This window comes from Camelina sativa, chromosome 9, assembly GCF_000633955.1.
Source record: "Camelina sativa cultivar DH55 chromosome 9, Cs, whole genome shotgun sequence".
In the NCBI taxonomy this organism is placed as follows: Eukaryota; Viridiplantae; Streptophyta; class Magnoliopsida; order Brassicales; family Brassicaceae; genus Camelina; species Camelina sativa.
This window is the reverse complement of record NC_025693.1, coordinates 9015911-9085414: the sequence shown is the minus strand read 5'-3', so window position 1 is coordinate 9085414 and position 69504 is coordinate 9015911. Positions and strand designations below refer to the sequence as shown.

General features: G+C 37.9%; 11 protein-coding genes and 1 non-coding gene across 13 annotated transcripts; 6 read left to right on the top strand and 6 right to left on the bottom strand.

The window, feature by feature from the left end:
• On the bottom strand, positions 13185 to 14448 carry LOC104710787 (uncharacterized protein At4g04775-like). Its single transcript, XM_010427440.2, has 2 exons — positions 14283 to 14448; positions 13185 to 14189 (listed from the first exon to the last, which is right to left on the bottom strand). Exons 1-2 carry the CDS (start codon positions 14421 to 14423, stop codon positions 13899 to 13901), a joined length of 432 nt encoding a protein of 143 aa, XP_010425742.1. The 5' UTR covers positions 14424 to 14448; the 3' UTR covers positions 13185 to 13898.
• Positions 17134 to 18493, top strand: LOC104715132 (uncharacterized protein At3g43530-like). Its single transcript, XM_019229895.1, has 3 exons — positions 17134 to 17236; positions 17467 to 18213; positions 18302 to 18493. Exons 1-3 carry the CDS (start codon positions 17207 to 17209, stop codon positions 18491 to 18493), a joined length of 969 nt encoding a protein of 322 aa, XP_019085440.1. The 5' UTR covers positions 17134 to 17206.
• On the top strand, positions 18568 to 19099 carry LOC109126613. Its single transcript, XM_019230317.1, has 2 exons — positions 18568 to 18919; positions 18992 to 19099. The coding sequence occupies exons 1-2, from the start codon at positions 18602 to 18604 to the stop codon at positions 19067 to 19069; spliced, it is 396 nt and encodes a 131-aa protein (XP_019085862.1). The 5' UTR covers positions 18568 to 18601; the 3' UTR covers positions 19070 to 19099.
• Positions 19358 to 20049, bottom strand: LOC104710786. Its single transcript, XM_010427439.2, has 2 exons — positions 19772 to 20049; positions 19358 to 19701 (listed from the first exon to the last, which is right to left on the bottom strand). The coding sequence occupies exons 1-2, from the start codon at positions 19961 to 19963 to the stop codon at positions 19462 to 19464; spliced, it is 432 nt and encodes a 143-aa protein (XP_010425741.1). The 5' UTR covers positions 19964 to 20049; the 3' UTR covers positions 19358 to 19461.
• Positions 31490 to 31562, bottom strand: TRNAF-GAA. Its single transcript has one exon. It is a non-coding gene; the product is annotated as a tRNA-Phe (tRNA).
• Positions 41597 to 43962, top strand: LOC104710785 (UDP-glucose 6-dehydrogenase 2). Of its 2 annotated transcripts, none has more exons than XM_010427437.1 (2): positions 41597 to 41710; positions 42241 to 43962. In XM_010427437.1, exon 2 carries the CDS (start codon positions 42248 to 42250, stop codon positions 43688 to 43690), a length of 1443 nt encoding a protein of 480 aa, XP_010425739.1. In that variant the 5' UTR covers positions 41597 to 41710; positions 42241 to 42247; the 3' UTR covers positions 43691 to 43962. The 2 variants fall into 2 exon arrangements, with proteins under 2 accessions (XP_010425739.1, XP_010425740.1); XM_010427438.2 differs by having other exon boundaries at positions 41614 to 41710; positions 42244 to 43962.
• On the top strand, positions 44861 to 46304 carry LOC104710784 (histidine-containing phosphotransfer protein 2-like). Its single transcript, XM_010427436.2, has 6 exons — positions 44861 to 45032; positions 45326 to 45456; positions 45549 to 45623; positions 45717 to 45788; positions 45878 to 45950; positions 46049 to 46304. The coding sequence occupies exons 1-6, from the start codon at positions 44967 to 44969 to the stop codon at positions 46103 to 46105; spliced, it is 474 nt and encodes a 157-aa protein (XP_010425738.1). The 5' UTR covers positions 44861 to 44966; the 3' UTR covers positions 46106 to 46304.
• LOC104715131 (putative uncharacterized zinc finger protein 814) lies at positions 46766 to 50223 on the top strand. The gene is given in 6 exon segments (XM_019229894.1): positions 46766 to 46789; positions 46921 to 47096; positions 47229 to 47718; positions 47721 to 47934; positions 48893 to 49748; positions 49803 to 50223. Coding segments are annotated over 6 exon segments (1980 nt in total). The 3' UTR covers positions 50023 to 50223.
• Positions 50599 to 52202, top strand: LOC104710782 (zinc finger RNA-binding protein-like). Its single transcript, XM_010427433.2, has 2 exons — positions 50599 to 50988; positions 51637 to 52202. Exons 1-2 carry the CDS (start codon positions 50668 to 50670, stop codon positions 52156 to 52158), a joined length of 843 nt encoding a protein of 280 aa, XP_010425735.1. The 5' UTR covers positions 50599 to 50667; the 3' UTR covers positions 52159 to 52202.
• Positions 52064 to 57224, bottom strand: LOC104710783 (alpha-glucan phosphorylase 1). The gene is made up of 15 exons (XM_010427435.2): positions 56885 to 57224; positions 56512 to 56741; positions 56315 to 56416; positions 55978 to 56154; positions 55612 to 55887; positions 55005 to 55276; positions 54768 to 54885; positions 54315 to 54692; positions 54067 to 54219; positions 53848 to 53976; positions 53428 to 53664; positions 53199 to 53275; positions 52794 to 52980; positions 52504 to 52704; positions 52064 to 52401 (listed from the first exon to the last, which is right to left on the bottom strand). Exons 1-15 carry the CDS (start codon positions 57123 to 57125, stop codon positions 52285 to 52287), a joined length of 2895 nt encoding a protein of 964 aa, XP_010425737.1. The 5' UTR covers positions 57126 to 57224; the 3' UTR covers positions 52064 to 52284.
• LOC104710781 (BAG family molecular chaperone regulator 8, chloroplastic-like) lies at positions 57628 to 59928 on the bottom strand. Its single transcript, XM_010427432.2, has 2 exons — positions 59190 to 59928; positions 57628 to 59101 (listed from the first exon to the last, which is right to left on the bottom strand). Exons 1-2 carry the CDS (start codon positions 59778 to 59780, stop codon positions 57926 to 57928), a joined length of 1767 nt encoding a protein of 588 aa, XP_010425734.1. The 5' UTR covers positions 59781 to 59928; the 3' UTR covers positions 57628 to 57925.
• On the bottom strand, positions 67818 to 69082 carry LOC104710780. The gene has a single exon (XM_010427431.2). It carries the CDS (start codon positions 68712 to 68714, stop codon positions 68028 to 68030), a length of 687 nt encoding a protein of 228 aa, XP_010425733.1. The 5' UTR covers positions 68715 to 69082; the 3' UTR covers positions 67818 to 68027.

Sequence of the window (69504 nt, the reverse complement as noted above, 5' to 3'; positions counted from 1 at the left end):
TCTCATACATTACTAGATTTTCGTTCAATGGTTTTTGGTTCAAGTTGTAATTAACAAGTTTGATTTGGTTTTGGTCAACTCTTTTTTTTTTTGTTATTTAATCAATTCAACAAAATGATACAACTATTATTAGCGAACATTTTATTTATATGAAAGTTTAAAGTTATGCAATTATTGGTATTGGACAGTAAATTAATATAGGGTTTTTTAGAAAAACAAATAATTAAAAATCCCACAAATATAAGTTTATATATATATATATATATATTTATATATACACATACATCAAATAACATTCTTATTGTTTCCATGAATAATAATATTATGTTTTATATATATTGGTGTATATTAACCTTTTACAATAATAATATAGAGCATAATAACTCAATCTTACTCACATATATATATATATATATATATACAAAATTAGAACAGTGAAAATGACACATATATATAAAAAATTGTGGTGTACCACGGGTTAAATCATGGAATTAACAATGAGATATAATTATATGATTTCAAACACTAAATAAAACAAATAAAATTAACAAATAAATAAAACTTAAAAAAAACTTGTTTTAGAAAAAGGTATCCCGCGGTGTACCGCAGGTTAAAATCTAGTATAGTAACAAAATTAACTACATACAAGCATCTATCTATACATACATTTTTGAAGTACATTTTGTATTCTACCCTTTGTTTTGTAAGATATTGCATAATTAATCCTTTGACAATTTGAATAAATAAGAAAACGTTTGAGGTAAGTTTTATAAATAAATAATACCAAAATCAGAAATAATATATGTTTTCCTAAAATATCTTAACAAAATCAATTTATGTTTTCATTTTTAATAAAAGTTTTAAATGTTTTAGTGAAAAAATTACTATGTTCCTTCTGTTGTTAAACGATTTTAATGTTCTAGCAAAGATAAACAAATAATATTACACTCTGCAAACAACCCAAAACTGACTAAACCAAATTTATCTTTTATAGAAAATTATGTTGAGATTGCACTTCATTTTAAACTTGGAAAACATTAAATCGATGATTCTAATTTAATTATGCATATCTAATATAAATCAATTTTTTCCTAACCTCAAAAATACTAATCAAAATATCCGACAATTCTCCTACTTGCTCACCAAGCATATCTATTAGCATTGATCATCTATAAATACAGCCTAAACCACATCTCATAACACCATCAACACCTAAAGCGAACAACACATACCACTCATGGCATGTGATGACTTACTCCTCCGCTCATGGCACTAATACACAATCAATCATCTAGGCTCTTGAATTGGTATTGGCAACGAGTTTTTTTTTTGTTTTTTTTTTGTTTTTTTTTGTTTTTATGACACCATATCCAGTTTTTGTTTTAGTTTAGTTTATTTTATCATGAACATGCTCATTAACGGGTTTTCTACTGTCTGCTCTTATTAGCATTTGTTTTTTTAGTTTTCAAAATTTATATTTTAATTATATGGAAACCAAATAACTTCTTAAAATACTTTTAATTTTTTTATGTACAATATCATCATTTCCAAAAGCAAGTTAAAATTAGTTGGTGGCAAACTAAAAGATGAAAAACATTTTTCATTCGTTGTAATTATTTTGACGTAGTAGTTATTTTTATTATTTTATTTGTTATTTTCTATATAATCTTTAATTTAATATGTTATTTGTATGTACATGTTTTTGGTTTTTCGGCTTTGGTCTAATAAACTGTTAATTATTATATAAAAACAACATAAACAAATTTTAGCGGGTTTCTCTTTTTTGGATGAATTCCAGCGTATTAAATCTTACAATTTATTACCAATATCTTAAAAGTATATTTATTAGTAATTAAATATTTTACTTCACCTCTCATCTAACAAATAAGATTTGGATTTTAAGAAAAAATAATAACTTCTAAATTTTATATTTTACCTTCATAAACATAATACATAAATATTATATGTTTACAGATTAAAAAGATATATTTTATTATGATGTAATTAGAAATTTATAATTTTTTTTTGACAGCAAATTTATAATTTATTAAAGTATAATATATATATGTAAATATGACATAATAATCTATCTTAATAAAAAAATATAATAGCTAGCGGAGTGAGAGGGTTAGTATTAATATTCATTCGGTGTAAGATAAGTGAAATGAAATTGTTAATCTCCTTTAAATGTATAATTCTAATACTAAATAATGAATTTTGTTAAACATGTTAAATATATAATGTAACACCCGTACCGTCGCAAAAGACGGAACAACATGTAATCCATCCGGTCTGGCCAAAAACGTTTCTTTCTTTAAAATTCACCAACAAAGAAACTTCAAACTATAACTCTTGAACTTACTAACCTGGGAAAAAGAGAAAGAAGAGGGTGAGTAAACAAGTTTACTCAGTGAGGAGATCAAACTCTGCCCACTGGACATACAATAAACACGTTCCGAATATAATCATCAACCATTATTTAGTATAGATTCAGAATGTTTATCAAACAAACAAGAAACAAACATCTTATTTCTCCTTAATAACTTTCATATTATTTTATGCACTTTTGTGGCAACTACCACATTCAAACATTTCTGTTTTTTTACATTACTTAATATGTTTTACTTTCCTTATAGGTTTGGCCATTATCACTTTTTCTGGCTCACAAACCCCATTCCTGGAAGACCACGGCCCATAGCTCGATTCTTCCCATACTGCTCATCAGCGGTTTATGACCTGCAATAAACTGGTCAGTCCATTACAGTCCAACATCCTCAAGTATCTTTTCGTTTCTCATTCTCATGTATGTTCATAATTGTATTTATAATATAATATAAGTTAATTCATAACACCATATCATGTAGTTAATGAGCTTCACATATATCATGTTACTAACAACCTACTTTATCATGCACACACATCCACACAAACACATTCAATTAACAAACAAGTCTTGAGTCTATACTCAGCAACTATCGAAGAGTATATAAGGAAAGAGATTACTGCATATCCGCAAATACCACCCTCACCTTATCCTTAACTCGTTGGAGATTTCCACCTTGGTTCTCCATCAACCAAAATATATAAACATGCCTCAAGAATACTCCAGTAGAGCTTCAGCTCAATCCAACCTCGTTTTCCAAATCAAACAACGCAACTTGTTACAATTAACTCTATGCAAATCAGTCTCTAAAACAAGCAATTAAATCAAGAACTAACCGTTAGAGACGCAATCCCACCACTCATTTACTAGCTAGTAGTATCATGCAGCTCTGTACCAAATTGCATGACGATCCGACAAGTTTCTGAACCCCAATCGATGCCTCGAAGAAGCCAACACGAAACTGTTTCTAGGGTTCTAGATATGACAAGATCAACAGTTACTTGATCCGAAAGAAACCTCCATAACTTCTTGAATATATCCTCGATTCAAGCTCTCTCAGCGGCTATAGATTCTTGACAGCGAGACATTTCGAAAGACATCTTAGTTGTGAGATAATTACATCGGGTCCGCCAGGAGTCAGCCTCGAAAAACTGGAACTTGGATCTGCCTCTTTTGCTTGTTCGTATTCCTCATTCTTTCTTGTTCTTCTTTTCTCCACTCATGGTCACTCCAGCGACCACAGTGATCGAACACAGCCACTGCATGAATCACCTGACCCACCAATGGTATACACCCCTTCCGCCCAACTCGTTCTCTCTCTTCCTCTCACACCACCATCGAAGCTCCGCTTCGCTTTTCTTTCCACGCAACCAGTCCCACCACCGAGGCTCAACCTCGTCTCTTCCCTCATGAGTATGCATCGGCTAAAAGCCAAGAAGTTTCCCCTGCTCCGGTCATCTCGCTCTCCTCATCACAGATCCGAAGTCACCAACTCACACAACAAACAACGACACCGCAACTCTACAAGTAACCACAACACGACGACAACATCTCCATCTCTGTTTTCATACCAACGAAATCTGGCAACGTCCTGCTTCCTTTGATAGCTTCAATGTCTACTAGGTTTGGTGTGTGCTCTCGATCCCTTTAGCGGCGTCCCCCGTGAGAAGGAGATACATATGCTTATATGTATATGCCCACAACAAAACACAACATACCTTGTCGTTTTATTACTCACCCCATTTGGGCTTTTAATTGGTTGAAGCTAATAATATAAAATGATGACCCAATAAACTATAATGGAATGGGGTGTTACAATTCTCCCCCACCTAAAATAAATTCGTTCTCGAATTTGCGAAATAGTTTCTCCCCCACTTAGTTTTCGTCTCAACTTAGGAGTATCTTTCTCTTTGATCTTTAGCGTTTTAGATTATGCAATCCAACTTAGAGTGTCCTTCTCCTATATGCTTGTTTTGTTTTCTTTCCAAACATTTCCGATCAACAATGAACCGCAAGTTTCCACTTGGTTATACTATAATCACTCTAGTTTCCATTTACTAGAAATAATCCCTTCATGCTTCTCATTTTTTTTTTTTAGCTTTTTAACCAACACAAAACTAATTCTTCCATTACTACGATTAGTTCTGACGTTTAGCAATTTACAACATGGAACGTCAAGTGTCACAGTTCCTTTAACTTTCCATCGTTTAGACATAATACACATCCTTCAAATAAGGTCTAAAACTTGAATAGAATACTCCAATTTCCAACAAAAGGTCTTCCCATTACCTTGACTTGTGAAAATAACCAGTTCACCAACATACGACCTACGACCTAGTCTGACATTGTTCTGAAGTGTACACATCCACCATGACCATTACGGTTTTGTGCAACAGAGAGCTAAATGATCCACCAAGCTTCCGCTGCGCTCACCTTGTAAAGTTGACATCCCTTTGAAAGTTTCCCAATGTTAAATTTAACATAGTGTTTTCCTAACACTCTCTTACGGTTATGGTTCCTTTTGGGTTTCACACCTCCATGCATTTTTTTTTCCCTTGTCAAAGTAGTACTTTACATATAATCCTCATTCACCACATAATGACCATTCTGCATCACCCAGACACCAAATCAAAATAATGTTGCCTCCTCATAGTTTTTAGTGATCTCCATTTCGCTATATTTAGTGGATTCCTATACCACCTATCAAACTTCATACGTTGTAGGCTTAGCGTTTTTCTCTTCTTCAATCATTTTTTCCCCTTTAGAATAACAACCATTTTCTAAATCTTTCTCCCAAAACACCAATATTGAATCAACCACTTTTTTTCTTTTTCAACCATTTTCGTCTTGACTCATCCTGCTCTACAACTATCCAAGTTGCCTCCTTACTCCTCCTTACTGCTAGTCGTCTGCAGCAATCCACCAACAATCTCCATTTTCACCATCCCATTCCCATTCGGGTTAAGACAACTTCAAATTATAAACAGCCTACATCCACTGTCACGACAAACTTTTTTTTTTTTTTTAAATCATCTGTAACGCTTATATACAATACTATGCAGAAGTTCATAATCCACATTAATGTGTGGTGTCGTCCCACACTGCTCTTTTCTACTTCTTCTGCTACAATTCTTTTTTGTGCTCTCCCAGCACTAGAATAACCTCGACTAGTGATCTTTATACAAAACCTCATCTTTAAACTTTGTGGCCCTCTATAATTAGGCCCGTGAGTCCATCTATATCCAGCGGCCGGTTTGCTATGTCTGGGAGGCTTTAAAGACTTGTTACCGTCCCTACAAATCACCACATGATCTTTCCCTGTGTTTTGTCCTCACTTGCACAGTTCCAACAGTCACTTTTCGGTAGGTCACCCATCCTGAGACTACTCCAGCTCAAGCACGCTTAACTCTGGAGTTCTCTCAAGACCCTTAACCAAAAAGATAAGTGCACTTTGGTGACATAGGTGGCCAAATCAATTCTTTTAAACGGGGAGGTCACAGAAAACGTCATCTTATTAGCATCCACATACAATTTTACTCTATGTTTTATCACTAATAATGTGTTCTTACACCCTAAAATATTTTATTATTAAAATACTCTATTTATCACCACCTATTAAATGTATCTGTGAAAAAATTAAACAAATTTTGTCTCATTACTTTCACTTTGACGTAGTTTCTTTTCACCACTAAAATTTGTAGTGAAAGTTTGTTTAACCACTAAAACTGTTTAGTCATGATGTTCATATATTTTACCCTGTTTTCCCTTAGTATATTCACATCTTTTGCATCTTTTGCTATCCATTTTGACCATTATTGCATAGCTTTAGGACTGTTCATGCATTAGAGTATAGTTGCATTGCATTTGCATCTTTTCTTGCATAAACAGGTGATTTTGGAGCCTAAGGAGCATGGAAGCAATGCTGAAGAGGAGTGAAGCTATCAAGAGGAGAAAGCAAGGAAGTTAGGGCTGAAGAACCAAGGTCCGGAGTTCCACTCGACCGCCCACTTGACCAGACACTCGACCGTGTGAGGAGAAGGACTCGACCGAGTGGAAGGAGCAGAAGAAAAGAGAATTCAACCGAGCACCAGGTCGAGCTGACCGAGCCGCCTAGCTATTTTGTCTTTTAGCATTTTTATGGCTTCCACTCTTTTTACTATATAAGGCCTTGTACCCTGCAGCCACCAAAGAGTCCAGCTATTTAGATATTTCTCAAACCTAGTATTTACCCTTTTGGGAATTATTGCTTTTGCACTTTTATTTTCTTAGATCTTGTACCTCCTTGAAGGAGAAAAACAAGAGATTCTTCATATTTGTTGGTTTCATAACTTTCAAAATATTGAGAATTCGAGTTTGATTCCTTCTTCAATATTGTATATCTTTGCTTTATCTTTCTAATGATGCAAGTTTCGTTATTTTCTGGGTTTATGACTTTGTTGTTCATCATGTGTGATTGTGAGTAGTTTCCTTAGCTCTTAGGGATGGTTTAGGCTGGATGGATGTTGTGGTTGTTTGATTTGGTCAAGCTTGATTGTTTTAGATCTCTTCTAGGCTAGATATTCTTAATGCTGATCCTATAACCGAGAGGGTAGGGTTTGATCTCAAGCCTCTTAGCATCACACCAATGTCTAAAGTGCAAAGATAAGGCTAGATCTATAAATTTTCATTAGGCATGCTAAGAGATTAGATGTCTTGTTTGATTATTTACTATAGATGATCTGTTGCTTAATGCTTGCTTGTATAAGTTCTTTGCTTTGTGAGAACAAGCCTAGAAATATATGAGTTTGATTGTTTTTGCCATGAGAGTGGATTACATGTTCTTGGAGATCATTGTCTAGAGATTAGCTCATATTGATTGAGGTTTGGTGATTAAGTTAGATAACCACAATCTAAAGTCCTGCCCATGAATCCATCCCTAAGACCTTCCTTGTTTATTGATTTCCTAGCTTAAATCCTGTTGTTTGATTGTTGTTTGATTCGCTTTTGTATTGCTCTGTTTTGCTTGCATTGCTCTGTTTCTCACGTTTGACCAGCTCGACCCTGTACTCGATCTACACTCGATTGAGTTCTTGCTCGAGCTCATCCCCAGAATTCTTGTTTATGCTTTGTGTTTGTCCTGTCTCAATTCCTGTTTCATTTTAGTTGCATTTCTGTTGCATTCACTTAGTATTCTGTTCATTACTTGTCTTGCATTAGTTCATTACTTGCATTACTATAGTTTCTATTTCTGTTCTTGTTTCATCTTAGCTTTGATTAGTCTGTTCTCTTTACATTTAGCATCTATCTTAGTATCTTTTACTTTCTGCATTTTACATTTCATCAATAGTTTGTTAGTGATAGATATCCTTCACACTTGGCTTAACTTAGGCATATATGCACATCCTGGTTGCTTGCAAACACTCAGATTAGATTGACACCTCTTATGCTGCAACATCATAAGGGGAATTGAAACACTCTGCACTCCATTCATTCATCATCATTCATATCTCATCCATCATATCTATATACACAACTAAAATATGTGTTTCAAGTCCAATTATATTTTGGATGAAAAGCTGAGGAAAAAATATCTACATGATTGCAATGAGTTTCTGACCAACCCAATAAAATTTGAGAAATTAAAAGACACTTAATAAAATAAAAAATTGTAACCACGGTGATATAGGAGTCTTAGATAATTTATAGATATAAAATATAAACAAAAATAAAAATTCTAAAAATACTTCAAAATAAATAAATAAATAAAGATCTTAAATATCTTTAACTGAAAAAAAAAACATGCTCAAAATAATATAGACATTTTTATTTTAAAATATCACGAATTTCTAATAAGAAAATCAAATTTCACTAAATAATATACTAAAATCTAAAAATACTACAACATAATTAAATTAAAATATTAAAAAGAAAGTATAAAAAATATTGATAGTACGTAGATTCGTCATCCAAAATTGTATAAGACAAATAAAAGAATAATCTTTACCATCGTCTAAGTTGCGAAGTTGTAACGTGGGAACCCTGTATTTTGGAAAACTATGTTAGACAATGAACATCAATGAAAATTTTAAAATAATATGATGTCTATTATTCATAGATGTGAAAATAGTGAGATATGTGGAAGTATTAGAAGATATATGTGTAGCAGTATATAAATATTTTACTTACACATTGATTTAGTTTGTCTACCCATATATGAAGAGTAGTTAAATCCAGCCTTATATGAGATTCATCTGCAATTGTTTTTTCAATCATACTCATGATACCCCGTTTTCTTTTGTTAGCAAGGTTTTCTGATCTCGCATAGTTTGTATTTGCTTTTTTTGTTGTTCATAATTTTCTAGCGTACTTAAGGTTTTGATTTGATATAAAATACCACTTAATATACATCTTTATATAATAAGACATATGCTCTATTTCCTGACGGTGATAGGTAAATATTTACTTCTTTTTGGATTAGTTTTTTTTGTTTGGTAAATATTTTTTAAACTTTTTTTAGCTTTAACTTTTTTTTTAGCAATTAACTTAGACATGTGTCAAAATCTAAGATCGTTAACTTGACACATGTCTCGATCATGTTAAGCAGTAATCTGGACACGTGTTGACATCTTATCGTTACAATTGACATGTATGCTCTATTTCTTGACGGCGATAGGTAAATATTTCTTTTTTTTGGATTAGTTTTTTTGTTTGGTAAATATTTTTTTAACTTTTTTAGCAATTAACTTAGACATGTGTTAAAATCTAAGATCGTTAACTTGACACATGTCTCAAACATGGTAAGCAGTAATCTGGACACGTGTCGATATCTTATCGATACAATTGACATGTCTTATGATCTCGTTAATGATTAACTTTGACATCAAGCTTCTATATATACATTTTTAGAGATATTTATGAAATAAATCCTGAAGTTCAAACCTATTTACAATCACGCCATTGACATTAAATATTTTTAATTTTAATATACTATTTATCAAATTATGATAAGGTTTCCAATTTTTTAAAACAATTATTTCTCCATAATCGCAACTTTCCAAAAACATAAATATAACATTTCTTAAACTTGAAAAAATTGAGAATTAATCATCAATTCCAAAAACAAGTTTTAATTCAGTTATTCCTATGAGATTGAATAAAATACATGGAAGCCTAAGGATAAGAATTTTCTTTTTTTCCGTGTATAGTTCTCTAATTGCTGTAGCCATTTTTTGTTTAGTTTATTTGATTTCCTGTTTTATCTTTAATTTACTATTTTTGATGAAACTAATATAATTAGTAGATATGAAGTTTCGACTTTTTGTAATTTGATAACTTAGAAAATGACTACTTTTAATAATATTTTTATTCAAAGAGCGTAGATTAAAAAAAAAATCTTTTAATTTATCTTTCCAAGCAAATATTGATAAAATTATCTTATTTTATTTTAGGAAAAAAGATTGTGAGCTACCTGAAGTATGGCGGAATGCATGGCCACACATGCCAACTATGATAAAGGACACTCAACTACATCACCTATATGTATTGCATGGTCACATGTATGAAGTATATGATGTTATGTGCTCAACATCATACACATAGAATCTCAGTTTACCGGATCATTTACGCCGACGTTGACCTACCATTGACTCGTCGGAACCGAAAAAAGACCCGATCAGATTTATTGACCCGAACCCGAGACCTGACCCGGTTCAGATAATTGTTGGGTTTAGTTTTTGGGCCGAAATTTAATTAAAATTTAGGCCCATTAAAAAACCCTAAAATTGATTCCATCAAAACAACATCGATTCCATCGTTCTCACTTCTCACTTTTGTCCATTTGAGGCGAAGAACAAGATCTCCTTTTGATCTAGGTTTTACTCGACAAAAGAATCGAATCTGCAACAGAATCTGTTGTATTGGTTGAAATCGAGAAAAGGTCAGAGTGAGGGTTTGAATTCTCATTCAGATGAGGTAACTTTCTCAATTTTCTTTTTATTTGGTAACATATGCCACGGGTCTGAACTAGTGGGGATGTTGGGATGTTGTCGTGTAGTTGTTGGGGTTTGTTTCGGGTTTTCTTATTACTCGAAAGAAGAAACTTTTTGTTTGATTCCTTTTCTCGTGGTATTGTCAATTAAAAATTAGACACGTCGTGTTTGTGTCGGGATTTTGCAGTTTTGCCGTCTTGTTTGAGTTGTATTGTCTCATAGAGTTGTAAATAGTCATCGGGAACTTTGACTTTGACCCGTTTTTTTTTTTTTTTTTTTTAGTGCGAGAATATCTGTAAAGGTGAAATGTCACCATTCTGGGGAATTCAAGATGGTGGATGGTGTGTTAAACTACGTTGATGGAGTTGTTTGTACTTTGGAGGTGGATTCTGTCACAATCTTTGAAGATGTATTGATGAGTATGCTTGAGAAGCGAATTAAGCACATTGGGAAGATGTGGTACAAGCTACCATTTGAGGATTTATCTGATAGGAAGCCTCTGTGGGAGAATGTGGATGCCAATAAGAAGAAATTGGTTGCAAAAGGACGATGGATGGGAGAAGTAGATATCTATTTTGAGAAGGAAGTAGGAGAATGTGTTGAAGGTGTAGACACAAGAGCGGTTGGAAATAAAGACACGGCTATTGGAGGAGAAAAGATCACAGAAGAAACACAACAACTTGTCAAGGATGTCGCGTGTGATGATAATGATGAAGGTCAGAATTCGGAGGCATGTTTATCTGAATCATCAGAGTCAGATGTTGAGGCTGACATTGTTGACGAGGAGGCTGAGGTTGTTGAGGAGGACATACAAATTTTCAACAACCAAAACTACGAGGAGCAGATACCGGATGAAGATGATGTGTATCCAGCAACTGATGATGAATCTGGGGATGAGGAAGCACAAACAGAGAGGATGCAGAGAGGTGGTTTACTTGATGGTGTGTTTAGTTTGAAGCAAGTGTTTAACAGTGGGAGTGAGTTTAAGAAGAATGTGATCAAGTATGTATTGAAGACTAGGCGGAATGTTGTGTATGATAGGTGGGAGAAGGAAAAGCTTGGTGCAAAGTGTAAAGCAAAAGGCTGTGGGTGGAAAATTTATTGTGCTGTGGAGAACCCTATCGGAAAATGGATGGTGAAGACCTATGACTACGACCATCAATGCCATCCAACAGGACGATGTGAAATTGTAAAGACTCCTGTCATTGCTGATTTATTCCTTGAAGATATTAGGAGGGATCCAGAGATGAGTGGTCTAGAGATTAAAGATGAGATGAAGAGGAGGTACAACATCATTATCTCACCAAACCAGGCAAAAGTTGCAAGAAGACGTGTATTTGATAAGCTGCAAGCCGAATGTGATGAGCAGTTCGCAAGATTAAGAGACTATGAACTTCATCTAATAACGTAAGTTAATGTGATTTTGGCCTTAGTCTTATTATTTTTTATTTCTTATTTGGTTTATTATCGTGGTTGTCTTAATAAGTTTTTGATTTCTTTTAGGTCTAATCCTCAAACTACAGTGGAGATCAACACAGTAGTAAGAGCTGATGGTCGTGAGGCATTCCACCAAATTTACATTTGCTTTGAGCCGTTGAGGACTGCTTGGAAGCAGAATTGCAGACCAGTCATAGGTTTGGATGGAACATTCTTGAAGAACTCTTCAAATGGGATGATGCTTACTGCTGTTGGAAGGGATCCTAATAACCAGATTTTTCCAATAGCATGGGCCGTGGTAGACTGTGAGAACAATCCCAATTGGGAATGGTTTGTGAAGAAGATTAAAGCAGACTTGGAGTTGGGGCTGGGTGAGAACATCACTCTCATATCGGATATGCACAAAGGGTTAATTCACGGAGTTGCTACTGAATTACCAATGGCAGAGCATCGAGCTTATGCTAGACACATCTACTCTGCCTTGAAGAAATCAAACAAGGCAGATATGTTGAAGCCACTGTTCTGGAGAGTTGCAAGCAGCTTCAATGAAGCTGATTACAAGGAGAATTTGGCGATTTTCAAAGAGTTTGATCCTCAATCTTGCCAAACTCTACTTAGGAAGGATCCAAGTACATGGTGCAGAGCATTCTTTCGGGTTGGTTGTTGTTGTGCGGATACTCACAACAATCATACCGAGTCATATAATAGGACACTGAAAATTGCAAGGAGGAAGCCATTTGTCCAGATGCTAGAGCTGATAAGGTGGGATGCTATGCAAAGGGTTGCCACCAGGTCCACTATTGCTGCAAAAGAAACTGCAAAGTACACAAAAAAGCAAGAAAAGAGCTGGAGAAATCATGTGATGAAGCTCAATATTGTGCCATGATTACAAGCACAGGAGGCGAGTTTGAGATTGTTGAGTTTGGCACCGGATACTTTGTGAATCTGAGTGCGCGTACTTGTGCATGCAGGAAGTGGGATTTGACTGGTATCCCATGTCGTCATGCTGTATGTGCGATCAGAGAGATGAATTACGAGGTAGAAGACTATATGTCAGACTATTACTTGACTGAGAAATGGCAAGGGACATATAGGAGAGGATTGAGGCCTGTCAATGGTCCTAAGTTCTGGAAGGACTCTGGAAGACCACGGATTGCTGCACCGCCTTACAAGCGTCCTGCAGGGAGACCTAAGGGCAAGGCAAGGATCAAAGGTCTTAATGAATCACCACGCAAAAAGAAATCTGACAAGAAAGTTGGTCGGGAAGGAAGAGTTATGCACTGTGGTCTCTGTGGTGAAGCGGGTCATAATTCAAGACGGTGTCCACATGAAGTATGTCTCTACCATATCTTTCTATTCCTTTTGGTTATGTTTTAATAGTAGTTTTCTTATATATCTTTCTATAGTCTTCTGAGAGCAGGGCAAAGAGAATAAGATTAAATGGAGAACCGGGTCAATTGGAAGCTCAAGATCAATCTGAAATGGAAGCAGCATTTGCCGCAATGGAAGCACCTGGACCTGAAGAACCTGAAGCTGGACATCGAGCTGAAGAACCTGAAGTGCAAGATGTTTCTTCATCCGCACCACAGAGAAGCTGGGTCGAGAGGATGCTATTTGGATGAGGGACTGATTTGTAGAAGGTTTTTTGGATGGTTAAATACTTTAATCGGCTGTTTTGGTGACATACTTTAATCGGATGACATATTGACATGTCAGGTTGCTTTTTTGGATACATTATTGACATGTTAGGTTGGTCATTGGCACATGTGAGGTTGGTTTTTTGGATACATTATTGACATGTTAGGTTGGTAATTGGCACATGTAAGGTTGGTTTTTTGGATACATTGTTGACATGTTAGGTTGGTCAGATTGGTTTTTTGGATACATTATTGGTCAATTTGAGCATGTATTTGGTTACTTTAAACACTTAATTTGGTAATTGTTCAAGTGTTCTACTTCTTTTTCTAAACAAATTCTTTACCAAAAGCCAAATTCACTAACCAAATTCATACAAACAACAACAAATTCATTACAAGGCCACTAACCGAAGGCATTACAAAGCCACTAACCGAAGACATTACAACCAAAGCTCATTCAAACAACAACAATGCTCAGCCAAAAACAATGGCTCCAACAGCACATACAAGCAATCCTGTCAATCCAGTGATGACAATGCGTTGACGATACACAATTCTTTCCATCTCAGCATTCTTTGATGATATCTCCAATTGTTTCTTCTCCAAATCACCACGAAGCTCCTTAATTGTCGATTTTAGTTGACTGATCATCTTAATCTTCTCGTTAATTTCAGCTTCAGCTTCTACCAACGCTTGTCTCGGCCAGCCTTTCACCTCTTCTTCATCAACCCACCTAAAGTATTTGCAATGAGCGTTCCCACCTTCCTACAGACACATCAATTGGAGACTTCAATTGGAGACTTCTTAATCAACAAATCTCACCACCTAAACATTCTTAATAACACTTAAAGAACATACCTTGTACAACTCACACCCATAAAACTTTCGATGTGGATTTCTTGCCGTTTTAGACTTGAAAATCTTTGCCGGCAATCCACAATCACAGACTTTGCGCCCCCCAAATCTGCTGTTACTGGAGGATCCCGAGCTTAATTCCATCTTTGAAATGATGAACACTAAGAACCCTAATAGTCGACTCGACCTTTCACAGCGACTGACTCGAATATCTTTGTTTTCGAGAAACCGTGTTTCACTTGTGAGAGAGAACGATGGAATCAATTTCAGGGTTTTTTTAATGGGTCTAAATTTTAATTAAATTTCGGCCCAAAAACTAAACCCAACAATTATCTGAACCGGGTCAGGTCTCGGGTTCGGGTCAATAAATCTGATCGGGTCTTTTTTCGGTTCCGACGAGTCAATGGTAGGTCAACGTCGGCGTAAATGATCCGGTAAACTGAGATTCTATGTGTATGATGTTGAGCACATAACATCATATACTTCATACATGTGACCATGCAATACATATAGGTGATGTAGTTGAGTGTCCTTTATCATAGTTGGCATGTGTGGCCATGCATTCCGCCATACTTCAGGTAGCTCACAATCTTTTTTCCTTTATTTTAACTAATAACAATAATAGACGTGCATATGATTTGTTTAAAATTATATCATTCCACATATATAAAAGAAAATTGGTGATTATGGATTATAACTAATTATAAAACTGAATATATATAAAACTTATAAATGGAATTTAATTTTTAAATATTTTAATTTAATAAATATAGTCCCGCGGTATACCGCAAGTGAATATCTAATTATATAATAAGATCGATGATAAACTACTTATCTATATATATATATATTAATATTTTAATGTCTAATGTGTTTAAGATATCTATGTAATTGGTTTCGGAGGGACCAATAAACCAGCAATCTGATTAACTGTAATTCTGTAAACATCCATAGAATCTGGAAATCAATTAAAAAGTATTAAAACAACCTATGTATAAGTCTTTTTTTAATTAAAACGAAAATACCAATTGAAAAGAGAGACATTAATTTTATTTTTTTCTAATTAATAAATGTAAAATAAGAATTTGCTATAAATGGATTTATTGCATTATTGATATTATCAAGCTACGAGATTATCAACTTAATGATTCCATATATTAGTTATGATTTTATAGTAGTTAAGATATTTAGGGATACCAGATTGTTTACTTTCCTAAAATATTGATATTAATTTTTTTTTAATATGTAGGAAATTAGGTCTGTTTAGCATGGATATTTGATACCAATTAATAGTATAGCGCACAAAAAAAAAAAAAATTACCATTACACATTCATCAAATCAAATACGTGACTTTAGTTAAAGGAAAAAATGTGCCTGCTTCACTTTGTTAGTAATGCTAAATTGTCTACCCAACTGTTCCTAATCCTTGTGTGCTCTAATCCTCCGTTGTGGAGTCTCATGGTCACCTATTCTTCTCCTGTCATTTTTCTTCTGCAATTTGGACGAGCTTTGTCTCGCAACGCAATCCACCTCAGCGTCAAGCCATTGTTGTTTTTAAATTGCTCCTCAGCCTCCTCTCTAAACTGCGACCTACCACATTTGGAAGGAACGAAACTCTACGATTTCCACTGGCCACATTTTATATGGCCTTTGAGCGAAAGCCTTACCACGGGCCACGGCTATGAAATGAATTAAAGTCATACTAGTCAATCAATCGTTTAAAAATAAAATCTATGGCTTTTGAGCAAAAAGGCCCTTTCTTTACAACAACTTTTAAAAGTCTCTACCAATCATCTTCTATGTTTTGTTTACTAATCAAATGAGGCTATTTGAACGAGTTTTCGTCTCAGAACTCCCTAAAACATTTCTGACAATCTCAAAAATCCCTCTCTTTTTTGGCATTTATTTTTGATTTTTTTTTTAAATCGAGAATGTGTTGTTTTACACTCTTGTCCATTGAAAAATTAGATATTTACAAAAAATACCTGAGTAGTATCCACCAAAAAACTGAATCGGATCTAAAACCCAAAAAAAACTGAATCAGTTTTTTTTAAAAAACAAAACTGCTCTCTCTCTCGTCACTCTTCTCTTTCTTCCGGAAATTCGAATCGATTTGGGTAAAACTGTAGAACTAGGGTTTTCTCGTTTTCATTCAATCAACCAAAAATAGAGTAAGAAGATGGTGAAAACAAGGGGGGGTCTTGTGAGGAGGAGGAGTGAGCGTTTGAAAGAGAAGAAGATCTCAGAAGGAGATGGTGGTTCGAAAGCAAAATCCGATTCGCCGGAAGTAGGTGTGTCGGGTTTGAGTCCGGCGACAGTAGGAGGAGAGAGAGCTTTGAGTACGGTGGCGGAAGAAAGTGAAAGTCGAGTTTTGGAGGAACCCAATCCGGTGGTCGGAAGAGAAAATGCGAACGAAGTAGAGAAAGCAAAATCCGCTACTCCGGAATCAAGTAATGGAGAAGAAGATGATGAAGAAGGAGGAGATAACGAGAGATCTACTTCTGTGGAATCAAGCGATGGAGAAGAAGAAGGAAACGATGAAGGGGAAGAAGGAAACGATGAAGGGGAAGAAGAAAAAGATGAAGTGGAAGAAGAAAACGATGAAGGAGAAGAATGTGAAGAAGGGGTAGAAAAAGACGATGAAGGGGAAGAAGAAAACGACGAAGGAGAAGAAGGTGAAGAAGGGGAAGAAAAAGACGATGAAGGGGAAGAAGAAAACGATGAAGGAGAAGAATCGGAAGAAAAAGACGATGAAGGAGAAGATTGTGAAGAAGGGGAAGAAAAAGACGATGAAGGGGAAGAAGAAAACGATGAAGGAGAAGAATCGGAAGAAAAAGACGATGAAGGAGAAGAAGAAGAAGAAGAAGATAAGGAGGGAAGTTCGAACTCGGCAGGTAACTCGAGAAGGAGTACAAGCGAAAGTGAGATGGAGCACGAGGAGGACAACGATGCAAGTGTAAGTACAACAAGTCTGTGTCATTCGTTCGGAATTTGAAAACTCATTGGAATTTGAAATTGATCAAGTAGAACTGGTGCAACTATTGGTGTAGAACTAGTAGAACTTGTGCAACTATTGGGTGTAGAACTAGTAGAACTGGTACAACTAGGTGGTGTAGAACTAGTAGAACTGGTAGAACTAGTTGTTGTATAATTGGTATAACTCATATAAAACTGATATTGTTGCAGGAATCGGAGGAAACAGAAGCGATGAAACCTTTAGGAATGCACTTCGAGCCTAGCCAGTACAACAAGAAAATCAAGCTATCGACTAGGTGTCATATTTTTGAAACTTTGAAAACGCTGGATAAATTAGAGCATCCACTAACTAGTTCTGAGAGGGATTGGTTTGAGAATCATCCACAATTCAAGCACATTTTTCACATGCCAAGGGAACCAAACCACAAGCTTATGGGAATGTGGATGCTCTTACTTCGAACGGCTAAAATCGAAAAAAAGAAGGAAGCATGGTTTGTTGTGAATGGTGTTCCAATCCGGTATGGTCTGAGAGAACATGCTTTGATGTCTGGATTAGATTGTCGGTGCTATCCACTTGATTACAAGGAAGCCGGCGGTACCGTGTTTCGAAGGAAATATTTTTTACGAAAAAAAAAGATTACACTTGAAGATGTGAGGAGACACCTATTGGTAATGCAACCAGATCGTACTCGTGATAGGTTGAAGATGGCGGTTCTCTACTTTTTAGGAAGCATCATTGCAGGCTATACAAAAGACTCGGGGAGAGATGCAATGGGTATCGATGATTTTGTTGTAAGCGCAGTGAATGATCTAGGTTTTTGTGTGTCTTTTCCTTGGGGGAGATTATCATTCGAGAACATGCTAGAAGAGATTTCCCATACAATGAGTCATTTTAATGGGGTCGTGGTTAAAGAGAATGCGTTATGGCCTGTTCCAGGTTTCTGTATTCCATTGGAGGTTAGTTAGTTTAAAATTTGAAGTTTTCTCATTGTTGATATTTCTTATAAGTGAAGCTGATTTTAGTTTTTTTTCTTTTGTTGTGTAGTTTTTACTATTTGAGGCAGTTCCAATTTTGGCGAACACTTACGTTGACCAAATTCCTGAGGCGGATGCAAGTTGTCCTAGGATGTGCAGGAGGAAATTTAAGAGGACCGGTCAGAAAGGTTTTCCTCTAAAGAATATTGGTGATACACTTGGTACAACAACGGTTAGTTATCCTAGCAATTGCCATTATTAATCATTTGAATAAATTGGTTTGTAATGTATCTAAAGTAGGTCGTTTACACAGGCAATTGCTAGTGTGATCCCTCATAATGATGAAGAAATTCCTCTTCTCGATTTAATCATGGAAGAAGCTGAGGAAGAGGATACCCATGATGTCGTTGTTGCCAATTGGATGTGGCGCCTTCGTAGAGGACTACCTGTACTTTTGGAGGAGATGTACACAGCCGATGTGGCTACTCGTTCAGGACAAAACGATGCGAATGAGGAAATAGTCGCCAATGAACAACCGAGAGAAGATACTATTGAGTTGGTGGATCTTCTAAGGACCATGAAGCAGGATATGAAAACCCAGTTCGATAACATTTCGGCGAAGATTGATGGGCTTGAAAAAAGGATCGAACCGTTGGAAGTATATGTGAAAGAGCAAGAGAAACCAAAGGTAATACTTCGTAATACTATAGTAATACTTGATAATACTAGAAGGTGTTAACAAAATTTGGTTTCATGTCAGGCGCCTGTAGCTGATGAGCAACCGAGTACTTCGCAAGAAGGAGGGAGAGGGACGAAGAGGAAAAGGTCTAAGAAGTAGTAAAACTATGTTATTTTCTTTGATTTGTCATCGTAGTACTAGTAAAACTATGTAAAACTTCGTTATTTTGTTGGATTTGCGATTGGTACTGGTATAACTAGTTAAACTATGTAAAACTACGTTATTTTCTTGGATTTTCCATTCGTATTTTTGGTAAAACTACGTAAAACTAAACAAAAACTAGAGAATTCATATAAGAAAAATATAGAACATGATTCAATTCAAGAAGGAGGCATAATCCTAGAAGTCACATAGAACATCATGATTAAACAAGAGAAGTCACATGAAAGATAAGAAACTGATTCAACAAGAGAATTCAAGGAAAAGATAAGAAACAGAATCTGATTCAACAAGTTTTAAACCAACGTAGAATGAGATCGACTCAGATAATATCAATCGAAACACAACCTATCCAGGAGATCGACTCGAGTGGTAAGCAACGCCAACTCCTCCTTTAGTTTGGCAATCTCGTCACTCTTCTCCTTAAGCTCCATCTGCAAATTATAGATCTTAGTATGATGGGGTTCAAATTCCTTCAATCTCTCCCAATGGTTATCAACATCTTTCCTTAAGGTTTGGGTTTCTTCTTCAATTGCATCAGCCCAATTTTTCCGCCTGTGCAATCCATCATCCTGCAAATTATATCAACGAACAGTTAACAAAATCAGGTATCTCAATTGTATTTGATTCAATTTAATTTACCTTATACTTAACGCAAGTAAACCATCTCTTTTTCTCTGTTTCTGTTGGAGAGATCTCATTGACGATTCGTTTGCCACATGGGCAAATTCGAGGCATGCCAAAATCACCATCGGCTATGGCTTCTCGCCATGCTTGTAACTTCCTCGCCTTCTTCTGATCAGCATAGTATGGGTCGGCCTCAAATTGTTCCATAGTTTGAGAAGGAGAGAAATAGATCTAGGATCTTCGACTTTGAAGATGAGAGAAGGAGGACTCGGTGTACTTTAGGTTTCGAAGAAGAAAATGAATGAATGGCTGAGAATGGAGAATGAGCTGGAGTGAAGATAAAATAAGAAAGAAAGAAAGAAAAACGCAATGCTATCGTCAAAAAAGAAAGAAAAAACGCAATTCTGGCCACGTGTAAAAGATGTGTGCGTTCACACTGTGTGTTCACACACAGTTTTACCGAGTAATGCGGTTGCACTAAACTTGCAAATAGTTGTACTTTAGAGGTTTCTCAGTTTAATTAGTTTTACTAAACCTTAGCATTACTTTTTTTAGTTTTACAGTTGATTAAACTTAACTAACATACAATTACAAGCTTTTTGCAACTTCATAAGTTAAAACTTATAATTCTATAACTTTTTTCATGCTTACTTGGTAATTATTTACAAAGTGACATTAAAAGTGTAAGGAAACACTTGTTGAGATTCTTCAATAAATAAATTAAAATTGGTATATTTTCGAAAATTATTCATTTATAGTAGAAACCTATGTAGAACATTTATACTATACAATATGTATTATACAATATGTATTGATTTTAGGTAGTACCAATTTTATTATTTTTACCAGTTTTATCTTAGTTCTGCCAGTTCTGCCAGTTCTACTCTCTCATATACACATATTTTGAAAGAAGAAAATATTAATAGACTTCAAATTAAGTTTCAAACCAAGTTTTACATTAAGTATCAAACCAAACACAATTGATACATGAAGAGGTGAATCAAACATGAACATTATCTCCAAATAACAACCATTGGAGTCCTTGTCTCCGGCGCCTTTTATTCTGCGTCCTAGGTCGAGTTTTTGGTCGTTTTTCCCCAGCAGATGCATACCTTTTTGTTTTCTTTCTTCCCCCTCTTATTTTCCGATTCGGAGGTATGATCTCCATATCTTGGACGTCATCTAGGACATCCCATCGAGACTTATCAGGTACTAAATAAATTGTCCTGCAATATGCAATTGCCCACAGCTCCGTCCAATAATACTTAGAACACAACTCATGTAACTCGAAATCCTTACCTCCATATTTTTGGTATGTAATGAAAGACGCCAATGCATGCACACAAGGATACTTTTGTATATCGAAAAACCTACAACTGCAACTTCTCAATCGCAACTTCACCAAATAAGGCTTTCCGTCACTGTCAATGACATTGTATTCAAGCTCGAAACCATTTAGCTCTATCACCTTTAGTTTCTCAGCAGTTGCCCATAAATCATGTAAGTAGTTCTCCACTAAAGGCACCAATTTATTTGCGACTGATCCAGACACAGCATCTTTTCGATGTTCATTAAACCATTCAGAGAATTTTTTAAGTATTGCATCAAGCATGGGTATCAAGGAGTACCTCCTTGCATCTTTGAATACACTGTTCAACGATTCAACACAGTTGCTTGTGTCTAGGTTGTATCTATCTCCTGGAAAAACACATCGTGCCCATCTTTCTTTCTGGGTAGATTCTTCAAGATACTTGGCAGCAGAAGGATATCTTGTCGTAAAAGATGCGTAAGCAATGTTGAACTCAGCCACTGTGTAAAACCTACTACACTCCATGAATCTCCATGCAACAACGTCTTTGTTCACGTTACGAGCATAACCTTTCATATTTTGGGATAAATGCCATATACAAAAACCATGATGAGCCAGAGGATACACATTAGCTATAGCTTTTATGAGACTTGTATTTCTGTCAGTCATAAATACTATTTCAGAAGAATCCCCAACAACGGTTTTCAACATCTCCAAAAACCAATTCCAACTTGCATCATTCTCACCATCAAGAACACCAAACGCCAAGGGATAATGGTGACGGTTAGGATCTTGAGCCGACGCAAAAACAAGAACACCCTTATATCCGTTCTTTAGAAAAGTTGCATCCATAGTTATAACTTTCCTCATGACTTTAAATCCTTCAATGCTAGCTCCCAAAGCTATGAACAAGTACATGAATTTATTATTCTCATTGCAATGCACATATGATCTTGTACCATGATTAACCTTCTCTAACATGTGCAGATAACATCGCAGCATCTTGTAGCTTTCTTCTGGGCTACCTTTCAAATCAGTAACAGCTTGATTTTTCCCTCTCAACGCCGTGGAATATGATATATCAACACCTAATTTTGTCTTGACAAGATCCATGATAATTTTCGGAGGTGGAGTTTCCATTTGCCCTGGATAATCACCATGTAAAAGAGAAGCAACTAATTGTGGAGTGCCTTGCCTCTTACTATTGCTTGAACTTTGACTAGCCCGAGAGCATGTATGCATCTTGTTGTGCCTTCTAATCGAGAAAATATCTGTACCTCGAATCCTACCACCTCGTAAACCCCAGTTACATCCTTCTTTAGGACATTTGACCACATAACGCACCTTGTCCGACTTTACTATTTCAAAACTAAAACAGTTAGCGAATGAAGCTCTATCCACCACATCTTGCAATGCCTTCTTGTTTGGAAATTCTTGAAGTTTAGTCAGATCCAAACCGTCATCCCATGGTTCAATATACTTACACGGTTCTACAACAGGGCGTGGCTCAGTATATTCATCACCTTCATCACGTGATTCAGCTTCACCCTCTTTATTAGAATCACCCTCTACAGCCTTTTCTTTGCCTACGTAGACAACAATGGCGTTAGGTCCGATTTCACCATCCTTCGCATGTTGGTTTTCAAAGTTCATACCAACAGAACTTTGGTCCCCTATGGGCACTGTGGGCACTGTGGGCACTATGGGCACTATGGGAACTTGCTCAGGCTGAGGCTCAGAAGGGATGACATTCACAAACAACATACATCTTCGCTTCTCATAATTAACGGAGTCTAGATAAACATTAACATCCTCATCATCATTAAGCTCACAATGCTCCAATGTTTCTACCAGTAGTGGCTTGTAGCTCAGCTGCAACTGAACGTTACTTTCAACAAACCCAAGCTTCCTCTGTATCCTTGCTTTTAACATCAACAATGTTATATTCCTCTTAAACATTATACTATACATGCGTCCTTCATATTTAAAATGTAGGCTGACGTTCTCGCATATTGTATCCTGCCAAACCAACCAATATAAAAAAATCATAATTAGTACTACTACTAGTTTTACTAGTTTTACTAAAAATATCAGTATTACCAGTTTCACCACCTTCTCTCTCCTATCAAAATCGAATCGAATGGTACACGAGTTCTAATCGAGTTAATTCACTGAAATCGAAAGCCAAATCCCTTTCTTATCTAATAGATAGCTCAATCGACCCATAAACCTTTGTAAAACACCCAATGTGCTAAGCTTTCTTCGATCTAAATCCAATTGAATTTCTATATTTACAAATCAAAAACAAATTCAACCAAAAGCAACTCTAAAGTGAAGTAACGCACCTGCATTTTGAAGAACAACTTGATGCAACTTGATTTGGTGAAGAACGACAGCAGTAGGAGCTCCGACGACGGAAGAATCGCCGGCGGCTGGGTTGAGAGAGGTCGGGTGAGTTTCTCGGGTCGAAAGAAGCTGGGTTTGAGAGTTTTTGTTTTTTTTTATTTAAAAATATTAATCTAATTCAGTAAAACAAAAAGGGTAAAATCGTCTCATCGAGTATTATTGAATAAGGTGGGGGTATGAAGAATAGAGAGGGAGATAGGAGATTTGTCAAAAAAATTTAAGGACTTCTGAGACGTTTACTCCTATTTGAACAAACTTATGGGTTTGTGTCTTTGTGATAACGACCTTTCATCGTCATCGTCTCTATAAATGATACCTCATCATTTGTTTCAATCCTAAAATAAATGATACCTCATCATTTGTTGTGACATCTGATAGCAATTAGTTTTGGTTCTTACTCAACTATTTTCAATTACCATGAAAAACACTCAACAGAAAACAATAATTAAAGAAAGATTCCCTAATTCGTAAGCAATCTCATATGTCATATCCTTGCTTTTCAAGTTTTTGCTAAAAGACGAACTCATGCTTTGTGTGCTTCATTTTTCTGCTTGAAATCCTGAAAACATTTTTCTTTTCCTACCTTTACACACACAAAAAAAAAAAAAAAAAACAAAAAAAACAAAAACATTTAGGATCAGGACATATTCAACTAGAGATCCGGACATACTCAAATATCTTAGAATTTTGCGGTATCTGGATACCGATCAATAACTTACGAATTTATAGATTTTAGTTCTCACACTAAAAATTTGGATATCTTGATCTTTTTAAAAAAGAAAAATAATTGAACGTCAATACAATATTTTATTTTAAAACAGATTTGGATAATATTTTTAAAAATAAATTTGAATCTATATCTATAAAGTTAGTTTTTCTTCCTTCTCATTCTGTCACCTAAGCATCCATCCACCTAAGCATCATTATATTCTTTTACTTTAAAATAAACTTAAAATATTCATGTAATGCATATTTATGTTATTTATAATTAATAGAAAGTTTAAATAAATAAAAAAATTGATTATTTAAAATAAATGAAATGTTAAAATAAGAAAACAATACTATAAATTTGTTATTAGTGGTAATAATATAATTCAAATTTTATTTTAACTGATCATAGTTTGAAATTTTAAATGTGTTAATGAGTTTTAGAATGAAAGTAAATTTAAAATTCATGGTAGAATAAAACAAAATTTATATAATTGTATTTATAAAATTTAAACAGGACCTTAGTGCAGTGGCCAGTGGTAAGTCCAATTGTATAAGACACCATCACACCAGGAATTGAATCATGCTTCCTACGAATGTAGGGATTTGGCTAATGGGCCGGCCAGTTGTGGCCTAATGGTTGACAAAAAAAATAAACAAAAAAAATAAAATAGAAAGTGAAATATTAGTTTATAACATGATCAAAAAGAAAAAAAATTGATATTTCATAAATTGAATCAAATGCTTTTATCCAAATTTGTGTATTGAAAGATAGTAATAAAAAAAAATAGTTATAATATGTCTTGAAAATCAATTTACAATCCAATATATGTTTTGAGAAAAAGTAGATGTCAAAATTCAACGAGTACATCATAGATAATGACGAAATAATTATAGTTAATAGTGTTTATATAAATTTCTGCTCAAAAAATTATATTGATAGAAAATATTTTAAATTAAAATTCCGCTCAAAACGCGGGTACAAAATCTAGTTCTTTATAATTTCAAGTTCTTATATTAAAGTTTAGGTTTTCTGTTTCAGATTTGAAGTTGTATTCACAGCTAAGAAGAGAATGATCCACTCATTTTAAACAACTCATATATATGAGTAGATCAAGGTTGTGCATCCATTGTGGCGTTGTATGGCTTATTATGCGTATGCATTGTCTTCGAGGTTAATACATACTAGAATATGAGCACGGGTTGAACTTTATTTTGTTTATTTTGTAATTTTTATTCAAAACATCATATATGTGATTATTTTATTTGTTTTATTTTTTTTTGGATGGAATACTATGCCATGAAATCATATGCTGAATATGACTTATGAAAATAACATCTATTTTGTAAGATCTATTCTAGTAGATCTAGATTTTTACCCGCGGCATACCGCGAGTTAAGTTGTGTGATAAAAAAATTAATTTTTATTTGTTAATTTTATTTGATTTGTCTAGTGTTTAAAATTATATATTGTATTTTCTTTTGTTAATTCTATGACTTAACCCATAGTATACCACATATTAATTTTAGAACTAAATATGTAACGTATGTTTGTCAAAATCATCTTAACCGAGAAAGTCTACCAAACAACAACATTCCAAACTTTAATTTAATCCGAGATAACATAATTCTTGAAATTTCAACCTGTGCTCTAGCAAAAAGTCATATTTCTTGGAAATCTTTCATATTATAGTGACATATTATTAACTCGTGCTATAACAAATCAAATTAGAGTGTTTATAATTTTTAAATTTTTGATCTATCATATATTTATGATATTCTTAAAAATATCAGATGAAACTATCTTAAAATATATCAAATTAAATTATTTTAAAAGTTTATATGAAATTAAATTTAAATATTCAAATTTTCGCCCGTTACTCAATCAAAATTTTAGTTGAATAGTTATTTTTTAAAAGAATAACTATTACTAAAACTTGAATATTTTATACATTAAACAACTTTTTTTTTTGGTATGAATATGGTGTATTTCGGTGAATGGAGATGCCAATGATTTATACTAAAAGTTTAGAAGGGTGTTAGGTAATATCTTATTTTGTTTGCTTAATCGGTAATCATGCTTAAGCGTGATTAATTTCTGAGATTTTATTATATTTGTTTTCTTTAATTGTCTAACAGTATATATGGTATATCATTATATGATTGTTAAAAATTTATATCTTTAAGTTGTATTATTCTTTAGGATATTCTCTTTAAGTGTATCTCGGTATAACTAAGGAAACAACCCATATAACCTATGTTGTAATCAACTAATAAATTAAATAATAACTATAATTTTATAACCTATAATTATTATATAGTCTACCAAAAAGAAGTTGTGTACTTCCGAAATATTATATAGGAGATACCAATATATAAAGATCTTTAATTCATCATCGGTTATGTTTGGGAACCAGCGGTGAACAGTCAGCATCCAATCATTGAAAGACCAGGAACCTCTTTGAAGGACTAGATTCAGAGTTGAACATAACCTTCCCATTTCCCAAGACTCGCCCACGACACGCATTAGGGAAACCCCAAATTTTTGGCAGGTGACTAACAATGGCTCTGAGATTCTGCTTTTTGGGATTAACAGCAGTGACAATTAGGGAGAAGCGGTTTGAAAAAGCGGCCTGAGAACATAATTCTGGTGGTATAGGAATTGGAGCATCGTTGCTTCCTAAATCCAAATTTTGGAGACTTTTTTGAATGTTAACATTCATGATGGACTGTGGTACGGATTGTAACAATGAAACAGAGAGGATTGTGTGAGTAAGAACAGAGGAAGAAGAAGATTTATATAGGATCGGCCATGGCGGTTTTTTCTGACGGTTATGTCTCGGTAAAATCGGAGACACATAACTGTCAACATATAACTGTAACAGATTGAAACCGCCAAACCAACTATAATAATCAGGACAGTTTGTCGGAAAAACACTCTAAATCGGAGAAGGAGGTGGTCGCCGATAATTCCGGCCATCGCTTTGAGAATCGCCTTTTGAGAGAATATCCCTTTCTGGAATTGTCAGGACATCTATGCGCCGCTGACTCAATCTCGTTTAAAGCGTTTATGTCGTATATTTAAAACACATTTTCTTTTCTTGTGTGAAATGATGAACGATTTTTATATTGTATGCAACTTTGCTTCTGTTTTAGGATTTCAAAATGATGTGGACGAACGATGTTGCTTTGTCCAAGATTTCTTAGGACGAACGTATCATCGACGTTCATATCACAATATATAATAAATCTTTCTATTTTTCTGGTGTTTATGGCCACCCAAAACCTACCCAAAGATATCATTTATAGGATTATTTAACATCAGTAGGAAGTACAAGGAATGGTCCTTGGATGCTTGCAGGAGACTTTAATGAGATCATCTCAAATACTGAAAAGATTGGAGGACCAACTAGAGAGGAATGGACCTTTAGAAGATTCAGGCAAATGTTATTTAGTTGCGATTTGGCTGATTTAAAATCGAGGGCGGATAGATTTTCTTGGGTGGGAGAAAGAAGGAATCACAGTATCAAAGCTTGCTTAGATAGAGTAGTAGTAAACTCTGAATGGAGCGGACTTTTCCCAAATGCAGAAGTGGAATTTCTAGAATTTAATGGTTCGGATCACAAACCTCTTTACACTCGTTTATGTCATGTTCAATCAAATACAACAAAGCCTTTTCATTTTGACAAACGGTTGATAGAGATAGATCAGTTTGAAAAAGTAGTTGAAGATGGATGAAATGCTTGTAAAACTAAGGGCTACTACACAATCTGTGATCAAATAAATTCATGTCGCAGAGCGATGGCAAGGAAAAAACATTCTGCAAATGTGAACTCTGCAAAACAAATAGACTATCTCTCAAAAGCTTTGGATCAAGCAATGAGTAGTCTTAATAGAATCCAGAGGCAATCCATTCCACGACTTCAACTGCAGCTCAGCAAGGCCTATCGTGATGAAGAATACTACTGGAAAAATAAAAGTCACAATAAATGGATGCATTTAGGAGATCGGAATACAACATTCTTTAACAAGATATGCAAAAAACCATCTTACTAGTATAAAGGATGATATGAATGTTATCCACTCGGGAGATAACGACATAGGAGTTTTAGCTCAAGATTATTTCACAAAGGCTTACACATCAAGCATGATCCCCATTTCCTCGTTTGATTTTGGAGACTTCCCAGCCAAAGTGACTCAATCTATGAACGATGACCCCACTCAGTCCTTTTCCAAATTTATGAGGTATTATCCTTCATTGGCGATGATAGAGCACATGGTCCTGATGGACTAACTGTCCTTTTTTACAAGCAATATTGGGATGTATTAAGCACATACATCATTCGTGAAGTTCAAGATTTTTTTGAAACATCTTATATGAAAACAGGGTTAAATCATACCAACATATGTATGCTCCCAAAGATTGATAAACCAGAGATACTATCAGATTTTTGTCCTATTGCATTATGCAGCGTGATATATAAGATAATCTCAAAATGTTTGGTTAACAGACTCAAAAAGCACTTGAATGCTTTAATCTCTTATTCTTAAGCGGCTTTTATTCTTGGACGTCTGGTTACTGATAATATCATGATTGCTCACGAGGTTATGCATTCCTTGAAATCTAGAAAAAGAGTATCACAGAGTTATATGGCAATAAAAACTGATGTAACAAACGCCTACGACAGAGTTGAATGGGATTTTCTGGAAGTTACAATGCGGCTTTTTGGTTTCTCAGACAAATGGATCAACTGGATCATGGCAACAGTTCGTTCTGTAAGCTACTCGGTTCTGGTAAACGGTACACCATAATTCCTGAAAGGGGTATCCGACAAGGAGACCCCTTATCGCCATATTTGTTCATTTTATGCGCAGATATAATGAGTCACCTCATTCAAACAAGGGTACAATCTGGTGATATACATGGAGTTAAGATCGGTAATGGTGTACTAGCCATCACACACCTGCAATTTTCTGATGACTCACTTTTCTTCTGTCAAGCGAATTCCCGGAATTGTAATGTGATCAAAGGCTTTCGACGTTTATGAATACTACTCCGACTAGAAAATTAATACAAGCAAGTTAATGATAACTTTTGGTTCAAGAGTACCAGGTCAATTACAAAACAGACTGAAAAGGATATTACATATTCCTAATCATGGTGGTGGCGGCAAATACCTTGGCTTGCCAGAACAATTTGGTAAGAAAAAGTGGAAATTTTCCAATACATAGTGGATAAGGTTAAACAAAGAACAGCGGCTTGGAGAGGTCGTTACCTGTCACCAGTCGGGAAGGAGATTCTACTCAAATCTGTAGCGATGGCCATGCATGTATACTCTATGTCATGTTTCAAAATCCCCTCCACCATACTTTCCGATATTGATACATTAATGCAACAATTTTGGTGGGAGAAGAGTAATCAGGACAGAGGTATCTCCTAGATCGCTTGGAAGCATCTAATGAAAGAAGGAGGCTTAGGTTTTAAAGATCTTTCCAAGTTTAATGATGCTTTGCTTGCAAAACAAGCATGGAGAATTTTACGATACGCGGATACATTATTGGCAAGACTTTACAAGGGTCGTTATTTTAAGGATGAATCATTCCTAGACGCGAAACAGAGGAAAAATCAATCTTATGGATGGGCTTCAATACTTGAAGGGATGAAACTAATCAAGCTTGGATCGAGATATATACTTGGAGATGGACACATTATTCGCGTTAACAAAGATAATATATCTGCAACACATCTACCAAAACCTGTATGCACTACTGATCCAAATATTGACAAAACTCTTGATGCATATATTACAGAAATCAGAGACCATAGGCGATGGAACAGAGATCTAATTACTGACACTATCAAACCGGAGGATCAAAACCACATTCTCAATATCTACCTTCCAAAGGAAATCTTCTGCAGACAGGTTAGTTTGGAATTATAATAAGACAAGGAAATATACAGTTAGATCAGGATATTGCTTATCAATGCACAATCCAAATCATCAGAACAACTTACCTCCCATTCCGCATGGATCGGTAAGACTCAAAAACAAAATCTGGAAAATAAATATTCTCCCCAAAGTGAAACATTTTCTTTGGCGTCTATTATCAAAATCTTTACCTACCATTACCCGTTTAAATACAAGGAGAATAAACCTTGATCCCGTTTGTCCTAGATGTTTCGAAAATGATGAAACAATTGAGCATATACTATTTTCATGTCTCTATGCTCAATCTATATGGGAACTATCCAATATCCCCATAAACATGCTTTATTCTATATCCCTAAACTGTGAAACTCTACTATAAGGAATTTTTGAACTGCAACTAGAAGATGATATAAATTATCAAACACGTTTGTTGCCTTTTTGGCTACTTTGGCACACTTGTAAATCCCGAAACAATTTCATTTTCAACGGCATTCAAGACAATCCAACAACTATAATTTTAAAAGCAAAGGCGGATGTTCGAGATTGGATCCGAAGCTGTCAGACATCAGACCAAACTAATTCAGGTGCACTGAATACAACGATCCACAATTGGACAAGACCAGAGTCGTCTCATCTTAAATGCAACTATGATGCAGCTTTTGATCACTTCACCAACGAAGCAAAGTGTGGTTGGATAATTCGAAAACATGATGGATCAGCACTTAATTGGGGATCAATGCAGTTAGGATTAGTTTCTTCACCATTGGAAGCCGAAGCTAAAGCTCTGCTGGTTGCGATTCAACAATACTGGATTAAAGGTTTACGTGATGTCATTTTTGAGGGGGACTGCGAGACTTTAACCAAGATCGTCACTACATCCTGTCTTGATATTTCTATTGATCCTATTTGCCAAGATATACTTCATTGGTCAAGTTTTTTTCTTTATGTTTTATTTGTGTACGCTCAAAGAAATTGTAACAAGGCAGCTCATCTTCTAGCCAAAATTTGGTTGCCCACAAATACCTTTTTACTCTGAATGTATCACACCACCATGTTGGCTCATAAAACAACTGTATGAAGATAATTCAAATTCATTAGTATAATTTTATTTCGATGAAAAAATAAATAAAGATCTTTAATTAAATATACGTTCTCGACTTTGCCCTAAGCTCTATGACTAACTAAATGACATAAGTTGTGCTTAATATACCATAGATATGTGATAAGGGAAATTTTTACTAGTGAGTGATAAGCACTTACGGTATTGCCCTTTGTGTTCACAATTGAGAGATTATTTTCTGATCGAGGGAACTAGCAAGGATAGAAAACTATTTAAAATTATTGAGCAATTATGTTAATAAAAGTACAAAATAAAACAAATGCGGTGAGCGTGGATCGAACACGCGACCTTCAGATCTTCAGTCTGACGCTCTCCCAACTGAGCTATCCCCGCTTGATGTTTGTTCACGTTTTTCTTATAAAAGATGATGGGCATATCTCAATCCATGACACATAATCATCATTTTTATTTTTAATTTTGATATTTAATAAAAGTATACAATATTGAAAAATATTCAGTATTGCTACTAATTTTTCTTTTTATTGGAAATTATTAAATAAAAATATTCAATATAAGGACTTTTTGAATTCTCCAAATCGTTTATTTAATAGTTGAATTTTCTTACTAAATATATTATAGAGATTCATAAAACACTAAAAAAGTGACTGGTAAACATTTTAAAAACTACATAAAACATCGTTTAAATATTTCAAAAATTCATAAAACGACATATCATTTTCTCTCCTTGATTATATTTTGTTAAAATGATTATTTAGAATTTCTTTCTAAATTATCTAAACATATATGTTCAAACTATTTTTAATTAACACATAATATTAACAGAATAGGGTAAATAATGTTTTTGTGTTGATTTTAAGGCCATGAAATATTAAGCGGGGAGAAAAAATATGAAAGAGACAGAGTGATGTGACCCGAGGACACGGTCACGGTACGATCGCGATACGGACGCGGCTTGAGCTCTCGGCCAACTTTCAGTCGGTGAAGCTGTTCACGGCCGAGGTTCTGGGCTTCGGATCTAGGAGAGAATCAAACGAGGGAAACGGAGTTTGAAGGAATTCAAACGAGCCGTTCGGGAGATACTTCGGGAAGCCACGAACGGTTCAATCGGACAGTACGGATGCGGGACGAGCGGGTGGACGTCTTCGAAGGAAACGATAGCGGGAATGACTTGAGGTGATTCGAGGGGACTCGAGAAAGATGAAAGAGGACAGATGGAAACGTGGTGAGGGGAAAATACGGATGGATCGATTGACGACACAAGAGGTTTGGCTCTCCTCTTGATACGGTCGCTAACAAGGGCGAACCCGGTTCGCGACTTGTTAGGGTTTTCTCAAGGTTCAATCCCGGATTGAAGAAAGAGAAGAGTGAGACAAGTTTCAAGAATCTCTCTTGAGGAAAAGTTTTATTTTCATACAAGTCTAAGGAGGAACAAGGGCTTAAGGAGAGTTTAAATAGCTAGGTCTAGATAGGAGCTTAAGGACACGCGGATTCATCTTGATCCGCACATCGTCCTTTTGACGTGTCCCCTTTACAAAGAGAACACATCGCCACCTTTTGACTAACACGCTTAGCCACAAACACTCTCCAACGTTCACAAACATAGGATCAAAAGAGAATATTCTCAAGTTCAAAATTAAACCAAAAATAAGAGGGAAAGAGAGATAACCGCCTTGGCCTTGCGCGTGAAGCAACTTAGCCTTTAGGCGTTTTGCGTTTAGCTCCATGCCTCGTTAAAACCTCCTCCGGTAAACCCATTGGGACAAACCCGGAGTGAGGAAAAAGAGTACACTTCCTCGCTTAACGACTTGACCGTCTTCACTCTTGGGTAAGAGTGAAGACTAAGCGGACTGAGCCTTCGGAGTCTTCGTTGGGTGGCTGGTGTCGGACGTAGGTTCGGACAAATAGGTTGAGCCGCTGTTTGGCCGCCTTTGCTGAGCTCTTGGAACGTGTGGTGGCTCCGGGAAGGATCGTTGGAGCCTTGGCCACGTCTGAAGAGGTTGCCCTGGTCGCGTCCGATGCGTCTTGGTCAGGCGTCTCGGTCGCGTCCGGCGTGTCTTGGTCTTCTTGGCTGAGGTCGCGTCCTGCGATCACATCATCCCCTCCCCCTTGAAAAGGTTTTGTCCCCAAAACATCTTCGTCTTCACCTACATCAAACGGAACGAGGTCAGTGACATTGAATGAGGTGGACGTACCAAACTCACCTGGAAGCTCAAGTCGGTAGGCGTTATCGTTGATCTTCTCGATGACTCGGAATGGGCCATCTCCTCGCGGGCTGAGCTTGTCCTTGCGTTTCTGCTGGAACCTCTCCGGCCTTAAGTGTAACCAGACCCAATCACCAGGTTTGAACAGCATCGGTTTACGTCCTCGGTTGAGGAAGCGTGCATACTGCTCGTTCCTTCGCTCTATGTTGGCTCGGACCTCCTCGTGCAAAGCCTTGACCATTTCTGCTCGTGCGACTCCGTCTTGATTCTCGGCTTCATTCGGTGGTATAGGGAGGAGATCCAGGGGCGTCAAAGGCTTGAATCCGTATGCGACCTCGAATGGCGACCTTTTCGTAGCTGAATGCACCGCTTGGTTGTATGCAAACTCGATGATCGGAATGCACTCGAGCCAGGAGCCTTTGTTGCTGGCGATAGCTGTGCGGAGTAAGGCGCCTATTGATCTGTTGACGACCTCCGTTTGGCCGTCGGTCTGAGGGTGAGCCGCGGTGGAGTACAGTAACTTCGTCCCGAGCTTGCGCCAAATAGTTCGCCAGAAGTGACCAAGGAACTTGGGATCCCGATCGGATATGATGGTGCGCGGAACGCCATGAAGCCTTACGACCTGACTAAAGAACAAGTTCGCCAATTGCACAGCATCATTGTTCTTATTGCATGGAATGAAGTGAGCCATCTTCGAGAACCTATCAACAACCACCATGATACTATCTTTATGCGCCAAGAGGGGTAGGCCGAGGATGAAATCCATGGAGAGATCGATCCATGGTGCGGTGGACACGGGCAAAGGCATGTAGAGGCCATGCGGGTGAGTTGTCGACTTGGAGGTGCGACAAGCTATGCAACGGCCGACGTGCTTCTCTACCATACTTCGCATCTTTGGCCAGTAAAAATGCTCCTTGAGCACGGCCAAGGTCTTGGTGATGCCAAAATGACCCGCTAAACCTCCACTATGGGCTTCCCGCACTAGCAACTCCCGGATAGAACCATTTGGTATACACAGCCTTCGACCTCTGAACAGGAAACCCTCGTGAATGTAGAACTCGGTGTAGATTCCTTTCCCATGGTTCTGGAAGCAATCTCCAAACTCAGCATCTCCAGCATAAGCATCTTTGATGCTTTCAAAACCCAATACGCGCGCGTCCATTGTGGTGATTAGTGCATGCCGTCTCGACAAGGCGTCGGCGACTACGTTCTCCTTGCCCTTCTTGTACTTAATGACGTATGGAAACGACTCAATGAACTCCAACCATTTCGCATGACGTCTCTTGAGGTTGGTCTGGCCGCGGAGGTGCTTGAGAGTTTCGTGATCAGTGTGAATCACAAACTCTCTCGCCAATAGATAATGTTGCCAAACCTCCATGGCACGAACGAGGGCGTATAACTCCTTGTCATACGTAGGGTAATTAAGCGTAGCTCCACTAAGCTTCTCACTAAAGTACGCCACCGGTTTGCCTCCTTGAGTCAGGACAGCTCCGACTCCAACTCCCGACGCATCGCACTCAACCTCAAAAGTTTTGTTGAAGTCGGGCAATGTAAGCAAGGGTGCTTGCGTGAGGCGTTTCTTGAGCTCGGTGAACGCCTTGTCTTGTTCCTCTCCCCATCGAAACTCGCTGTTCTTCTTGATCACGGAGGTGAGAGGCGCGGCGATCGTACTGAAATCTCGCACAAACCTCCGGTAAAAACTGGCTAGGCCGTGGAACGACCGGACTTGAGTGATGCTCGTTGGCGTGGGCCACTCCTCTATCGCGCGTATCTTCTCTCCATCGACCTTGAGGCCCTGCGAACTCACAACAAAGCCTAAAAAGACCAATTCATCAGCAGCAAACACGCACTTTTTCAAGTTTGCGTAGAGTTGCTCTTCGCGGAGGGTAAACAAGACAGCCTCTAGGTGTTTAACATGATCAGTCAAACTAGAGCTATATACCAATATATCATCAAAATAAACCACTACGAATTTATTGATAAACGATCTCAAAACATGGTTCATAAGACGCATAAAGGTAGAGGGGGCGTTAGAAAGACCGAATGGCATTACCAGCCATTCGTACAAACCCTGTTTTGTCTTGAAGGCCGTTTTCCACTCGTCACCCTCCTTCATCCGAACTTGATGGTAGCCGCTCTTCAGATCGATCTTTGAGAAGACACTGGCGCCGCTAAGCTCGTCTAGCATGTCATCGAGGCGTGGAATGGGGTGGCGGTATTTGATAGTGATGTTGTTGACGGCTCGACAGTCAACGCACATCCTCCATGATCCGTCTTTCTTCGGGACTAGTAGCACTGGTACAGCACACGGACTCAAACTCTCTCGGACGTAACCTTGCGCCATGAGCTCTTTGACTTGTCGCTCAAGCTCCTTCGCCTCTTCGGGGTTGACACGGTAGGCTGGCCGGTTGGGAAGCTGCGCTCCTGGGACTAGATCGATCTGATGTTCGATACCTCTGATCGGTGGTAGGCCTTCGGGGAGTTCTTCGGGGAACACATCGGCGAATCGCTTGAGGACGCCGCGTATGACCTCCGGTAAGGCTTCTAGTGAACCATCAAGACCTGAAAGCAATGCATCTCGAAACAACATCAAAATCACTTGGGCTGAGTCCTTAAGGGACTTTCTAACATCACCATATTGAATCAGGAAATTCTTTTTATCGTTCGAGTCTTTAGACAACTTGTCTTGCATTTCATGTACTTGCGTGGGGCTCAAGGGTTTCAAGCAAATACGTTTGTTGTCATGAACGAAAAAGTATTGGTTAGTATGGCCGCAGTGTGTGGTGCGCTTATCAAACTGCCATGGGCGCCCCAATAAGAGGTGGCTAGCTTGCATAGGCACCACATCACAAAGAACTTGATCCTTATACGGACCGATACTGAATGGGACCGTGACTTGTTCCTTTACTTGGATCACGGTCTTATCATTTAACCATCTCAAGCGATAAGGGCGAGGGTGGTTTGTGGTTTCAAGAGAAAGTTTCTTGACAAGACTGGAACTTGCCACATTAGTGCAAGAACCTCCATCTATGATCAAGCCAAAAACGCGACCACTTATAGTGCATCTCGTGTGGAAAATGTTGTCACGTTGGTTGACGTCATCCGTGGCTACACCGGCGTTCAGGATGCGGCGTATCATGAGCAGTTCTCCGACCTCGGGTTCCGCAACAGCTTCTTCCAGCTCGGTTTCTCCTCGCACCATTTCTTCAGTGGCCTCATCGTCGGACTCGATCTCGCCAGCCTCGGTCAGTATCATCGTCCGTGCGTTCGGACAATCACGAGCGTAATGGCCTCTCCCTTGACACTTGAAACATACAATGTCGCGGCTCCGGACGTCGGTGGTGTTGCGTCGCGGATCTTGGCGCTCATTGGTGGCCGGCTCCCTAGGTTTGAACCTTGAGTCCGCGCTGGTCGCCTTTGGTTTTTCCGGCAATCGGTTTGATGGCGACGCGTTAGGAGTCCAATTGGTAGCTCCTTGAGTTCGGCCACGAGGCGCAGAGGCGCTCTTCTTCTTGATTTGAGTCTCAATTTGCACCGAGAGATGCAATAACTCCTCAAAGGTTTGATAGGGTTGGCGCTCGACCTTGCGTGCAATGCGTTCTTGCAATCCGTCCAAGAACTGAGCCATGAGTGACTCTTCGGAGTCATCGACTTGCAACCGGTTGCGCAAGTGTTCAAATTCTTCGTAATACTCCTCCACGTTCCGTGCGCCTTGCGTTAGTCGCCGAAACTTCTTCTGGAGCTCGCGGTGGTAGTAGGGAGGCACGTAGCGCCTTCGCATCTCTGCTTTCAAGACCTCCCAAACAGTGATAGGTCGGTCGCGGTTGCGTCGTTGTTCAGCTTCCAGTCGATCCCACCAGGTAAGGGCGTGATCGGTGAATTGTGCCACCGCATATTGGACCTTTCGTAGCTCCGGATAGGCATGGCACGAGTATAAGTGGTCCATGCGACTTTCCCATTCAAGATAGGCCTCGGGGTCTGACTTGCCTGCGAACGTTGGTGGGACCATCTTGTGGTTCGGCTCATAACGTCTCGGACCTTCGTCGTCTTGATCATCATAGCGGTGTCGTCGTCTAGGCCTCGGTTCAAAGTCCTCATCGGACTGATCACTCGCCGGCTCGCGTCGTGGTCGCCTCGCGGGTAACGGATCTTCGCGAGGAGGATTCATAAGTTCAATCCTCGTGAGGCGATCAGCTAGTTGCTCTAGGCCGGTTCGTAATGCGGCGAGGGTGACACCAATCTCTGGTGGCGCTGGTGGAATTTCTTCGGCCATCGTACGGACTGGTTGTTGGTGACGTGGCGTGGCTCCGCGGTATAAGTTTGAATTTAAACCTCGCAAAAAGAATACCACACGTGAGTCTCACACGCTCAAGAGGACCACACAAAGATTCGTTTCACTAACAATGATTGAGGACAGCTATGACACATGCAATCCTATGACTAAAACAAATAAAGCAAAAGCAAAAGTAAAAGTGCTACGCGACAAGAATTGCTTTATGCCTAAGACTGGAAACACAAAAACTAATCGCGAAACTAGCTTTATGGATCTAAAAGTGAGCTCGCAAGAACACAAAGGAACAGAGATATGAACACGAAGAACAAATGCGAATTCTAATAACCTAAGCGGACGAAAGACAATCCTAAGCATGCACCAAATTAAACCCAAAAGAACAAGCGAGTCCTATGGAGCTAAAAGATGCAAGCTTTAAACTCAAAGATTGAAACTTTAAAGGAACAGAGAGTTCTGGAAAGAAACAACCTCGTAGGAGCTTTGAAGCTCTGATACCAAACTGATGTGACCCGAGGACACGGTCACGGTACGATCACGATACGGACGCGGCTTGAGCTCTCGGCCAACTTTCAGTCAGTGAAGCTGTTCACGGCCGAGGTTCTGGGCTTCGGATCTAGGAGAGAATTAAACGAGGGAAACGGAGTTTGAAGGAATTCAAACGAGCCGTTCGGGAGATACTTCGAGAAACCACGAACGGTTCAATCGGACAGTACGGATGCGGAACGAGCGGGTGGACGTCTTCGAAGGAAACGATAGCGGGAATGATTTGAGGTGGTTCGAGGGGGCTCGAGAAAGATGAAAGAGGACTCGAGTTTAAGAAGAGGACAGATGGAAACGAGGTGAGGGGAAATACGGATGGATCGATTGACGACACAAGAGGTTTGGCTCTCCTCTTGATACGGTCGCTAACAAGGGCGAACCCGGTTCGCGGCTTGTTAGGGTTTTCTCAAGGTTCAATCCCGGATTGAAGAAAGAGAAGAGTGAGACAAGTTTCAAGAATCTCTCTTGAGGAAAAGTTTTATTTTCATACAAGTCTAAGGAGGAACAAGGGCTTAAGGAGAGTTTAAATAGCTAGGTCTAGATAGGAGCTTAAGGACACGCGGATTCATCTTGATCCGCACATCGTCCTTTTGACGTGTCCCCTTTACAAAGAGAACACATCGCCACCTTTTGACTAACACGCTTAGCCACAAACACTCTCCAACGTTCACAAACATAGGATCAAAAGAGAATATTCTCAAGTTCAAAATTAAACCAAAAATAAGAGGGAAAGAGAGATAACCGCCTTGGCCTTGCGCGTGAAGCAACTTAGCCTTTAGGCGTTTTGCGTTTAGCTCCATGCCTCGTTAAAACCTCCTCCGGTAAACCCATTGGGACAAACCCGGAGTGAGGAAAAAGAGTACACTTCCTCGCTTAACGACTTGACCGTCCTCACTCTTGGGTAAGAGTGAAGACTAAGCGGACTGAGCCTTCGGAGTCTTCGTTGGGTGGCTGGTGTCGGACGTAGGTTCGGACAAATAGGTTGAGCCGCTGTTTGGCCGCCTTTGCTGAGCTCTTGGAACGTGTGGTGGCTCCGGGAAGGATCGTTGGAGCCTTGGCCACGTCTGAAGAGGTTGCCCTGGTCGTGTCCGATGCGTCTTGGTCAGGCGTCTCGGTCGCGTCCGGCGTGTCTTGGTCTTCTTGGCTGAGGTCGCGTCCTGCGATCACATCACAGAGGCTAATAGTTAATTTGATTTTGGTTTCGATATTTTTTTGTGCAAAAATAATAATAAATAATCATAAGACACAAATATAATAAAATTTATACATATATTTATATTAAGTTACAAATACAATTATACAAATAAGAATTCATATTATTTATAAGAAATAAATAATACTATATGAATTATATGCAGATATTCATTCATAATATATGAGATGAGGATATCTTTTCCTACAATATGATACAAAAATATGCATAAACACAATCCTCCCAACAGATGTGTGGATAGTCATCCTTTTTTCTATTATAACTCACTTATTTTGTTAATGTATCGGAAAAATCATAGTCTTTTGTTATCACCTACAAAGTTATAATAAATAAGAAAAAAACACATCAATAAATCTCCTTAAATCATTTTATACTCTGTTTGCGGAGGAGAATTTGTTTATAATATTGTATAAAATATATATATGTTTGTTTATATTTGTAACCATATATAAAAATATATAACATATATAAAGTGGTCGTGGATCCAAACTTCATAATCATATTATTTAGATTCTGATCAGGAATTTTCATAAGTATGTAATTTTATTAGTCTGAACATTCCAAATATTCAGACATTGCTTATCAACGGCGAAGGTTTGGAGATCCACGGCGAAGAACGAGAGAAGAGGGAAGATAGATCTGGAGATCGGAGATCTTGGAGGTTTCACCGGATCGGTTATGATCGGGGGGGTAATCTCCGATCTGGTGAAGCTAAGCCACCGTCGATGGTCCTCTTATCTACTCCCNTATCTACTCCCCGCTGCCTTTCTCTCTCTCACGACTGAGCATGGAATCCTCCACGACGAATATCAGATCGGATCTCTTCCTCCTTCTCAAAACGGTTCTACGGTGGCGAGATGGCAAACGGATCTTGGATCACCATCTTCGTTCGGCTACCGTCGTCCAGGTTCGCCGGAGGTCCTGTTCCGGTCGAGCATCTGCAATTATGGACGGCGGCTACAAAACGAGTTCTTTGTTTTGTAGATTAGGGTTTCGTGTGTAGCCGGTTTAATCCGGTAGCTGTAACCCGGCCGGTTTTGTTTTTCTAACGGTTTAGTCCAGTTTGATGTAAATGAGTTGGACCCTTTAGAATATATGTATGGGCCTACTCCGAAAATAGCCCACTGGGCATTATATGTTTATAAGTGAAAACCTTTTTAAAAAAAAAAAAAACATTCCAAATATTCTATTATTGAAAACTCAAATAATTATACCACACTTAGTTTCAAAATTCGTGATTTTGTTTGGAGGTAATATGTAGTCTTGAGCATACAAATATTCGGAAATGTCTTGGTTCGATACGATTCTGTTTTTTTATTTATTTTTTTGACTCAAGTTCAGTATAATAGTATCCATTCAATATTTTTTTAAGTTCGGTTCGATTTGTCTTGGTTTATGTTCGTGTTTGTGGATCATGAACGAGAAACCAATCTCAAACCAAACTATTTTATGGTATTTTTGCTCTCAATTCTAACATGAAAGTTTCAGATTTTGTTTTGGATATCTCGTGTAATGTATTTTTGTATATTTTCGGTTCAGTCTTGATTTTCGGTTTTTCTTTTCGGGTAATTTAGATATATATATATATATTTTTTTTTTTGGTATTTTTTAGTCATTCGGTCTAAAATAAGTTAATAACTAGTACTTTTACTAATATAAATGTATTAGGATTAGGCTATTTCAAAATATCCATTCGGTTTGGTACGATTACGTTTCAGTTTTTAAGTTTAATCTCCATTCGATTTTTACATCAGTTTTCTACTCGATTTGGGTTTTTTTCAGTTTAACTTGCTTTCGATTTTGTACATTCAAGTTGGTTTAATTTTCTGGCCAGCACTAGGACTTTGGGTCAAATAATTATTTTTCCACTCGTAGACTCGTGCATGACAGACAAAATCTAACGATGAACAGAACAGTACAACAACCGCGTACGGCACTTAAACTCAAGGGTTATTATCGTCATTTACACCGTATTTACTCGTTTCTTTGGAAAAAAAAAAAAAAGAGAATATAATAATGCCAGGTGTAAAACTGTAAACTGCAATCAAGTATCAACAACACTGTGCACCGAACCTACAGGTTCGTTTTCTTTAAGTCTCTCTCTCTGGTCGGTCAGGGGCAAAATCGGAAATCCAAAAAATTCTTATAAAACGTAACATTTGCTTCTTCGTCTTGCTTCCAATATATACATCCTCACAAAATCTCATTTCCACTCGCTAATTTGTGTCTGAAGGGGAAAAAAATTTCGTCAGCTGTGTAAAAAATCTCCAGAGAGGTAATGATAATAATCAAACATAACATCACTCTAATGCAAATTTCGTTTCTCTTAATATTTTTTCTTTTCGCTTATTCCGTTTCATTATATAATATTATCTCCTGATCCCCGCTTTGTGAATCGTCAATCTCAGATCGGCTTTTTCCTAAGTTCGTAATTCTGATTCAAAACCAATAGATCCGTCATGATTAGATCGTTAATGATGTGTTGCTTTCATATACTAAGTATTCGATTTCATTGTTAAGTTAGTTATGTTTTCATTTAAGATCTGACTCTGTTTTAAGATCTGACTCTGTTTTAGAATCTGACTCTTGTGTTTTTGTTTTTGTTTGTAAAAGATCGAACTTTTGAAAATGTTGGTCCGGTGTCTCTTTCGTTCCTTTTCAATTCTGAAATTGGAACAAAAGTTTGTGGGAATTAATATTTGCCTAAAAAGATTTTGAGAAAAAGGATCCACCTTTTTTAGCTGATCCTCTGTTTTGGTTTTGATTATAAAGTTATTGACTTTGTGAAACTTGATTTATAAGCAGCAGAAAAATGGTGAAGATTTGTTGTATTGGAGCTGGGTATGTTGGTGGACCGACAATGGCAGTGATTGCACTGAAATGTCCAGACATTGAAGTAGCTGTTGTGGATATCTCCGTGCCGCGTATCAACGCTTGGAACAGTGACCAGCTTCCGATTTACGAGCCTGGTCTCGACGATGTTGTGAAGCAATGCCGTGGCAAGAACCTCTTCTTCAGCACTGATGTTGAGAAACATGTCAGGGAAGCTGATATTGTGTTTGTTTCTGTTAACACACCGACTAAAACAAGAGGTCTTGGCGCTGGTAAAGCCGCTGATCTTACCTACTGGGAGAGCGCTGCGCGTATGATCGCTGATGTTTCGGTTTCTGATAAGATTGTGGTTGAGAAGTCTACTGTCCCGGTCAAAACAGCTGAGGCTATTGAGAAAATTTTGACACATAACAGCAAAGGGATCAAGTTTCAGATTCTGTCGAACCCGGAGTTTTTGGCTGAAGGAACTGCGATTAAGGATCTTTTTAACCCTGACCGTGTTCTCATCGGAGGACGGGAAACTCCAGAAGGGTTTAAAGCGGTTCAGACGCTCAAGGATGTGTATGCACATTGGGTTCCTGAAGGCCAGATCATAACCACCAATCTTTGGTCTGCTGAGCTTTCTAAGCTTGCGGCAAACGCTTTCTTGGCTCAACGGATTTCATCTGTCAATGCCATGTCTGCTCTATGTGAAGCCACTGGTGCTGATGTCACGCAAGTGTCTTACGCGGTTGGTACTGACTCGAGGATCGGTCCCAAGTTCTTGAACTCGAGTGTTGGATTCGGGGGTTCGTGTTTCCAGAAGGATATTCTGAATCTTGTTTACATCTGTGAGTGCAATGGACTCCCTGAAGTGGCGGAGTACTGGAAGCAAGTCATCAAGATCAATGACTATCAGAAGAGCCGGTTCGTGAACCGTGTTGTTTCCTCCATGTTCAACTCTGTATCGAACAAGAAGATTGCGGTTCTTGGTTTTGCGTTCAAGAAAGATACTGGTGACACGAGGGAGACTCCAGCCATTGATGTGTGCAAGGGTCTTTTAGAAGACAAAGCAAGGTTAAGCATCTACGACCCGCAGGTGACTGAGGAGCAGATCCAGAGGGATTTATCCATGAACAAGTTTGACTGGGACCATCCTCTTCATTTGCAGCCAATGAGCCCAACCACAGTGAAACAAGTGAGCGTTACTTGGGACGCATACGAGGCAACCAAAGACGCTCACGGTATCTGCATCATGACCGAGTGGGATGAGTTCAAGAACTTGGACTTCCAGAAGATCTTTGACAACATGCAGAAACCGGCTTTCGTGTTCGATGGAAGGAACATTATGAATCTACAAAAGCTAAGGGAGATTGGTTTCATTGTTTACTCCATCGGTAAGCCCTTAGACGCATGGCTCAAGGACATGCCTGCCGTTGCCTAAGTAAGAGGAAAGGGAAAGTCCATTGCTGATTCTTTTTACCTTATTATATTTCATCATTTGTGCTTTTTGTTTGTGATAATTGTTGAGTCTTTAAGACTTGTTACATTTTCTTTTTACCTAAGTAAGCTCTCTTATTAACACCATTCTTCTGGTGTGTTTCTTTTCCTTTGGTATAATTTTTTGGTCGGAGAGGACTTGTATTTGACAATGTCGTTTCAATTTTGTTGTTTACTTAGAAAACTAAAATAAATATTTGTTCTTATTGGAGTAAATGTGTTTGTAGTAGTTAACCGTTGGAAGTGTTGAGACTTGAATGAGGAGTTTTGTCTGGAAAAAGTTTAAGACTCAGAAGAATCTTTGCACAAATTGTTCATGAGAATCAACATGATCTGTCATTACTCTCGGTTTAGGAACCAAACGCATCTAAAACAAGTTTCCAGGTTGGAGATTCTCAATGTCACACCTAACGATTCTACGTTTAAAGCTTCGAAGATTTGGATGCTTTCATGTTTTGGATTTCGTTTTCGTCCTCCAAACAATGGTCCTCAACCTCAACATTGTCTTTCTGACAACCATTTTTGTTACCAATGAATGCAAGTCATGGTCCAAAATTAAGGCTTCCAATTACAAATGTAGTGGTAAGAGACCTTTTTGATATCACGTTTTAGTCCCAAAATACTTTGGACTCTTATCAATTACAAGTTTTCTATACAAATCAATTAACCATGGGATACATAAAGTGTTTAAATCCAAGTTTGAATAAATAGACTTTTTTTTTCTTTTTGGTACTAGGAAGTTTGAATAAATAGACTATTTGTTTCTTTCTATGTCATCAATTTGTGCATATTATTTTCTTCAAAAGCTAGTTATTAGTAATTGATTTATTTCTTTCTTTGAGATATTTTTTCTTTAATATAAAGTTGTTTGCTAGTGTATAAATGTTACTTTCATTCATGTGTGATTAAAATACCGAAATAAAAGGTTGCAATATTCATGTATGATTTTTTTTAAAGAATCGAAATTTTTGCAAAAACCTTTATTTATTTTCTTATAGATACAGATGTCCAAATTTTAATGTGTTTTCTCTTTTAATTAATTTTCCTATATTTAAAGTAAAAAAAAAAAAAAAAAGTCTTTGATGGCAGAAGCGTTATATAATTCGTGAGAAAGACAAGACACGAGTCACACGAGTGTTTCTTTCTTCTTGGGATTTTGGCTATTTCCAGAAATCCAAGTCAAAAATCTCCTCTCCTAGTCTCCGCTTCACTCTTCTCTCATGGACGCTCTCATTTCTCAGTTGCAGAGGCAATTCCGTGACTACACCATTTCTCTCTACCAACAGGTTTCAATCTTCTACAAATCTTCGAACCTAAATCATTCCAACGCATGTCTTTTGGTTATAGCTACGCTAATATAGATCATAGACACTAGATTTACTCCTATATTGCATAGATTCGTGATTAAACTGAAGAAAGATTGAATCTTTAAGGTTGTTTCTGTAAATTTTGTGTTTCTTACAAGTTATCATCTTTTTTTTTTAGGGATTTGAGCTGTGTAAAGGTTAGAACTTTTTGATTCATGGGTGATGTGTTTTGGTTTAGATCATTGCTTGTTTGTTTTTCTTTTTTTGTGAAGGATTTTTTGGATGATCAGTTTACTGAGTTGAAAAAGCTTCAAGATGATGGAAGCCCTGATTTTGTGGCTGAGGTGCTCTCTCTTTTCTTTGAAGATTGTGTGAAACTTATCAGTAACATGGCTAGAGCTTTGTAAGTCTCTCATTTCTCACTCTCAATGTCAATTCAGTCTTCTTCCATTACAAGTTTGGCTAGATTCGTTATTGCTTGTGTATATCTTTCAGGGACCAGACCACGGGAGCTGTAGATTTTAATACGGTAGGCGCGAGTGTGCATCAATTGAAGGGTAGTAGCTCAAGGTATGTTCTTGCTTTTGTCCTCGTGACATCTTTCGTAGCTGAAGTTGTGTTTGCTTTGATAGATTGAAGAAGCTGTGTCTTGTTTCTATGCAGTGTTGGTGCCAAGAGGGTCAAAGCGTTGTGTGTTAGCTTCAAGGACTTTTGTGAAGCTCAGAACTTCCAAGGGTGAGCTTGTTCAAGATATTGTTATCGTTTTTTCTTTTTTTGGGACCTATTGGTTGAGATTTTGTGGAGTAATAAATATATTGTTACAGGTGTGTGAGATGTTTGCAGCAAGTGGATATCGAGTACAAGACGTTAAAGACAAAGCTTCAAGATTTGTTCAATGTGAGTGTGAATAGAGAGAATCCATTTCTTTTTTTTTGGGCTGCTTTTATAAATCAACTTGATGATGACCTTTTAAACCATTGTTGTTGTTGTTGCAGCTTGAGAAACAAATCATTCAAGCTGGTGGTATTGTTCCTCAAGTGGATATTAACTAAAGAGACTACCAAGTCCAGAAGAAGAAGAAGAAAAAAAAAAAGATGATGACTTCAAATTTGGATTCTTCAGTTTCTCTTTTAAATTATTTTGGACTTTGGTGTTTGCTCTCATGTGTGCAAAAACAAGAGAAAAGTGATCTGTTGTTGATAAATCAGTAGTGTGTATTGTTCTTTTGATCTCATCCGAGAATATTTAACACATTTGGACCAATTATTATAAATCACAAACCGGTTTATGAAAAAATAGCGATTCCTTGGTTCATGGGTCTAGAGGATACCAAAAGAAGTAGCAAATAGGGAGCACGAAGTTAATTGTAGACGCGAGTGTAGGTGATAACATTCCCTTCCCAAATACAACAGTACTAGTCTTCTTTAGCTTCCGCAACAAGTTATTTTTTCATCAGCCTCTCTCTTTCTCTAGGACTTAGGAGTAAAAAAGCTGAGCAAGAAGAGCTCGGGCGATTCAAGTCGTGATAGCTAAAATCAAGTTAGGGTTTTTCTCAGGTAAGCTGATCAAAAGCTTACAATTTCAGACTTTCGACTGAAGATTTCTGGGTTTTGATCTTGTGGGTCTAAGCGTATTCGATGATGAACTTTATTTGCTAAGGATTTGGGTTGTCTTTGTTTGGTTTCAGTATGTCACTACTAAAGGAACATGAGATGGAAGAAGCTGCAATGAGCTTGGTTATGTTATCTGAACGAGTTTCTGACTTTGATTTGCCTCCTGGTGATGATGATTCCATGGATTTTGATAAGCTCATACCTATTCAAGAGAAGAGCTTAGGTTGTGTTGAGTCGGTACTAGAAGACTTCAGGGAAATGGTTTCGAAAAGTCTACTACTTGGAGTGATGATGTTGTTGTTGTTGTTCTGAGAAGTGAATTGCAGAGTAACTCAAGTCATAAATGTAATGTATGTGGCAAGAGTTTTGGGTGTTATCAAGCTCTTGGTGGTCACAAAAGACTTCACAGATCGATCAAAGGGAAACTAGAGTGTAAAAAGGAGAACGCTAAAGCTGATAGTTCACTGTTTTTTGGCTCATCAGAAGATAAGAAGATTGTTTCAATACCATCAAAGTTTGAAGTGTTTCAGGAGGAGAAGATTTTAGATTGTGTTGAGTCAAGAAAAGACTTCAGGGAACTGCTTCCTTTGGATTGTAAGTTTCAGAAAAGACCTGAGAGTAGCTCCAGCTATAGATGCAAAGTATGTGACAAGAGTTCTGAGTGTTTGAAAGTTCTAGGTGGCCACAAAGGACATCACAGCCTATTAGAGCGTAAAAAGAAGTACACTGTAGGTGATAATAAGTCACTGTCTTACTCATCAGAAGCTAAAAAGACTGTTTCAAAACCATCAAGCTTTGAAGTCTCTCATGAGAAGGTCTTACATTGTGTTGAGTTGAAACAAGACTTTAGTGAACTGCTTTCTTACTCTAGTAGTTGCAGTCAAACCAGTTTCAGTACGCTGAGAAGTGAATTACAGAAAAATACTAAGAGCAAATCAAGCTATGATTGCAACATATGTGGGGAGAGTTTTGTGCGTTCTATATCTCTAAGTAACCACCAAAGAGTTCACAGACCGGATAGAGAGAAATTATCGCGTAAAAGGAAGTATACAATAAAGATCATAATCCACTGTCAGACTCATTACAAGTCTCTCAGGAGAAGATCTTACATTGTGTTGAGTCGAAACAAGACTTTAGTGTATTGCTTTCTCATCCGGGTTTCGACAAGTCTTCTTCCCTGAGAAGTAAATCGCAGTCCAGCATTTCAACTAAAGGGCAACTAGCGTGTAAAAACGAGAAATCAGAAGATGGTAATTCACTGTTTGGCTCCGACTCAGAAGCTAAGAAGATTTTTACACAACCACTAAGCTTTGAAGTCTCTCAGGAGAAGATCTTACACTTTGTTGAATCGAAACAAGACTTCAGTGAACTGTTCTATCACTCGGGTTTCGATAACTTTAGTAATTGAACAATTCATTTTTGGAGATTTAAAGTTTCATATCTTCCTAAAAATCACATGTTGCAAAATGTATAGTTAGAATATTTCACCTTTATAGAAAATAGAAGAGAAAACAACTCTGGTTCAAATACCATTTCTATGGTAAATTCATGTTTCAGATATGATCCGAAGACAAAATTGATTACTTTACCGGTTATTACAATTCAGTGGTTTGGTTTGTATAGCGATTAGAGAGAGAGAGAGCACTAAGTTTATGGTACGCGTGAGTGTAGGAGATAACTATCCCCTAGCTTTTTTTTCCTTTTGCATACAGAGAGACTCATTAGCTTCCACAACAAGTAATTTTGTTTTTCTGGAGTCTGTGTATAGCTCTGATCGAAAGCGATACTACAAGCTCTGCGACAAGTCAAAATTGTGTTCATTGAGGTTTTAAGCTCAGCGGATTACGTCAAAATGTGTTCTTTCTCGTCCTGAGTTCTAAAATCAAGCGAGGATTTTTGTTCCGGTAAGCTAATCAAGCTCTCTCGCCTTTCGTGCTTTGAAATTTTCTTTTGTTTCCTTTCCTCATTTTCCCGAGAAAATAAACTGGAGAAAGCTTTCGCCTTTTTACTCTTTGTTCTTCAATTTCTCTGATTATATAACGAAACAGAACCAAGCCTCTGTTTTAGAAACTTATGTGTTGTCTTCATGATCTTCGTCTTTCTCCTTTATGATGTTTTCTTTTCCCATCGTCTTCCTTATTTTCCCGGGAAAATTGAACGGAAAAGCTAAGACCTTTCTTTCAATTTCAGGTTTACAAGCAGAGAAGTTTTCATCTTGTCGGCGAAATCTCAAAGCCCAAATGTCTCAGAATCTTCATCTTTGCAGAATCTGCGGGAAAAAGTTTGAAACCCTAAAAGGTGTGTATGGTCACCAGAGGATGCATTCTAGTAAAATCAATAGAATCGAGGATGATAATGGTTTGGGAAAGATTTGGGGTTTTAAGAAGTCTAGGGTTTGCTCTGTTTCGTCTTTTTCTGCTAAAGAAACAGAAGCCTTTGATCTATTTGGGATAGGATCTACTTTTCCTATGACTGAGATTGAGAAACAGGAGGTAAGAGAAGCTGCACTGAGCTTGGTTATGTTGTCTCAACGAGTTTATGACTTTGCTTCTATCAGAATTTTGCCTCTGGGTGGTGGTGATGATTTTATGGATTTGGAGATGAAACCCTGTCCTTTGAGAAGTAAATTGCAGAAAAAGACTCACTCCGGCTATAAATGTGGTACATGTGACAAGAGTTTTGGGTGTTATCAGGCTCTAGGTGGTCACCAAAGACTTCACAGATCGATTGAAGGGAAATTAGCTCATAAAAGGGAGTATACTGAAGATGATAATTCGTTGTCTGACTCATCAGAAGCTAAGAAGATTGTTACACAACCATCAAGCTTTGAAGTCTTTCAGGAGGAGAAGAACTTACAATGTGTTGAGCCGCAACTAGAGTTCCACGAACTGCTTGCTCCCTCGGGTTTCGACAAGTCTAGTACTTGCAGTATGACCAGGTCTAGTGCATTACCTTCTCCCCCAGAAGCTAGGAAGATTGTTTCACATCCATCCAGCTTTGGAGTCTCTCAGGAGAAGATCTTACACTGTGTTGAGTCGAAACAAGACTTCAGTGAACTGCTCTATCACTCGGGTTTTGACAAGTCTACTAGTTGCAGTAAAACCAGGTTCAGTGCATTACATTCTCCTCTGAGAAGTAAACCTCACTCCAGTTATAGATTCAAAATATGTGGCAAGAGTTTTGTATGCTCTCAAGCTCTAGGTGGTCACCAAACACTCCACTGATCGATTAAAGGGCTGTTAATGAGTGAAAAGGAGTACCCTGAAGATGATGATAGTTCAACCTGTGGTATTACTAGCTCAGAAGCTAGCAAGTTTGCTTCACAACCCTCAAACTTCAACTCTCAGGGCATATAAATGTCAGTGTTTTGATGTTTCCAATTTTTACCAAAACTTTTGAGGTTTCACATTATACCAAATTACTACAGAGAAAGGATAGATGTGTGTTCATCTATACAGAATCTTCAGATTAGTTGAGCAATAAGGGATGTGTTAGTAGAAGTAATACAAGATTGAAACTTTAGAATGATTTGATTTGATTTGATTTGTAGATGTGTATAGTTGTGACATTTTTTTTCCCTGTATTTTTTCCACTTTATTATAGTGTTCAAGACATGAAACAGAAGTAAAAACCGGGTTTTTGTTAGTCTGAAACTATCCTCGAGCTCAGTCTCAATTCTTTGATTCAACTACTTCTTCTTGTAGATTGTATGAGGTGTGTTCCACCTTCATGTCTGACACACAGAATCAATCCAACTTAATTGATCCAAGTGAAATTGATATTATTTTACTGGTCCAATTAAACCAAAAGGACAGATTTTTCGATCTAACCGGTCCGGTCTGTCTGGTCTTTTGTCCGGTTTCGGTAGAATTGTACGAAAGAACAAAAATCCCTTTTCTGGACCACTTGGAATTTGGAAATGAAGGAAGAAAAGGAAGAAAAGATGAAAACTTTAATCTTGGTGGAGCAAAAAAAAATCAAAATTTTCATTCAATTTTTTTATGGGTTACAACAGCCAGTGGCAACAACCGCCGGCACCGGAAATGAATCAGTTGACGGCGGTTGATGCGTATTACGATTCCTATTATGGTTACTACGCAAATCCAGACCCTAATCAGCAAACCCATGGTGAATCCTTAGCTTTTGCAATTCCACCACCGCCTGGAGTTGTTGATCCTACGGCGGCTACGATTGCCACTACCACGTCGGATGTGACTGTAGATACGACGCCGTGTTACACATTGGATTCGAATACTCAGAACTGGACTTGGCGAGAGGCTGTTCATATGTATGGCACCGATCCCCTTGCGATAACAGGACCTGTAAGTTGTTTTGATGAGGGCAAAGTTATGACATTTTTTCTCCTTTAACTTGGGGTCAAGCTGATGATGTCTTTAGTGATTCGTTAGGATCTGTGGATGATAAAGTTAGTTAGGTCCTTGTCATTCAAAAAAAAAAAAAAAAAAAAAAAANAAAAAAGTTAGGTCCTTTGCAACAAGTTCTTGATGCATTAGGTGAATTTCAGTTTCAACCATGTTACTCTGTTTTCCTCAGACATCAAAAGGTTTGATTATCTTGTGATTGTTGTTTGTGCAAATCTCAATGTGAAGATGATGTCTTTTATGTATGGCTTACTGATTCATTGTGATCTGTGTATAAAGTCTAAGATGATGTATGTGTGTGTGTTATTACTTGTACCATTAGTGAATTTCAGTTTGACAATGTTGCTTTGTGATTGATCTCTTGAGATTGATCTATTTGCTCCTCTTGGGGATGTGCAAAGGATCTGGTTATGCTTCAAACTTGTTCTAGAAAGGGAAAAATCGTGTAAATTAGGGTCACAGAACAACAAATTCTAGGATCTGAAGAAATAAATTTTGTTTGTTTATGCACTATATTTACTACCTTCCTGGTGTGCTGAATTTGATATTTGATATTTTCTTGTACTTTTGAATTTGAGGATGAATCAGGATCCCACAGGGCAACCTCATAGCATATACCCGCCAGATATCTCTTGGACCGGCTACGTAGTTCAAGCTCAACTTCCCGGAGTGAAGAAACCGTCAAAGAAGGGAAAAGTTGTTCAATCTGCTTACTGTGAAGTTTGTAAAGTTCACTGTAACGGTCCGAGTGTGTTCGAGCAACACATATTGGGGAAGAAACACCTTAAGAACTTGGAGAAGTTAAAAACATGCTTAGCGTCATCTAACACGGCTTCTTCTTTGTCTGGACCAACCATTGCAGCCCCTTTGATAGGACCACAAGAGAATCCGTGTAAGAGCAAGGCTAGGAAGAAAGGTGCCGAATCAACACTAGAAGATCTAGAGACAAAGAGACGGAGAGTCGTTGAATGTGGGGTTTCAAATGAGTCAGTTAGATTGTGTAGAATATGCAACGTGGTTTGTAATAGCGAGAAGGTTTACAACAATCATTTAGCCGGTCAGAAGCATGCCGCTAAGGCAGCGAAGGCCCCTGTAAATACAGACTCTTGAATCTTATTTCTTACATTCAATTGTATTGCATCATTACATGATTATCTCCTTATTACTTTGATACACTTACAAACTTGGGAAGGTACAAAACAGTTTATTAACGTAGACTGGTGGTGGTCTCAAGCCTCATGGAAGTTCAACTTGCTTGATGTTCCATATGTCTTTCGCGTATTCGTGGATTGTCCGGTCACTGCTAAACTTGAATGAACCTGCTGTGTTCAGGATTGACATTCTCGTCCATCTCTGTAATCATAAATAGCAATTTTTAAGGTCTAGATCGTTGAGGAAGTTTTGTACTGAGTCAACATAATGCTTGATGATCAATGAAAATGCATTACTGCTTACTTTCTGGTCTCGGTATGCCTCATCGACTTTTTCTTGGCACTCAATGTAACTAGGAAAGTCTTTGCCAACGAGGAAGTAATCCGCTCGTCCAAAGCCTTCATTTCCTTCCAGAGAGCCAATTAGTTCGTCGTAGGTGTTTGAGCCAAACACACCGCTTCTAACGAACTTCTTGACTTCTTCAAAAGTAGGATCCGGAACAAACTGAAATGCGAAGAGAAAGCAGATCAAAATCAAGTTCTGTTTGATGCTAAAACAGAAGCGTGACAAGGTTAACACTTCAAATCGTATACCTTTCCCTCTGCTCTCTCCTTCCTGAGATTCACAATCTCATCAGCTTTGGCACCAAAGAGGAAGAAATTTTCTTCTCCAACTTCTTCTCTAATCTCGACGTTTGCCCCATCTAAAGTTCCAATCAAAATGCAACCGTTCATCGAAAATTTCATGTTGCTTGTCCCACTAGCTTCCATCCCAGCGGTACTGCAGAGAGAAAAATAGCACAGTACCATTGATTATAACTTTTTCTAAATTTCACTGAAACACATTGTTCTTTGTGCCAGGATTTGTTCCTACAGTTCTCATGAAAAACAGAGATACTAGCCCAAGCTCCTGGTTTACCTAACTCAATTTCAGTGTTTCAGCCTAATGGAGTTGTGACCAAATCCTATAAAAGGTGACTAAGCCAAAGCAGTTGTTACCTGATGTGCTGAGAAAGCTCACTTGCTGGAATAAGCAATTCAGCAACACTGACATTGTAATCAGGAACAAAGATAACCTACAAGGTAGTTAACACTTCTGATTAGTGGTTCTAATATAGGTACCATCTTCCGCAAGACGCTTAAACCAGACTTCATGGAGGATTATCTTGGTTGTCTGCTCTACGCTTGAGAATATGATTAATACAAGTAGGTAAGAAAAGTCACGTACCTTAAGCAGGTCACCTATTTCTGGATCATGGTTAATTGTAGATGCAACATCTGTGATGAATTTCACAATCCTTTTAGCTTGTACATATGTGGCAAATGCTTTTCCCCCAAATATGCAAACTCTTGGAACAAATGCCTTCTCCCTCTCACTAGCACTCATTTCCTTCATCTTTTTGTAGCGATAAACAATTCCCAAGATATTAAGCAGTTGTCGCTTGTACTCGTGAATACGTTTGATCTGCAAATAGTTTATAATGCAAAAAACAAAGAATTTACTATATGATGAGATCATAAGAAAGCTTCTCATATTTTCGATTTACAAATTTATTTGGATGTCGAAAAGACTGTTCACACCGAAAAGCAGCATCCAAACAAACAACTCATCAATCTATCAGTAAAAAAAAGATCCTTCGGAACTAACCTGAATGTCGAACATTGCATCCGGGCTGACAGTATATCCGGTTCTTTCTTTGATAAGTGATACAACCTTCAACTTGTTTTTCTTCTTTGCTGCTCTCCACTCAGATTGGAGATCTTCATTATCTGCAAACTGGAGAATACCAAACAATGATACGTATTGTCTTACTATAGAGATAACAGCACGTGAAACAACATTGAATCTGATAAAGCACATACATACCTTTCTTAGCTCTGCAAGCTTTTCGGTATGTAAGACCCAGTCTTCTGTGCCTATCCATTTAGTTATGATATCACTTAGATAAGGGTTGCAAAAACGAATCCATCGCCTTGGTGTTACTCCATTGGTTTTATTCTGAAATTTTTCTGGCCACAACTGCCAAAATGATAGAATATTCAAAGATGAGAGCTACGTTCTTCCAGGTTCACTATTTTATAGCATTTCAACGGTTCACTAATTAGAATTTTTACCTGAACGAAATCATTAAAAACATCCTGCTTCACTATTTCACTGTGTATCTCTGCAACTCCGTTTACAGCATGACCACCTACGACAGCAAGGTTGGCCATACGGACCATCCCTGGTGGTTTTACTTTCGGTTCTGGGATAACTTCCTCTTCCACCACAGCAGTTTTATCCTCTTCTTGTTCCTTTTCCACGCTAGTTTGAGCATCTTCGAGCTCGTCTATGGTGTCTTTTGCGGTAACTGGTAAGATCTCCGGCTTCACAATCACATCCGCAAAGGCAGAAGGCAACTCGACGTTTTCTAAGATCCTCATTGCTTTCAGTTTCTCTTCGAGTAAGTCCGGATCCGCAGTGCCATATTCAGAGACAATTGTGCGAACTAGCTGTACATGAAACTGCAAATTAGATCACATATGAGAGAAAAAATAGAAGAGACATTTGATGTGTTCAGGGATGACCTCCTCATCAATCTTTTCTATAATCTCTACATGACGAGGAAGCAATTTCTCCATAAGTTCTAAGCTCCACTTCTCCAGTGCCTCAGGCAAGACTGTATGGTTTGTGTATGCCACAGTCCTAGAAACATTATTAACTTTTCAAAAACACGTAGCAGTTTTTAAACATGTAATTATCTTTATTATGGGACGAGAAAGAACAAATAAGCACAATAGACTAAAAGACTTTTTAAGAAGTACCTTTGTGTGATTTTCCAAGCGTCTTCCCAGCTTAGTCCTTTCAAATCCATTAGAATCCTCATTAGCTCAGGAATGCATAGGGTAGGGTGAGTGTCATTCATCTGCACTGCAACCTTCTCTGGGAATTCTTCCCAGTTGACATTTCCTCCAGATCTTGTCTCAAAACGTGTTACGATATCTTGGAGCGAGGCTGAGCACAGCGTGTATTGTTGCTTCAGACGAAGAGTTTTTCCTTCAAGTGACTCATCTCCAGGGTAAAGCACGTAACAAATCTAATTTCATTAGGAAACACAGGAAAAAAACAATTATTTTCAGCAAGTACACATCAAAAAGCTCGTTGTTATATAAACAAGTGCAAGTGATGCGAGACTGAATCTCCATCTAATAACATATTGATGCTAGTTCTCCCTCAATTTGTAATATATATGCACTAACCGAGTAACCAGAAAGGCTTTTGTAAACAGATCATGGTCAAATTTATTAGAAGTGAAAAGTGCTAGGTATGAAAACACAAATGTGAAAGCAACTTTAAATGAAACTTAATGCATCTACCGACAGTTTTTTTATTACTTCTACGCAATGATGTTGGTGCTGCTTAAATACAGACCTTTTCAGCATTGAATAGAGCTTCTGCTGCTTCAGTATGCTTTCCAGAGTTGTATGATGATAAATCAAAATCTTCTGAAGGAGCTTTTGTTGACCAAAGTCGCAGATTGATAGTAGTGTTAGTTTTATAACCAGGTATAGGAACATCATAAGCAACAGCAACTATGTCTTCTCCACCAATCCACCGTTTCTTACCATCTGATCCAAAAACCACCTTTCCATAGAACTTAATAGGATATGAGACATCGTTTCTGACTACTTCCCAAGGATTGCTCAGCTGAAAGAAACAGGTAAGTCAATAAATATTTCCACTTCTCAGCATTGTTTCCAGGGAGTACAAATTAGGAAAAGAGTTAGAGAAGGAGACCTCAAGCCAATCTTCTGCAGCTTCCTCCTGTCCATCTTTTGTGATTCTCTGCTTGAACAAGCCATACTTGTATCTAAGCCCATAACCCCAAGCCGGATAATTCAAAGTTGCCATGGAATCCAAAAAGCACGACGCAAGTCTCCCAAGTCCACCATTACCAAGTGCAGGATCTGGCTCCTACCATTTGGAAGTCAAAGATTAAGCATCTCAGCACAAATAAAGAAGATAAAGGCTATGTGAAACCAAGCAACAAATCCACAAAAACATAAAGCTCTTAGACTTTTGTAGTAAATCATCGATCCTTGAGAAGATCAATCTACAATAATCAACAACTCACCTGACTAGCTACACTTTCCAAATCAAAACCAAGCCTCTTCAAAGCGTCACCATAAGCGCTATTAAGCCCAAGGTTACCCACTGCATTCGACAAGGCTCTACCCTACAATGTGAGAAATAGTCAGGTAATATAACCAAACACAAGATCACTAATAAGAGTCTCAAACACACAAGAAAGAATAAGTCAAAAGCAGAAACCTGCAAAAACTCCATTGATAGATAATAAGCCTGTTTCACATTCACCCTATTGTAATACTCATAAGTAGCATTCCAATTCATGATCAGAGCGTCTCTAACACTCTGCGCAGTCGCAAAGAACGCCTTAGGTAACTCAAACCTCTCCGGAGAAAACAACGGCGTGAACTCTGCGTGGTACTTGATACTCGAAGCTACGGAAGCAGCATCTGGAGCAAACGGATTCATCACTTCTGAAAAAAATTCAATCAAACGCGAACATGGAATACGACGAATCAGTAAACTTCACCAACCCCAACATTTTCACTACAAAATCCAAATTCCATACCCTAAATTCTTAAACTAGAAACAAGTAATTCGGAGGAGAGAAAACGACCTTGTTCGGAATCGATAACTGCATCAGCCACCTTCTCCTTAGGCTCGCTAGAGATAGATTTAACCACTAACGGAAACCTTCTCTTTAACGACGGTCGCCAGTTTCTGCTTCTCGCCGGAAACATCCTCGTCTTCCATCTTCCGTTGTCAGCACAACGACGAGCAACGAGGCTAGATAAGGAATTACATTGTACCAAAATCTCAGCTCCGGCCGGTACACCGGAGATTCGCATCGTATCCATCGATCTCTGAGCTTAGTGGTGGAGTAGAGAACACTTGAGAGAGCTCTGAGCTTTTGTTTTTTTTTCAGTTTCACTTCACGAGGCAAAATCTTATCAGTGAGAGTGATCAAGCTATAAACAAGTGATCTGTGACTGACTACGCCACGTGACATTGATATCCACGTGTCGTTGTTTTGTTGGATGCTGAGACTGTACTATCCGTGAAAAATCACCTCCTTTCTCAGTGGGTTTCGTTTAGTAGTAGAGGAGGAAGGAGATATTTCTGGGAGAAAGGGACCTGAGAAGTAATGTGCACCGTACACGTGTCAGGTTTCTTCATCGTCAATTTAGTGCGACTCCTTTCTTTTGGGGTTAATAATAACAACATACTCAAATAGTTTTGTGCACGTGAAAGAAATTACAATATTACTTTGTACTGAATGGATTTATTGGATACAGTACACTCGACTCGAGCAGTAATAATGCAACAATCAAAAACTTCTTATTGAGTTACAAACACAAAAAAAGAAAAAAAGATTACACTCCAATTGATCTACCTAATCAAGCTGAGGAGACCATTCACTCAAAGAATAACATTTGTCTATGACAAAAGGGTCGACTCGAAAATGGCAAAGAGAGTACAGAAAGACGCAAGTGGAATGAGCAAACACTCACAATGCAGTTATGTTACAACTAAAAAAAAAGGTTATCTCATAGAGTTTCTTCTAGAACATAGCAAAATGCAGGTTTTTGGAACTAAACTAGTCATAACAAACGAAGTTATCGCTTTGGAGGACTTTGATTCTTTCATGCCCCACTGGTCAAGGCTCCATTTTTAGTGGCAATGGTGGAGAGAACATTAAGCTTCCTTTTTGAACCTGGATTTCCCTCTCTTGTTTGTTATTTCCTTGGTGGTTCACGTTTCTTGTAACTCCGTCACTGCCCTCTGAAGAAGAGACTTCATTATCAGAATCAGTTTCTTCTTCTTCTTCTTCTTCTTCTTCTTCTTCTTCTTCTTCATCATCATCTTCAAAGCTCTCGTTTTCTTTGGGAACATATTTGATTTCCTCAACCTCATTCACATTCCCTTTCTCTTTTCCATTTCCATCGTTTGATCCGCTTGTCGAGTCACCTTCCTCGCTTACGCTTGAATCTGGCGTATCTCCATAAACCTTATACACGTTCCCATTCTCATCAAAGCTCACAGTTTTCACCACTGGGATTGTTTTTCCTCCACTTCCTTTCACCAAAACCCTGTTCCCAGTTTTCGAACTATGCCTCTTTCCATCATCCCTGAACATAACGAGGGTTTCCTCTCCATCATCAACTGAATCATCATCCTCTGCACTTGAAGTTAGGTCATCTGTATCTCCATAAACCTTACATACATTCCCATTTCCATCAACGCTCACAGCTTTCACCACCGGGGCTGTTTTCGCTCCACTTCCTTTCACTGAAACCCCATTCCTAGTTTTCAAACTATGACCCCTTCCATTATCCCTGGACATCACGAGGGTTTCCCCGTCACCATCAACTGAATCATCCTCAGCACTCGAAGTTAAATCATGCGTATTTCCATATACCTGATACACATTCCTGTTCTTGTCCAATACAACAAATGTCCTACCCGAAGGCTTCACTACATTGCCTTTTATCACAGCCCCGGTTCTAGAGTTAGAGCTACCAATCTTCCTCTTATCAATACAACTCACTGGAACTTCTTCACTATCATCAGTCATGTCTGCATTGCTATCTTCATCCTCACTAGAAGTAACAAAGACTTTCCCCATTCCGTTCCTTGATTTCTCTATCCTTCTGTTTACTGCTACACCCTGAGGCTTTTTGCCATTAAGTTGACTGCGGCCACTCACAGTTATTGAAGACTTAGCAACAAAATCACTCCTTTTAACAGCACAATCATCAACATACTGCAAAAACCTCACCAAATCTCTGCTCAATGATCTCTTACTACTTCGTATCATTGGATCAATCCTACCCTAATAGAGAGACAATGATACTAAATCAAAGATCTGAAAAAGAAAAAAAAAACTTAATAAACAGAAGGATTCACAAAGTGTTTAATACCTGAATCGACTCAAGTTGAAGAAGCAAGTCAGTAGCTTTCCGAGAAACTGCTCTAAAAGGAAAAATGGGTTTCCCTGAAACAGAAGACTTGAGGGACAAGAAGCTAGATTTGATCGTCGCAAGCTCCTTGAGTTGCCTAAAGGATATGGATCTGTGAACGAGGTAAGACCGGAAATGGGTTTGGATGACACGCGCCGCCGAATCTCTAAGCGTAGAGTGTCGATCTCGACGACGTTGGTCATAGCAAGATGAAAACTTGTTGAGCGACGATTCAAGATCATCGATTTTGCGGAGAAGACAAGACAGAACAACTTGGTCGTATTCTCGTGGAACATTCTTCTGCTGGCGCAAAACACCGTGCTGACCTCTAACGACATTGATGTTTTGACACGAGGCTTCGCATGAGCATTGTGTTTCTTGTTGCTGCTGATTTCGGAGGTAAGTAGCTACGAGATGAATAAGATTATCTTCCGGCGGCGGCGGAGAAGGGTGGTTGATATGAGTGCAGCAGTGTGATGATGTGACGAATAGAGGGATGTTATTGTGGTGGTTTTGGTGGCGTACGCATCCGTGGTGGTGGTGAGATGCCATAGAATCGGCGGCGGAGTCTACTACTAGATCAAGGTGTATTAAATGGCTTTTGACCAAATCGGTCCCGTGAATGAGAGAAACCTTTTTAGAAGATCAAGACTGAGAAACGTCACGTAGTGCCTTTGAGTTATTATGATCCCGCACGCATTTCATCTTATGGACGACTGGTCGAACCAAACCGGATGGGATTTGCACGAGGTTCTTAATTTGTTCCACTTGAGTTTTGCAGATCTTGCATTTTAAGGTATTAAACACTTTTTGACAGAATTGTTAGTGACATGACCGGGACAAAATTTTAAGTTATATTTATCAATTTTGTTTGTTTTGTTTAATGTTTAAGATTGTATAAATGTATTTTGATTGTTAATTTTAAGATTGTATAACTTTATTTTGACTGTTTAAGATTATCTAATATTCAAAATAATGAAATGATGATGGCATAACATCTTTGTTTAATTTAATGTATTTCAGACTAAAATATTTTATAGACAACCCGTATAAAAAAATATCATATTAATGTAAACTCAAACCCTCTCTATCACACCAGCAAACATTTAAATTTTCTTTATGAAGTTTTTAATATTGTTTCCAAAATCTTAAACAAATCAAAGATTTCAGCATCAAACGTTTTTTCTATAAAAGATTATCTAATATTGAAATAATATTCATTAAGTCGTTTATAAAACTAAATAATGGGATTAATTTTGAGAAAATATTTTTAGGCTTGTTGAAGAAGCCTTATAGTGTAGATTATCTTTTGTTTGTTTTTTTCAAGCAGTTATTTGAATAGTAATTTTTTTTTCTTATTTTAGATTATTTTTAAAGATGTGTTTTTCTTTTTAAAATATAAAATAACTTTCTTTTGTAAATTTATGTAAATCCACATATAAATACTTAATAGATGTAAAAATATGTTTAAAATTAAACTCAAGTAATAAGGATCAATTTGTTTTAATTTATAAATAATAAATTACATCTCAATTTTAAAGGAAATACAAATGCTATTTTATTTTAAAACATTAATTTGGATTATTAATTTGAATTAAGAAGTTTGATTAGAAGTTATAGCAAAAACCAATATCACTTTTGGATGTTAAATAACAATACATGATAATACATGATAATATATGGCATTATGAAATACATAAAAACATATGACATCATGAAATCAAATACTGGAATTGATAACATAAAAAATAATTAAAGAGTATTTAGCAAAAATGACAAAATATACATGAAGATTGTTATCATTATTGTAATAGTGGTGATGTTGTTATTCGATGGCGAATTTAACTTCCAGTAAGCATCAAATCTCGTATACAAATTTTTATTTCATTATTATTGTTCATCTGAAAAATTAAATTTCAATTAATGTTAGTTTTTTTAACTTTTAAATTTAGAATTTTTTTTTTTTAAGAATATTACCTTTGTGAAGTAATCATCATCATCTTCCATTTGAAACTAATATCTACATCTATTCCATAAAATTTAGTAGCATGTACAACCTATTTTCCACAATTTGAATCAGAACGAATGTTTTTGTTTGGTATGGTTGAGAACAAACAAATATTAAAAAAAAAAATACTAAATGTATATTTTGTTAATTGCCGTAGATTTTACACAATTTATTAACATTTTTGTAAAATGTATTTTTCTAAAGGGAAAAAGGGCAAAAATACGGATGTTGTATTTCTAAAGGGCAAAATGAATTTCTAAATGTTAAATTTTTCTAAAATTAAAAAAAAAAAAGGGTAAAAACTGTATTTAGACCGATGATCCGAGCTGATCGCTGAACCGACCCGGTGGAAGATGCTGATCTTTGTCTTTGAGTCGGGTGATTTTGGAAATCAGATCACAATTTCGATCCGAGACAAAACACGCGGGCCCTATTTCTATTTTTTTTAATAAAAAAAAAGATTCAGAAAAACAACCGCCTTTTTATTTTCTCTTTTCCAATTTCCAGAAAAATTATGAATTTTGAGATTGGCTCCAGCAACGGGAAGTGAAGAGTATATGATCATCGGTCTCGTTCTCAAATAAATCTGTCTCTCTGTCGTAACACTTAAGCGTAATCTGTCAAATCCTCAGAAAAGAATCACTGGCGAAAGAATTGGCAGAGAAAGCTACAGAAGCTTTTTTTTTATGATGACTTCGATCAATTTTGCTGTTGAACTGTACTCCAAAGCCATTGACTTGGATCCCAATTGTGTTGCCTTCTTAGCTGTTCTTGCTCAAGCCTGCACATCAAATTCGATAACTTAATTGTAAAAGGATGATACTTTAGTAGATGACACTCTTCTTCTCGAACTGTTGAAGTAGAGGCCTTTTTATATGAAATTTTACTTTTCTTTCTCTAATGTTTTTTCATATATATATAGTTAATGCAGGAATGGTGTAGAATTGGATATCAAACTGCCTTGACTTTATTAATCTGCTGTTAAACAGCTATTATACATGACTCGATTAGGGTTTACACAGAACACATACAACCGACTAAGACGTGATAAATACGTAACAAGCCCATAATTACTAAGCCCATCGATACATATGATATATACCCCAATACTCCCCCTCACGTTGGAGCATGAAGATCCTGAATGCCCAACTTGGATACTATATACTCAAACTGATAATGACCAAGAGCTTTTGTAAAAATGTCCGCGAGCTGTTCATTTGTACGCACATGATGAGTAGAAAGAGTACCATTGAGAACCGCATCACGAACAGCATGACAATCATTTTCAATATGTTTAGTTCGTTCATGAAAAACGGGGTTGGAGGCAATATGCAGAGCAGCTTGGTTATCACTATAGAGATGAGCGGGAGAGCACTGTTTGACACCCAATCCTGTCAATAGCTTGCGCAACCACATAATTTCTTTTAACGCAAAAGCCATTGACCGATATTCAGCTTCAGCTGAAGAGTGGGAAACAACATCTTGCTTCTTTGTTTTCCAAGCGATAGGTGAATCACCAAGTAAAACGACATAAGCATTAAGAGACCGACGCGTTAAAGGACAAGACGACCAATCCGAATCACAGTACACGTGAAGAGACAAATCTTGATCAGCTTTAAGAAGTATACCTTGACCCGGAGCACCCTTAAGAAAACAGACAACACGCAACGCAGCATTCCAATGAGCCTCTCGTGGGTCTTTCATGAACTGAGCTAAAACATGAACAGAGTAACTAAGCTCCGGACGAGTGTGAAGGAGATAGAGTAAACGACCAACCAGCCGACGATACGGTTTAGGATCAGTAAGAAGAGGACCATCATCGAGAGGAAGTTTGTGGTTTTGCTCAAGAGGAGTAATGGCAGGTCGCACAGCCGTAGTACCACTATCAGCAAGAAGATCCAAGGTGTACTTGCATTGAGACAAGAAAATCCCCTCCTTACCATGACTAACTTCAATACCAAGAAAGTATTTAAGCTTACCCAAATCTTTCATAGAGAAACAACGGCTGAGATATTCCTTGAATTTTTGAATCATGTATCCATTGTTACCAGTAATGATAAGATCGTCAACATATACAAGAACCCGTAACTCAATGTCCTTATGAGAGTAAATGAACAAAGAATAGTCATCATAGGATTCCACAAAACCAAACCGAAGAAGAGAATCCGATAACTTCTTGAACCAACACCGCGGAGCCTGTTTAAGGCCATAGATAGACTTGCGTAAACGACAAACTTTGCCAGGATGCAAATGACGGAAACCTGGGGGAAGTTTCATATACACTTCTTCTTCCAAATCACCATGAAGAAATGCATTGTTGACGTCCATTTGATAGACCTCCCAGTGATTAGCCGCAACAAGACGAAGCAAAGTACGAACCGTAGTCATGCGGACAACAGGAGCAAACGTTTCATTGTAATCCTCCCCCTCAACTTGATTATTACCAAGAGCAACAAGACGGGCTTTGTAGCGTTCGATGGAACCATCAGAATGATACTTGGTCTTGTAAACCCACTGACTACCGAGAGCAACTTTTCCCGGAGGCAAATCACAAACATCCCAAGTACGTTTCACCTCAAGAGCATCAACCTCTTTGTGCATAGCATTGTTCCACACTTTGATCTGAACAGCCTCTTTAAAATGCTTAGGCTCGACATTGGTGGTGATGGCCGCCAAAAATGCTTTATGACGTGGTGAAAATTTTTTTTCGGAGATAAATTCAGTTAGAGGATAGAGCACAGTACCTGGATCCGATGACGAGGACTGGAGTGGAGAGTCGGAGAGAACGTGCGATGCGTCAGGTGTACATATCACGGAGTTGGTAACGTAATCTTTTAACCAAACAGGCGCATTCTTGGGTCTTGTACTCTGTCTAGGAGCAACTGGCTCAACAGTGGATACCACAGGCAGTAAATCAGTAGAAGGAGACAAGCCCTCTGTGTGCGAAGAGGACGAATCAACAAGACCATCTTGGTTAGCAGGTGGAGCGAGTGTAGGAACAACAGTCGTAGGGACGAGTGTTGGAACAGGAGAGAGAGCAGGCAAAGATGCAACAACACCATCTTGATCAACACTATCTTGAGCAGCATGAACGAACGAATCAACATTATTTGCATCAGAACTCCCCCTTACGATAGGAGACGAAGACAATGCCCAATCATCATCATGAGAGGTAGCAGGCGAGACAACAACCGGAGACGAAGAGGATGCTTGGTCATAAGGAAAAACATCTTCATTAAAGACCACATCACGAGAAATGATAAACTCATTACGTTCAAGATCATAGACTTTCCAACCTTTCTTACCAAATGGATAACCAACAAACATACACCGTCGACTACGTTCACCAAACTTGTCCTTATCACGAGACACACGATGAGTGTAACACGCCGATCCAAAAACACGAAGTTGATCATACACAGGTTTACAACCATGAAGAACCTCGTATGGAGTGCGACCACCAAGAACAGAGGAAGGAGTCCGATTGATCAAATAAGCAGACGTAAGAACAGCCTCGCCCCAAAATTTGAAAGGTAAATGTGCTTGGAACAACAACGCACGAGAAACATTGAGAATGTGTCTATGTTTGCGTTCTACACGTCCATTCTGTTGTGAAGTCCCGACACACGATGTTTGATGAATTATACCTTGCTCACGAAAATAGGCAGAAAGACACATGAATTATGTACCATTATCACTACGCATCATTTTCACCGACTTGCCAAACTGTTTTTCTGTATAGGACAGAAAATTCTTTAAAACAACACGCACTTCGGACTTTTCGAGTAACAAATACGTCCACACAGCTCTTGAAAAGTCATCGACTATCGTCAAAAAATACACAGCACCACAAGAAGAAGGAACACGATATGGCCCCCAAACATCACAATGAATCAAGGAAAAACAATCACTGGTTTTATTAATACTTTCTGGAAAAGTTTCTCTTGTTTGTTTTGCCCGAAAACAAACATCACAAGAGTGAGAACCAACACACGTAGATGAATGAGAAAACATAGGTAAAAAGGAAAACACCGAATAACTTGGATGTCCTAAGCGCTTATGCCACAAGGCTTGATCAGAAGAGACTTTAACCTTATGTATCTTCGCAGTAGCAACATCCGTAAGATAGTACACCCCATCACGTTCTTCCCCAGTCCCAATCCGAGTTCTCGAAAAACGGTCCTGTAAGAAACAAATAGTATCAGTGAATGTTGCAAAACACTTCGTTTGTTTCACAATTTTTGAGACCGAGAGTAAGGTGCAAGTTAAATCAGGAACATAAAGAACATTAGTCAACTTGACAGTGTCCGAAAGAGGAAGAACTCCCATGCTTGTGGCATTGGTTTTACTACCGTCAGCAAACCCCACAGAACGCGATGGAATAGGCACAATATCATGCAAAAGAGACATATTCCCGGTCATGTGATGAGACGCACCGGTGTCTAAAACAACATCGCCAAGTGCTAGCTTACCAGACAATTTGTCAGAAGATGGAGTGCCCGAGTTTTCTTCTATCATGCGAGCAAGCACCTTCATTTGATCCGGAGTAAAGTTTGAAAGCGCTGAAGGATTGGCACTGGTGGCATGAGCTGCAACAGCCTGCCCACGTCCACGACCCGAGACATTGGAACCAGAACCCTGGAAACCAGAACCGCGACCACTACGTCCACGTCCTCCAGAACCACGACCGTTACTATTACGTTCAGACCACCACTCCGGAAAACCAACGATCTGCCAACAATCCTTTTTCTCGTGACCAACACGACCACAATGAGAGCACGTCGTCCGAGACCGCACCAATGAAGAATCAGTTCGATTGGCACCATTAGACAACATCTCACTTTGATCACGACGAACAAGGAATCCTACAGCTTCGGTTTGCTGCTCACGAACCCGAACAGTAGACAAACGACGTTCTTCTCTGATGATCCGAGAGTACACTTCACCGAGAGAAGGCAAAGGATCCATTGAAATAATGTTAGTGCAAATGCCTCCAAACCTAGATTCATCAAGTCCCAACACAAACTGATGTACTTTCTCTTCTTCACGTTCTTTAGCAGGCTCAAGAGCAGCACCACAAACACACAAACCGCAAGTACAAGCTTTGATCAGTTTGTAAATACCATACTCTTCCCAGAGAGTACACAACCGCCCATAATAATCCAGAACGGTCTGCCCATCTTGACGACAAGAAGCAAGCTGAGCTTTGATTTGATGAATACGCACCTTGTTCCCCACAGAGAAACGTTCCTTCAAATCGACCCATAACTGATGAGCATCGGATATGAAGGTGACAGTAGACTTGACTTTTGGCTCAATACTGGTTCGAATCCACCCAACTATCATTGAATTCACGGTTTGCCAATTCTCAAAGTCAGGATCACTACTCACCGGCTTTGGAATCGTACCATTAATAAACCCTGTTTTGCGCTTAGCTTGAAGAGCATTCAACATCTCCGTTGCCCATTCGTTGTAATTGTCTCCGGTCAAAACGACAGCAGAGATCATGGAGCCAGGGTTGTCGGAGCTAGCAAGAGTGTACGGTGAGACCACCACAGACGCGGACTGAGACATCGCCGCTGCTGCACTTTTCGTAACAGAGGATTCTTCAGAATTGGACATGACTTCTCAAACGATGAGAGGAGGAATCCCAAAACTATCGAGAGAAACAACTATGAAACAAAGAGAGAGTTCGAAACTATCGAACAAAAGAAAAAGAAGAAGACAGCGGAAGAAAAAAATTAGGTCTGTTTATGAGATCTTAGCTCTGATACCATGTAGAATTGGATATCAAACTGCCTTGAATTTATTAATCTGCTGTTAAACAGCTTATATACATGACTCGATTAGGGTTTACACAGAACATATACAACCGACTAAGACGTGATAAATACGTAACAAGCCCATAATTACTAAGCCCATCGATACATATGATATATACCCCAATAAATGGAAACAAAACTGGTTAGTGTCTTAGCGAAGCTGACGTAAGAGATCAGAATCTAAACATTTAATAAAGAGTGACTCTGATTCAAAGTTTCATCTAAATTTTGAATGATGAAGTCGCTTTAAGGGTCAGTATCATCTAACATCGTTAAAGGAAGCTATCTTAGCAGAGCTTGAAAGTGTCACATTTGATCTTGGGTTTAAATTTATATTATTTTAGGTGAAAAAGTTTTTAAGTAATCTTTGAAACCCGACCAGACAATAATAAATCGACGAAACTCTAGTTTAATGCAGCTGAAGTGAAGGGCTTACATGGTTAGGAATTATGCATGACAAAGAGTCCTAAATGTAAATATATAATGACCCTGGTAAATTATAGATCAGAGTTATGTAAGTTGCTCTTGCAATATTTTGCAACTCTTACAGTATTTAAAACATTTTCCCCATAAATAACATCAGAGTTAAACATTAACCAAGGAGGTAGTCAATAAGACGAATTGAAGTGTATAAAATTTAATAATTGGCTCTCTCTTTTTTTTGCGCAAATCAAACAATTGGCTAAAGTTTGTAACTTTAATTTAACTTTTGAGTTATTATTATTATAGAACTTATTTTTGGTGTAAAACAGCTTTTTATACCAGAAACAGAAAGGACAGCTAGAGAATCAGAACACAGAAAACGACAGATGTAGGAAACTATGTGAAAGCAAGCGTGGCTTTGGTCATCGAGCCATATGTCCACAAAACATACACATTCCAAGAACACTCCAAACAAAACAAAACAAAATTAAAATGTAAAAAGACAAAAAATCAAATAAAATCCTAAAAAGAATTACGATAAAAACCCTACCACGACGGTGAGGTATACGGCGAACCAGACGACGAAGACGACTCACCATTTTTCTTGTTCTTACTGTTGGATTCATCACCACTAGGAGAAGTTTCAACATCTTTTAGTGAAACAGAGCATGCCTTTTCAGGCAGATCTTTCATTGGAGACAATGTTGGTGTTGAATCTTCATCGGTTATATCGTCGTCGTCTTCATCATCTTCAAGCCGTGACGGTGAAGACTGAGGTGTTTCAAACGGTGTGGTTTGTTTACTTGTAGCTTCGTTTGAGTAAATTGGGTTTGATATGTAGATGAAGTTATCAACAGAAGAAGCCGTGGTTTCTTGAATCAGATCAAGAGAAGCTTGTAAAGATGGTTCATGGTGAAAATGGGTTTTGTTTGGAGTTTGAAGAACGCCTGTGTAGAGAGGATTGGATAAAGAATCGATGTTAGATGATGGTGACGGTGAAGGTTCGTTACTTGTGGTGGAGATGACTTGGTTGAGAGTTGTGGTGGTTGTTGCGCCGGCGGCGGTGGAGACCGTCGTAGTGATGGGGAGGCTGAGAGAGTTGTGGCGACGGCGGCGGAGTAAGAGAGAGCAGTAGAGTTCAGCTAGAAGTACTAATACTAAGCTTAAAACCATGACTAAGCTTACTACCATGACCATTGTAGCTGCCATTATCACCTTCGAGGAGCTGTTCATCTTTTAACTCTCTGTGATGTGTGAACAAGAACATAGAGGAGGAGGAGGAGAAGAGTAGTTTGGTTGTAAGAAGCAGCTTTTGTTTTTTGGCGGGAAAAAAGTGGTGCTATTTTCAGTGTGTGTAGTGGACCTGTTGCAGAGAGAGAAGGATTGGGTACGAGGAACACGAGGTGCTCTGTTTTACGAGCTTGTGAAAGTGATAAAAGCAAAAAAGAAAACAAATTTGCCCATTTGAAGAGGAGGGTCACTGTAACTTGACAAGGTTAAAGATTCTCTCTGACTATGTTGCATACTTGCATTAACCAAGAAGCTCAAGAAGTTACTTGATTTGCTTGAGAAGAAAGTAATCATCTCTTTCTTGACAAGTATTTAAGATCCTTCCAAAGAAAAAAGACATGGCACATTTTTGTTTTTCTGTTTCCTAATCATATATATAAAAGTAGAGTTTCAGTCTCTCCTTATTGGTCCACTTGGCAATGCAATTTTAACCAAAAAAAAAATTATATTAAAACACAAATTTAAAACAATTAATTTTCACATTTAACTCACATAATATAAAACTGAAATCTTTATAGCTTCTCCCTATAAATTATGCATTAACTTTATTTCTCCACTAATTTGTATTAATCAATTGTATTAAAACAAAACAATAACTCATTTTTCTAAATATAATTTTTCATCATTTCTCTTTCTATAAATACTCATTATCTTATTCTCTTAGTTTATCAATCTTTCATTCTCTCATCTTCTTCCACTACTCTCAAATCTCTTTTTTATTTTGTTTTGTGTT

Bases quoted from the DNA above. Each gene is read 5' to 3' on its own strand.
- LOC104710787 (XM_010427440.2), bottom strand. From the start codon at position 14,423: ATGGAATTAAGCTCGGGATCCTCCAGTAACAGCAGATTTGGGGGGCGC. The intron at 14,190-14,282 runs GTATGTTCTTTA...ATGTGTCTGTAG, and splicing joins ATGGGTGTGAGTTGTACAAG to GAAGGTGGGAACGCTCATTG.
- LOC104715132 (XM_019229895.1), top strand. From the start codon at position 17,207: ATGGAGCACGAGGAGGACAACGATGCAAGT. The intron at 17,237-17,466 runs GTAAGTACAACA...ATATTGTTGCAG, and splicing joins AGGAGGACAACGATGCAAGT to GAATCGGAGGAAACAGAAGC. The intron at 18,214-18,301 runs GTTAGTTAGTTT...TTTGTTGTGTAG, and splicing joins GTTTCTGTATTCCATTGGAG to TTTTTACTATTTGAGGCAGT.
- LOC109126613 (XM_019230317.1), top strand. From the start codon at position 18,602: ATGGAAGAAGCTGAGGAAGAGGATACCCATGATGTCGTTGTTGCCAAT. The intron at 18,920-18,991 runs GTAATACTTCGT...GTTTCATGTCAG, and splicing joins AAGAGCAAGAGAAACCAAAG to GCGCCTGTAGCTGATGAGCA.
- LOC104710786 (XM_010427439.2), bottom strand. From the start codon at position 19,963: ATGGAACAATTTGAGGCCGACCCATACTATGCTGATCAGAAGAAGGCG. The intron at 19,702-19,771 runs GTAAATTAAATT...TATAATTTGCAG, and splicing joins TTACTTGCGTTAAGTATAAG to GATGATGGATTGCACAGGCG.
- LOC104710785 (XM_010427437.1), top strand. From the start codon at position 42,248: ATGGTGAAGATTTGTTGTATTGGAGCTGGGTATGTTGGTGGACCGACA.
- LOC104710784 (XM_010427436.2), top strand. From the start codon at position 44,967: ATGGACGCTCTCATTTCTCAGTTGCAGAGGCAATTCCGTGACTACACC. The intron at 45,457-45,548 runs GTAAGTCTCTCA...TATATCTTTCAG, and splicing joins AGTAACATGGCTAGAGCTTT to GGACCAGACCACGGGAGCTG. The intron at 45,789-45,877 runs GTGAGCTTGTTC...ATATTGTTACAG, and splicing joins GAAGCTCAGAACTTCCAAGG to GTGTGTGAGATGTTTGCAGC.
- LOC104710782 (XM_010427433.2), top strand. From the start codon at position 50,668: ATGGGTTACAACAGCCAGTGGCAACAACCGCCGGCACCGGAAATGAAT. The intron at 50,989-51,636 runs GTAAGTTGTTTT...AGGATGAATCAG, and splicing joins CCCTTGCGATAACAGGACCT to GATCCCACAGGGCAACCTCA.
- LOC104710783 (XM_010427435.2), bottom strand. From the start codon at position 57,125: ATGGATACGATGCGAATCTCCGGTGTACCGGCCGGAGCTGAGATTTTG. The intron at 54,693-54,767 runs GTCATCCCTGAA...TTTCATGTACAG, and splicing joins TAGAAAAGATTGATGAGGAG to CTAGTTCGCACAATTGTCTC. The intron at 52,705-52,793 runs GTATACGATTTG...TTCGCATTTCAG, and splicing joins AGGAGAGAGCAGAGGGAAAG to TTTGTTCCGGATCCTACTTT.
- LOC104710781 (XM_010427432.2), bottom strand. From the start codon at position 59,780: ATGGCATCTCACCACCACCACGGATGCGTACGCCACCAAAACCACCAC. The intron at 59,102-59,189 runs GTATTAAACACT...TCTCTCTATTAG, and splicing joins TTCAACTTGAGTCGATTCAG to GGTAGGATTGATCCAATGAT.
- LOC104710780 (XM_010427431.2), bottom strand. From the start codon at position 68,714: ATGAACAGCTCCTCGAAGGTGATAATGGCAGCTACAATGGTCATGGTA.